This window comes from Ranitomeya variabilis, chromosome 5 (assembly GCF_051348905.1).
Source record: "Ranitomeya variabilis isolate aRanVar5 chromosome 5, aRanVar5.hap1, whole genome shotgun sequence".
NCBI classification, from domain to species: Eukaryota; Metazoa; Chordata; class Amphibia; order Anura; family Dendrobatidae; genus Ranitomeya; species Ranitomeya variabilis.
Genome location: NC_135236.1, coordinates 611146818 through 611218239, shown reverse-complemented (window position 1 = coordinate 611218239; position 71422 = coordinate 611146818). Strand labels below are relative to the sequence as shown.

Below are 71422 nucleotides of genomic sequence, written 5' to 3'. Positions count from 1 at the left end.
TGAAAAACGAAACCTATTATCATTAGATTGCATTAACATTTGTGTTGCATTACAGGACTAAGGATAAGCTGCTCTCCACACATCCATGTGTCATCTCCATCAATCATGACCATAACCATGCTATATTTGCAGCTGATGCTCTACGCTTCAGGCGACCAAGTCCAGAAGTTGAAGAGGTGTTTAGAATCCTTTTTGCTAAGGGACATTCACCATCTTCAGCTCTACAAAGTTATAAATTTGATTTGCAAGAGCAGTTTGGAGAACAGGCTTTTCTGGTACTTTCAGATAGGTCCAAATGCCCAGATATACAATGGTGTTACCACAGATATTATAGTATTTTTCAAAGAAAGTATGGACCACCAGATGGACAGGAAATGATCTCTAGCCTGAAGATATTTATTGACACATATAATAAGTCATGTGGGTCTGTCTGTGCAAAGATGGAATTGGAGGAAGACAAGGACCTGATAATAGCCATATGTTCACCATTAATGCAACGTGTACATAAGTACTTGCAGACATCATGTGAAATTGCATTTATGGATTCATCAGGATCAATGGACAGACATAACAGCCGAATATTTCTCCTCCTTGCTCCTAGTGTCGCAGGGGCATTGCCGCTGGCAATACTGGTAATGTATTCTGAAACACAAGTTATTATCACCCGTGCGCTAAAGCTATTGCAGTCTATTTTACCTGAGGATGCATTTTATGGTCGCGGTATTGAGCATGGTCCGGGTATAATTATTACAGATGATAGCCACAGTGAAAGAAATAGCTTGAAGGACAGATTTTCAGGCTCACGGTTACTGCTATGCAAATTCCATGTACTCCAGGCCTTTTGGAGATACATATGGGATTCTAGCAATCATGTACAGAAAGAAGACAGGCAAGAAATATATACCTTGTTCAAGAAACTGGTAAATGAACCAAGTCAACTACAGTTTGAAAGTCTTTTCACAGAGGTTATGTCAAGTCCTATATTGCAAAAATATCCAAATGTGCACAAATATTTAGCAAAAATGAGAGACAGAGCAGGGGAATGGGCAATGTGCCACAGAGCGACACTGCTAACAAGGGGTCATGACACTAACAACTACAGTAAAGCCAACATAAGGGTGCTGAAAGAGAAAGTCCTGATGCGTGTTAAAGCTTTCAATATTGCACAGTTATTTGATTTTCTGACCACACGATTCATGACATATTTTGAACAGAGGATCATGAGTGTTCTCAGTAACAGAACTGTAAATGTGAGTCGCTCACGTTATTTCATTCCAGAAATACAAACTGACAATTTAATTGTAACACATATTTCCGATGACACATATAATGTGAAAAATTCAACATCTGGCCACGAATATGCTGTAAACATGTTGACAGGCACATGTTTCTGTCCGATAGGATCCAATGGGGCTCCCTGCAAACATCAATTTGCTGCAGCAACTAAATTCAATATTTCTACTTCCCAGTTTATCCCAGTTACAGATGCACGTGCTAAGCTTACACTGCATAAGATCTTGGCGGACTCCATAGATGTTCCAGAAGGCTGGTATGATAACTTGCACGGAAGCAGAGGAGTTCCAGAAGGCTGGCATGATAAACTGCAAGGAACTACTTCTACAGTAGCGCTATCACAAGAAGATGACCACACTGTCATGGTAGATGAATTATGCCTCAATAAAGAAGATTCTTGTGCAGAGAAAACTGTCAAGGACTGGGACAGATCAGAATAATGAACGCAGCAGGCACCTGAAGGTCATGTTCCAGGTTTTGGAAGAAAAATTGTCTGAAAGAGAAGATATTTTTGGGCCTGGCGTGGATGCATTATATAAGAATTTTTTGTCAGTGGAGAAGCGAGATGCCTCTCTGGTTTCTGCCCTCCACACTTTTGGAAAATCAAATGGTCCTCCTGCTCTTCGGACTTCAAGGAGAATTCCAGTGCAACCCACAGCAGTGGCAAGGAGGAATACATACTTAGGTGGTCGTCATGTGCAGCAAACCGGTCGTCCTGCAAAAAGGACATTAGTTGCAGAACATGGGTACTGCATCTCAAAAAAATCTGTACCAGATTGGGTAATGCCTGTTGGTAAATTGCAGCATGCAGCCCCACACAGTCTCTCTCACTGCGTGGAGAATGTCAAAATGATTGGCAAAAAGCATCAGAAGAGTTAGGCTAAGAAGTTTCTTTAAAGAGTAACTGTCATTATTTTTTTTATTTCCAAACTAGCAAGTATAATGTTCCTGGACACTGGCTAGGGCAGTGTTAAATAACTTATCTGGCTTCCTCTCCCAGTAATCACCCTCCAACTGCAAAGGACACATCTCCAGCTATACTGTGTTACATTAGTCTTCAGTGTGAAGACAAATACTGTATGACTCTGCAGTGTGGGGAAAGATGTTGACTTCTGTCCTCCAAGGGTGAGGGGCATGTGACCTCACAGAGTCTCTTCACTCAGAGACACTGAACTTAGTAGAGTTAGGGTACCGTCACACAGTGCCATTTTAATCGCTACGACGGCACGATCCGTGACGTCGCAGCGTTGTATGATTATCGCTCCAGCGTCGTAGACTGCGGTCACACTTTGCAATCACGGCGCTGGAGCGATGCCGAAGTCCCCGGGTAACCAGGGTAAACATCGGGTTACTAAGCGCAGGGCCGCGCTTAGTGACCCGATGTTTACCGTGGTTACCAGCGTAAAAGTAAAAAAAACCAAACCGTACATACTCACCATCTGATGTCCGTCAGGTCCCTTGCCGTCCGCTTCCCGCTCTGACTGAGTGCGGCCGTACAGTGAGAGCACAGCACAGCAGTGACGTCACCGCTGTGATCTGCTCTCACTTTCCGGCCGGCAGACAGTCAGAGCGGGAAGCGGACGGCAAGGGACCTGACGGACATCAGATGGTGAGTATGTACGGTTTGTTTTTTTTTACTTTTACGCTGGTAACCACGGTAAACATCGGGTTACTAAGCGCGGCCCTGCGCTTAGTAACCCGATGTTTACCCTGGTTACCAGCGAACGCATCGCTGGATCGCTGTCACACACAACGATCCAGCGATGACAGCGGGAGATCCAGCGACGAAAGAAAGTTTCAAACGATCTGCTACGACGTACGATTCTCAGCAGGGTCCCTGATCGCTGCTGCGTGTCAGACACTGCGATATCGTAACGATATCGCTAGAACGTCACGAATCGTGCCGTCGTAGCGATCAAAATTGCACTGTGTGACGGTACCCTTAGGAGAGCTAGTCAGTTGCAGTCAAAGAGGAGAACTCAAACTAAAATACTATTTCAGAGGGAGATTGCAGATGAGGAAGCCAGATAAGGTATTTAACAGTGGTGCAAAGACATGGCGTGAGCACTACTGAAGAAGGTGCATGGGTAGGTTAGGTTCCCACACCATGTGTATGCCTAAAGAGAACTCAGAACTCAACTTAGGATTATGTGATGAACTTCTGTTTATTCGTAGTACCAAAAATAAATGTTTCGGTCCTGAAGACCTTCATCAGTTACGTACTAACGTAAGAAAAGATGGTGGGTGATGAACTGTGGTGAGTCCAAAGGAGGTCTTTTCTCTGTATTTAGAGTAGTAACTAGTGTTGAGCGATACCGTCCGATACTTGAAAGTATCGGTATCGGAAAGTATCGGCCGATACCGGCAAAGTATCGGATCCAATCCGATACCGATACCCGATACCAATACAAGTCAATGGGACTCAAGTATCGGACGGTATTCCTGATGGTTCCCAGGGTCTGAAGGAGAGGAAACTCTCCTTCAGGCCCTGGGAACCATATAAATGTGTAAAAGAAAGAATTAAAATAAAAAATATCGCTATACTTTACCTCTCCGACGCAGCCGGGACCTCAGCGCAGGAACCGGCAGCGTTGTTTGTTTAAAATTCCCGCTTTTACATGGTTACGCGAACTCCCGGCTTGTGATTGGTCAGGGCGCCCATGTTGCCGGGCCGCGGACCAATCACAGCAAGCCGTGACGAAAATACGTCACGGCTTGCTGTGATTGGTCCGCGTCCCGGCAACATGGCCGCCATTAACCAATCACAAGCCGTGACGTCACGGGAGGCTGGACTTGCGCGCTTTTGAAAAAGCGCGCGTGTCCAGCCTCCAGTGACGTCCCGGCTTATGATTGGTCACGGCGCCATGTTGCCGGGACGCGGACCAATCACAGCAAGCCGTGACGAAAATACGTCACGGCTTGCTGTGATTGGTCCGCGGCCCGGCAACATGGCCGCCATTAACCAATCACAAGCCGTGACGTCACGGGAGGCAGGACAAGCGCGCATTTTAAAATTGCGCGCGTGTCCAGCCTCCCGGCTTGTGATTGGTTGATCGCGGCGCAACCAATCATAAGCCGGGACGTCACTGGAGGCTGGACACGCGCGCTTTTTCAAAAGCGCGCAAGTCCAGCCTCCCGTGACGTCACGGCTTGTGATTGGTTAATGGCGGCCATGTTGCCGGGACGCGGACCAATCACAGCAAGCCGTGACGTATTTTCGTCACGGCTTGCTGTGATTGGTCCGCGGCCCGGCAACATGGGCGCCCTGACCAATCACAAGCCGGGAGTTCGCGTAACCATGTAAAAGCGGGAATTTTAAACAAACAACGCTGCCGGTTCCTGCGCTGAGGTCCCGGCTGCGTCGGACAGGTGAGTATAGCGATATTTTTTATTTTAATTCTCTCTTTTACACATTTTAACAATGTTAAAATGTGTAAAAGAGAGAATTAAAATAAAATGTTGTTCCGATACCCGATACCCGATACCACAAGAGTATCGGAATCCCGGTATCGGAATTCCGATACAGCAAGTATCGGCCGATACCCGATACTTGCAGCATCGGAATGCTCAACACTAGTAGTAACCCCTTCTGGTCGGATCTGGGAACATCCGCGCTGGTTGAAGAGAAGCCGAGGATGACGCGGTGTCCACACGTCGTCACTCTCACTGACAAGCGTTGGACACCACGTCATCCTCGTCTTCCCTTCAACCATCACGGATCTTCCCGGATCCGACCAGAAGGGGTCACTACTCTAAATACATGAGAATGAAAAAGTTGACGTGTGCACAGGCATAAAGAGGTGCCAGAGTAGGTTCCCGCACCGTAGTATATAGCAAAAACTCAGCACTGAACTTAACATAAGACAGGTGATTTAATGATGTCCACAAAATAACAGAAACATTTCGGTCCTACATCCGGACCTTCATCAGTCACTACCCGGTATGAACTAATTTAAGAAACATTTAATTCCACAGGGGTTACGTATCCAAATGTTCCCTTCCTTTTCCGTGACTGATATTTTTTCCTCCAAGTGGCAGGAGGTTTGTACTAAAGCTTCATTTCAATTTATGGAACTGCTCATTGATCTTAATAAATCGGTCTCTCTGTTGGAAACCAAAATTGATTGTCTTTTCCTTGATTTTAAGAAGTTGGCTACTACAGAAGATCTTACAGCCTTTAACAACATGATGGATAAAAATTCTGCAGAGTGGGAGACACAGATTAAAATCATTCACACTAAAAAAAAAATCCGTGACAGCACTGACTTCCAACGAAAACCAATCTATAAGTGGAGCCGGTCATTTAACACAAATAGGAATCACAGATCCCCTTCGGTTTCTTCAGTTTCCTCTTCTGGGGAAGCAGCAGACACTTCCCTACGATCTATGCAAACTCATTTTGGTAACTGGAATGTGCAAGTGGGACCAAAAGCCGTCTAGGGCTACGTTCACATTTGCGTTGTGCGCCGCAGCGTCGGCGCCGCAGCGCACAACGCAAACAAAAACGCGGCAAAACGCACGCTAAAACGCTGCGTTTTGCGCCGCATGCGTCGTTTTTGGCCGAAAGTTGGACGCAAAAAAAATGCAACTTGATGCGTTTCTTGCGTCCAACGCTTGCGGCCATGCGGCGCAAAACGCAGCACAACGCATGTCCATGCGCCCCCATGTTAAATATAGGGGCGCATGACGCATGCGGCGCCCGACGCTGCGGCGCTGACTGCAAATGTGAACGTAGCCTAATAATAAACGTGGACCTGCCAACGTACAGAAAATGGATACCCTTAAAAGGAACCTGTCACCCCCCTCAGGCGTTTGTAACTAAAAGAGTCACCTTGTGCAGCACTAATGCTGCATTCTGACAAGGTGGCTTTTTAGTTACAAACGCCTGTACACGCTGAAATAAACACTTATAAAAAGTGCCACCACATACCCTGAATCCGTCCCGGGGGCGGGACTTCCCTTCCTAATGAGACGCCTGCTCTTCCTGCATTATCGTCCCCGGTGCCTGCTGTAAGTACGAAGGGCAGCGCAACTGCGCATGCCCGGAAAAAACTTACGGTGCCGGGGACGATAATGCAGAGGTGGCGCACAGGCCCGGAGTGACGGCTGTGCTGCGTCTCATTAGGAAGGGAAGTCCCGCCCCTGGGACGGATTCAGGGTATGTGGTGGCACTTTTTATAAGTGTTTAATTCAGCGTGTACAGGCGTTTGTAACTAAAAAGCCACCTTGTCAGAATGCAGCATTAGTGCTGCACAAGGTGGCTCTTTAAGTTACAAACGCCTGAGGGGGGTGACGGGTTCCCTTTAAGGTAATACATTTTTATGAGCATGTTCTTAGCCCCGATGAGATTTCCCTGCCTTCTAACAGCTTAACATTTTCCCCAAGCATGCAATTTGATCCATTTCTGACCTTTTATGGACCTACATATGTTTGCACGGTCCCTCCTTTTTAAAAAAATGGCACCATAGTGAAGATATTCAGCAGGCTTTCACCTTACCTGAAGAGCAATTGGCCTTGCAAACTCCGTAGGTGCTGGCATATGAACACACCAACCCCACCTTGGGTAGGCAACCATTCTCTCTGCGTCCTAGGTCCACCAATTTCCCGCCCTTGTTATTATGCCCTACTGTGGAGATCTTTGTCAAGCTTGTTTCTAACGAATTTGATAGGATCTCCACTTCTTCTTTCGGTAACAATCTGTCTAGGACAGAATTAACAGGTCTTAAAAGACTAAAACAACTTAAGGATGTAGTGATTAAACCGGCACACAAGGGCGGGAATATTGTGATTTGGCCTTTTAACCTATAACTAGCTGAGGCCCATCGTATGCTTAGGGACCCTCTTTGCTATAAAAAATTGACTTAATCCCCTTATTTCTTACAAGGAGTAACTAATTAGAATCTTGTAGAGGGCTATAAGTGGTGACGTTATAACTACAAAGGTATGGGACATTTTGGTGGTTAAGGACCCTCTTATTCCAACATTGTATCTCCTCCCCAAGGTACATAAGAACCTGTAAAACCCTCCAGGTAGGCCAATAATCTCTGGGGTGGGTGGGCTTATGGAGGACATCGGCAGGTATATTGACTCGTTTCTCAAGCCCCTGGTGGAGAATATCTCGTCCTATCTGAAGGATACTTCAGATTTCATTATGAAAATTGAGCAGTGACGTATATAATCCGTTACTTGCGCAGGCGCAGTTCGTGGCCTTGCGGACACAAACTGCTCCTGCAAGTGACACTGCCGCGGTGCCTTATGAGATTCAGGGGCAGCGGCCGGAAGTCCCAACTCCCGATTATATCCAGTATGTAGATTGGTCACACAGAGGACACAAGATCTTTCTGATCAAAATGTTTTGAAAAGTAAAAATAATAATTTAGAAATAGTGTTTAATTCGGACACTTTGACAAAATAGGTGTGGTGTTGATGGAGGGAGGGAAAAAAAATATTTCTGTGTGGCCTGACAGCATGGAAATTCGACAGCAAATTCAGTAGCCAGCAAAGTGAATGGGATTGCATGAAATCTCGTCCCCATGCTGCGAAAAATTTTTTGTACAGAATCAATGCGGAATTTGACATTTGCGACACCACATGGTTGAGAGGGCTCTACAGAATGGTGGCTCCGCAGTGTCACAGCCAAGAGCCGCAGTGTGCAGACGTTTATCTTGGCGAACATCCATGTCGCCGGGACACGGACACTGCTTCATGTGTGACCTGTCAGTCAGCAGCGTCACCGGGAGCCTCCCCAAGTAATTACTTGTGGAGGCTCCCGGTGACTGTGGAGGCTGCAGCAGTCACCTGTTCCCTAAGTAGGGGCCAGGTAACTGCGGCATCCTCCACACACCTTGGAAACGCCAGTCAAAAAGGTGACAGCAGTGGGTGGGATGGGGGTGCACAGTGTGGGGGTGACACCATGATACGCTGACTCCTCACCTTCCCTTTAAAGTGGTTTTCCAGGACTTTAACGTCGCTAAGAAATAATTGTGTGGCGCCTCAAGCATCAGAAAATCTCCAGGGAACATGACTCGGGTCGGATTTTACTGATTTAAGGGCACAAAAAATCTAAGTTTGAAAACTGTAAAATTAAAATTTTTGCAAAATTTCTGGTTTCAGAAATAAACGCTAGTCATATTGAATAAATTTTACCAATATCATAAAGTATAAAATGTCACGAAAATCTGTCAGTATCGGCGGGATCCATTGAGGCTCCAGAGCTATAACCTCAAAGGGACAGTGGTCAGAAATGTAAAAATTGCCTTGGTCAATAAGGGGTTAACATTGATAGCCCGTCTTTACCACTGGTTACACCTGCCATCTTGGCTGTTAGCTCTTCCCTGGTGTCAGCTGGAGCTGTGTCCAAGGTCGGGGACAGCACGTCTGTCGGAGCTGTGCAGCGCAGGGACTGACAAGTTCCATCCAACAACTTAAAAGGCGGAGGTGCCAGTGTCGCACCCCCACAGATCACACACAGATGACATACTCTAATGAGAGACCATCAATGTCACGGTCATGGACAACCCGTTTTAAAAAGAGAACAGTTCAAGGGATGAAAGCTCATGCCCACCATGGCAGCGCCTCCATCGCTGCTGCAGCAGATCAGCACCACATCGTCGGCCGTACTGATGACATCTGTACACAAGAGACCCATGAGGACGAGGACCACGAGCCGCTCGTGTTTATTTCGTGGCAGTTGTGAAAATGCAAGAACGGGGATGTTTCAATTCACTGCTTGCAAGCAGCTTCAAAGAGCCATTACTTACGCTCCGCCAGCTGGGCCCACCTTTATGACACAGTTCTAAAAAGTGGGAAAGGCTAAGTGGGAGGGGCGGAGTCTGCTCGCGGTTTAATTAATTAATATAAGCCATAAACTTGATGTAAATTATCTAACGCTGAGGACACGGCCCATTACCGAGAAACCAGCGACTCAGTATCGCAAAAACATAGAAAACATAAATTTGTATTATACAGAAATGACTAAATACAGATATAAAGGGGAAAACCATGGAGCACATAGCGGCGCTCGCTTCTCCAACGGAGCAGATGCGACGTGGAGTCTCCCAACTTCCGAAAGTAGTAGTTGAGTTTGTCACTGAGCTTTTCCCGCAGCTGTAAAGGAAATGGAGGAAGACATTAATGGTGCACACATAGTCTGAGCCCGGCTGCCATGGCTCTAATCCCTCACAGTTTCTGAGTGTGGCATTACGTCACCATGTGTGGCTGTGGGTGGCTGTGGGCGGCTGTGCGTGGCTGTGCTGGGTGCGGCGGCTGTGCTGGGTGCGGCGGCTGTGCTGGGTGCAGTGGCTGTGGACGTAAGCGGCGTAAGTAACAAATAGCTGTGGCATGAAGTGCCACAGCCTCATGGCACAGCAATTTGTTACTTGCGGAGGGTGAGTATACTTACCTGTCCCGTTCCACCGACGCCATTCCGGGCCATGAATATCCCCCTGCTCCCGGAATCGGCGCCTGCGCAGTCCGCGCTTTCCGGCGCCATTTTCTTGAAGACACATTGCAGTGTGTCTTCAAGAAAATGGCGCCGGAAAGCGCGGACTGTGCAGGCGCCTTTTCCGGCACCAGGAGGACAGATTTTCTGTGTCCTCCTGGTGCCGGAAAAGGCGCCTGCGCAGTCCACGCTTTCCGGCGCCATTTTCTTGAAGACACACTGCAATGTGTCTTCAAGAAAATGGCGCCGGAAAGCGCGGACTGCGCAGGCGCCGATTCCGGGAGCAGGGGGATATTCATGGCCCGGAATGGCGTCGGTGGAATGGGACAGGTAAGTATACTCACCCTCCGCCTCCTGGCTCGTCCCTGTTTCTCTGTTGGAGATCGCGGTGTGCATTCAGTGTTTACGCATACCGCGATCTCCTGGGAGCGTCGCTCTGTGGGGTCCAGACTGCGCCGGCGCTTGTGCAGTCTATAAAGGCTTCGGACAGAGTGACGCTCCCAGCGTTATATTATAGATATAGATATATATATATATATATATATATATATATATATATATATATATATATAAAAAAATAAATATGTGTGTGGTAGATAGATAGAACAGCCGGCAACTCCTGTGCGCATACAGTAAAATCACACCGACAGGTTACAATACAATAGATAGAATAGAAATATACACATAGTATAGGTGTGTGTGTGTGTGTGTGTGTATATATATATATATATATATATATATATATATATATATATATATATATATATATATATATATAGTGCCTTGCGAAAGTATTCAGCCCCCTTGAACTTTCCAACCTTTTCCCATATTTCATGCTTCAAACGTAAAGATACCAAATGTAAATTTTTTGATGAAGAATCAACAACAAGTGGAACATCGACGGAGCTCAAAGATGGAAGTGTGAAAGAGGCCTAAGCTGCGGCCACTGCCATTCACGGCTAATCTACAGTATTCTGTAATGCTGTAGATAAGCCTCCGATCTACCCTGAAATAGAATAAAAACAAGATTATACTCACCCGGGAGGGGGGCTGCCCCGTTCGATGGGCATCGCGGTCCGGAGCCTCCCATCTTCATATGATGACGTCCTATTCCTTGCTTCGTGTCGCGTCTCCTGCGCAGCCGTACTGATCTGCCCTGTTGAGGGCACAGCAAAGTACTGCAGTCTCTGGGCCTCTCTGACCTTTCCAGGCACCTGCTCTCTGCTGTAATTTACTCTGTTCTCAACAGGGCAGATAAGTACGCCAGCACAGGAGCCGCGACACAAAGCAAGGAGGAGGACGTCATCGCATGAAGATGGTAGGCGCCGGACCTGAGACACCCATCGGAACAGACCGCCCCAGGGTGAGTATAATAAAACTTGTTTTTGTTCTATTTCAGGTTAGGCCGGGGGCTTATCTGCAGCATTATAGCATACTGTATATAAGCCCTGAAAGGCGGTGTCCGCAGCTCACAGGGACAAACCGACGTGACAGGTTCACTTTAACGAGTGGGGTCACTGTGAGATTTCTGCCCATTGCTATTTCCTGCGCTGCCTTTAATACATTCCCAACCATTGAGTTGCATGTATGTTACAGGCCAGAAGCCGGTGTACGGAGCGGCTCATGATCAGGGCCTGTCACTAAAAAGATATGCTTCCATCCTCCATTTGGCCATGTATGGAGCATACGCTGGGGTCTAAGGCTCAGGCACAACGTACACACCTCTGCCCCACAGCACGAGCTGTCAGCCCTGCAACCCACAGCACGAGCTGTCAGCCCTGCACCCCACTCCATGAGCTGTCAGCCCTGCACCCCACACCAGGAGCTGTCAGCATTGTTCCCCACAGCACGAGCTGTCAGCCCTGCACTCCACGAGCTGTCAGCCCTACACCCCACACCACGAGCTGTCAGCCCTGCACTCCACTCCATGAGCTGTCAGCCCTGCACCCCACAGCACGAGCTGTCAGCATTGTTCCCCACAGCACGAGCTGTCAGCCCTGCACCCCACTCCATGAGCTGTCAGCCCTGCACCCCACACCACGAGCTGTCAGCCCTGCACCCCACTCCATGAGCTGTCAGCCCTGCACTCCACGAGCTGTCGGCCCTGCACCCCACACCACAAGTAATCGGACTTCCGTCTCACCTGCTGTGATCGGGAATATGCGCAACAGCGTTGTACGACTGGCGGTTGTGTCCGAAATCCAGGTGATGCTTGAAGATACGAGTCCTCAAAGTTGCCTACAATCAGGAGACATCTGGTCACTCACCCAAAAATATCATAGATACATAGAGAAGGAGACGAGAGCTTGTACATGGCATTACCTGACTTTTCAGGTCATCCACAGTCTCCGAAATAGCCAATGTTGCTAATTGAATCAGCAGCTCTGGCAAATCCACACGTTCCAGGAGATGCAGCACCTGGGAATACAGGCAACAGCTTACTACAGGCAGAATACGGATCCGCTGGGAATAAACAACAGATTACTACAGGCAGGATAGGGATCCGCTGGGAATAAACGCAACAATTCACTACAGGCAGAATTACGGATCCGCTGGGAATAAACAACAGATTACTACAGGCAGGATAGGGATCCGCTGGGAATACAGGCAAAAATTTACTACAGGCAGAATACGGATCCGCTGGGAATAAACAACAGATTACTACAGGCAGGATAGGGATCCGCTGGGAATAAACAACAGATTACTACAGGCAGGATAGGGATCCGCTGGGAATACAGGCAAAAATTTACTACAGGCAGAATACGGATCCGCTGGGAATAAACAACAGATTACTACAGGCAGGATAGGGATCCGCTGGGAATAAACGCAACAATTCACTACAGGCAGAATTACGGATCCGCTGGGAATAAACAACAGATTACTACAGGCAGGATAGGGATCCGCTGGGAATAAACGCAACAATTCACTACAGGCAGAATTACGGATCCGCTGGGAATAAACAACAGATTACTACAGGCAGGATAGGGATCCGCTGGGAATAAACGCAACAATTCACTACAGGCAGAATTACGGATCCGCTGGGAATAAACAACAGATTACTACAGGCAGGATAGGGATCCGCTGGGAATAAACGCAACAATTCACTACAGGCAGAATTACGGATCCGCTGGGAATAAACAACAGATTACTACAGGCAGGATAGGGATCCGCGATCCTGAATGCGCGCTTCCTTACATTCGAAATGCGCGCCGAAAGGCATAAATGCGCGCTCCTGAATGCGCGCCGGCAGAAATGCGGGAATTGCGCGTCGCCAGAAATGCGCGCTCCTGAATGTGGCTGTGCTCCTTCCATATTGCAAGCCTGTCTCAGGAGCAGAGCGCGCTCCTAAATGCGCCGCCTTCATGCAGCCTGATGAACCAATCAGCGCTGCAGCTCACGAAGACTGCCACTCCCCTGACACGCCCACAACACAATCAACCTGCGAAGTCAAAACTCGCGTCCGGGAAGGGCCTCGGCAGCTCCCGCCACCTCCGCGATGTGTGCACTCCGGACTCTTCTTTACCTCACATTAGTCGCCGTTATTACCAGCTGCACATGGCTCTAGTCTTCAATAGGAAAAAAAATACATCACTATTTTCACTTGTTAAAGGGATTGAGCAGATAACGTTACAAGGCAGTGGACAATCCCTTTAAATGCCAGTCAAGCAGCTTCCACCATCGTTTGTGTCTTTCTTAAACTGCTAATAATTAATATCACTAATAAGTTAAGTTGATTTCTTGGTCGTTAAGTTTCTTAGTCACAAGACTTTATTTTCTTGTATTTTACAAGTTTAAAGAGATATTCCCATTTCCAGGAGCCTATCCCGACATGTAGGAGGTGTAATAATAATATTCACAAAAAGCTAATCAGAAGAACTATGCTGCATTTCTAATAGGAGGAATTTGCTAATATTATTACAACTACTGTACGTATTGGGATAGGGTCTTGGAGCTGGGACTACCCCTTTCATAAGTAGCAGAACTGATCACCATAATAAAATGCAATGTGGTGAGGAGCCCGGATGTGAATACATCTAAACGGATCCTGTCCTGTCCCCTTGCTACTAACCTGCAGCTGTGTAAATATAAAACTTCAATTTTATAAAATATATCTAAAACCAAAAAACACAAAAAAATGTGAATTAACACCAACACCAATGCAGTAAAATCTAGAAGCACCCGGGGGAGGTGCCTGTCACACCCTGCCTGACTGCGGAGGTTGGCACCCTATAACCTGCGCTTTGGCGCCCCCGCTCGTCCATGGCTCTCCCTATCTGCCCTATTGTACCCAACAATGGCAGGGGAGTGAAAAAGGTACCGAAAGGGTGAAAAGATAGTTAAGGAGACTTAAGGTACCTTCACACGAAACGACTCTACAACGAGAACGACAACGATCTGATCGCTGCAGCGTCGCTGTTTACATCGCTGTAGAGATGTCAAACACAGCAGCTCCAGAACGACGCAGGAGCGATCCTGTGACGTAGCGGTGACGCACTTATCGTTCTCACAGGTCGTTAGCTCCATGTTTAACATTGCTGGCATCGTTGCTTTTGCTGTCAAACACGACGATACACGCCGATCTGACGACCAAATAAAGTTCTGGACTTCTAGCTCCGACCAGCGATATCACAGCAGGATCCAGATCGCTGCTGCGTGTCAAACACAACGATATCGCTATCCAGGACGCTGCAACGTCACGGATCGTTGTCGTTCTCGTTGTAAAGTCGTTTCGTGTGAAGGTACCTATAGAGTTGTGCTGTTTGTCTTTTAATTATAGGCTCATCAATAAAGCTAGATGTAACTTATCTACTGGCTGCACTAGATATAGGTTATTCTGTAGATGTCTTCTTGTGTGGACACCTAATTACTGACTATACGTCTATACGTATACGTTTGGCCACCAAGTGGAGTTTAGGCTACTTTCACACTGGCTGCTTTCACTACTTTCTGTAGACGTCGAAAAGCATCGTTTTGTGAAAAAAACGCATCCTGCAAAATGTCCCGCAGCATGCGTTTTTTTCCCATAGACTTGTATTGGCAATGCATTGCGACGGATTGTCATACGTCGTGTACGACGGATGCGTCGAAAATTGGCGACACGTTGTCGGGAAAAAAATGTTGATTGTAACGTTTTTTGTCTCCGCCTAAAAAACGTGTCGCGGCGCATCCTGCGGCATGCGTCGTTGGCTACAATGGAAGCCTATGGACGCAGGATCCGTCGAGACACGTCGTACGACGCAATGCAGCCCTGCAATACGTTTTTTTACTCTGAGCATGCTCAGAAGCAGGATTTTGTTGCCAATTGGCCAGACACCCCCAAATCTATATAAACCTGGCCTGGGCCTTGAACCCCACATATGCCAGCAAGAACCCTACAGAGAAGAAGACTGCCAGCAAGACCCCAGCCACTATAGAGCCAGTGTGATTATTGCCATTTTTGTGTGCATGTGCATTTGTGTCTGTATGAGGTACTGACTACAGCAAGAGCTTAAAACCTGAATATAACCTGAGGCCTGCCATCGACCTGCAACAGCCAGTGCTCTGCTAGAGTCCAGATCCACCCTGAGGCCTGCCACTGTAAAGTATGTATTTACCAAGTATAGTGGTCTGTGCAGCATGTGGCTTCAATGTGTGAGCGTGTGTCTTTTTTTTTTTTTTGTTCATGGAAATGGTTAGGTGCAGCGGGTGTATTTGTTTTTGGCTACGTTCACACGTTCAGTTTTTTCATCAGTTTTTTTTCCTGTCCTGTTTTGAAAAACCGCAGCTAAAATTCAGCGCTGATTTTAGCTGCGGATTTTGATCCTTTTTCTTCTGCGGATTCCACTGCGGGTTTCCAAATGCAGTTTCCTATTGGTGCTGCTGGAAACCCGCAGCGGAATCCGGAGAAAGAATTGACATGGTACTTCTTTTTTCCGCAGGCAAATCCGCGCGGATTTTCCTGGGGAAAAAAGGATCGTCGGCACAGCGGATTTTGTTTTCCATTGGGTTACATTGTACTGTAACCTACATGGAAAACGGATGCGGATCCGCAGCTGAAATTCCGCTCCGGATCCGCACCAAAAAACGCACCGTGTGAACATAGCCTTTGGGTTTGGGTGTTCACCTTCCTGAACATTGCTCACATCATTTTAGCAGGGTGGTTATCGTTAGACTACCCCCCGAACTAGGTACTGTTTAACTATAAATTCATTATACTTACAGATACACCAGGTACCTCCTACAGGGACCACCCTGACGTACCCACATCTCTAAATCTTTCAAAGTAAGTTTTGAAGACCCTAAATCTGCTACTTCAATGTGTAGAGCAGATTGCAAGTGTCTTTTAACTTAGAGCCACCAGGGACCACGGCCACCCCACAGGGACCACCCAGTGATCCCACAGCCACAATGTCCTCTTCTGACAGCCCTCCTCCACAGCAACAGCGTGTATCGTTAAGTTAACCTAAAAATTTGAATTTTTTTTTTTTTTCCATTTAAATTTTTGTTAATCACTACATGCATTAATTATGTTTAAACAGGAAGCTGAATCAGATGAGGAGCTATCAGAAGGGGTCGAGACAGGTGGAGAGATGCAAGTTGTGGAGGAACCAAGTGTAAGTAGTGGCGAAACAGTTGCTTCACACATCACACTGCACCAAACACAAAACAGATCTTCATACATAACTGAACACATAAAACATATGCCTACATTAAAGATAATAATTTTCCTTTTTTTCAGTCTCCTGCTGCACATTCACAACACCGTGAAGGTTCTCCCAGCCGCTCCCAGAGTCGGCGTAATCGTCGCCGCGGTCGGCCATCAGTGAGGTTTTTTTTTTTGTTTTGGTTTGTTTTTTGGATTCTATTGGCACTTTTTTTTGTTTCAGTGTACTAATTTTTTTTTTTTTTGTTTTTATTCTTCTTTTTTTCAGTCTTCACAGCGTGCTCCCGCCGAAGAACTGGATGAGACAATAGATGTGGACCACCTCATTGACGAGGTTTGCGAGCGGGAGCCGCTGTGGAACATGGCTGACCGCAGGCATGCTGACACCCATGTCACCCGTCGGCTCTGGGAGGAAGTATGCCAGAATGTGTTGCCGAGGTGGGAGGACCTTCATCCACAGCAGCAGAGCAAACAATGTAAGTATTCACTTTTCAGTGATGTTTTGAGCTGACTGTAATGTATTTAATTTAACAATTTTTTTTCCTTTTCATTCTTGTCTTCACAGGTGGAAAGGTTAGGAAGCGGTGGCGGTCACTGAGGGATCGCTACAAGAGGGAGTTTAACCAGGAGATGCAGGCCCTGAGTGGCTCAGCAGGAAGGAGGACTTGGTATAAACACAGCCCTGCCCTCTCCTTTTTTGGGAGAGCAAGTGACTGCTGGTTTCAACATGGTGCAATCACGCATCAGTGAAACGAGCCGTGAAACCAGCAGTCGCTTGGATAGACTGCATTCAGATGTAAGTCAATCTCCAGCCAACCTTTTTTTTCCAATCCATGCTCAAGAGCATGGAAAAGCTTTCTTTTGAGCAACAGATGCGGGTAATGAATAGCTGCCATAATGCTCTACTTAAGGCCCTGTCCGAACCCCAAACTACCCCCACACCTCCCCACACATCCACTACATTTCCACCCCAGGCCCCATTTCAACACCAGGCCCCCCATTACCAAACCCATTCCCAATACACAAGGCAATCCCAATACCCAACCCAGTCCCAATTCCCATCCCGGCCCCCAAACCAAATGCCTTCCCCACTGTTTTCTTCCTTGCCCAGCTTTCCTTCCCCATTAAGTATGCCACCTACCCCAACACCACCCCCCTCTGGTCAGCTTCCTGCTTTTACACCCCCCCTTCCACTGCACCCCAACCAAGTAGGCTTTCCCCTCCTATCGACGTGGTCCAACCTTCCAGCCCCTCCTCCGCTCGTGTCTCCACCCCACACTTTGAAGATTTGTAATAAAAACGCGTTGTTTTTAAAAAATGTTACTTTTTCATGGTACTTTTTGACAAGTTTAAGAAAAAAAAAAGTTGAAAATAACCAAAAAATGTAAATGTTTTTTACCACAAAAAAAAAATAATTTAAAAAAATAAATACAATAAAATTCAGTTTGATTTAAATTCTACTCTTTGTGTCTGTGCATTCATTGAGGTAATATGGTAACTTAAAAAAAGGTAAAATAAAAATAAACACCACACGTTTGAAAGGTATAATATATTGGGTTTATTACCAAGAAAACCACACTTTTGGAGCTTTTTTTTTTTTTTTTTTTTTTTTTTTTGGGGGGGGGGGGGAACACAATTTTTACATAAACATTAAACCATGAAAAACATGTCACACAATGGTGTCTTGCCATGGAACCCTCCCAACAGGTGACACAATGTACTCCGCAAAGCGGTCCCTCATTCTGGTAACAGAACCTGTGGAGCGAACAGAGCTGCTGCGGTAATCCCACAAGGTTGTCTCCAATTCTTCTTCATCGACGGAAACAGGCTCCTTGGAAAGTATAAAGTTATAGAGCACCACACAGGCCTTAACAACCTCGTCTATTGTTTGGGTTTGCAGTTTTATTGCAGTCAGCAGAACTCTCCACTTTGCCGTCAATATGCCAAAAGCACACTCAACCACTCGTCTGGCTCGAGTAAGGCGGTAATTAAATAACCGTTTAGTACGGTTTAAGTCACGGCTACCATATGGTTTAAGTAGGTGCGGCGCTAGCTGAAAAGCCTCATCACCAACACATACATATGGCATGGGTGGTCCACTTGTTCCCGGGAGTGGTCTGGCTGGCGGGAAATCATATGTATCTCCATACAGGCAACAGCCCATCGGAGAGTTTTTAAATACTTGTGAGTCGTTGGACCGGCCATAGGCTCCTATGTCCACAGCAAGGAATTTGCAGTTGGCGTCTGCTATAGCCATGAGTACAATGGAAAAGTACTTCATATAGTTGTAGTACTCAGAGCCTGTTCCTGCCGGTTTAGCAATCCGTATGTGTTTCCCGTCGACGGCACCAACACAATTTGGGAAATGGCAAATTTGCTCAAACTGTTCGGCACTTGTCAGCCAGATGTTCATTGTCGGTTGGGGGATATACTCCTGCTGTAAAGTATCCCAGATAGCCCGACAGGTCTCTTTCACTATTCCGGAAATTGTGGAAATGCCAAGCCGGAATTGATAATGGAGTGAAGTCAGAGATTCACCCATAGCTAGGAAGCTGTAGAAAAAAAAAAAAATGTTAGAAAAAATTGCACAGACCAACAACATTTTACATTTTTTTGTTTCATGGTAAAGTTTCAATAAATGGCACTGTGGAAATTTTTGTTCTGACGGGACGCACAATAAAACCTGCATGAAACAGGTGTAAAACAGTGGAATGGCCACAAACAATAAAAAAAATCATGCTGCAGAAAATGCGACGCAATGTTTCAGCGCAGTATTAGGCCATGTTCACACGCAGCTTTTACTGCGGATCCGCGGCGTTTTTGACTCTGCGGATCCGCAGCAGTTTTCCATGCGGTGTACAATACCATGTAAACCTATGGAAAATAAAAACCGCTGTGCACATGCTGCGGAAAAAAACGAGCGGAAACGCAGCAGTTTATTTTCCGCAGCATGTCAATTCTTTGTGCGGATTCCACAGCGGTTTTACACCTGCTCCATAATAGAAAACCGCAGTAGAATCCGCACAAAAACCGTGGTAAATTCGCAGTAAAAACAGTGTTTTTGCCCTGCGGATTTATCAAAATCAGTGCGGAAAAATCCGCACACATTCCACAGCGTGTGCACATAGCCTTATGCATTCCTAAAAAGACAAGACACCACCGGATCACAGGTCAAAGGGTGTCCACAATGCCTCTATCTGCCTCATTATAAGGAATCTTCCGCCAGAAATTCTGGCTGATTCACATATTTCAGAGATTTACATGGAAATCTCGGTGTAAGTGCTCAGCACAGTGCAAAGGATAAATGTGCGCCGAGCCTTGCTGCAATCTTTGGGAGGCAGGATGAAAAAATCAACTCAATGTGATGAATTGATTTCATTTTTTACGCCGTTCCTCGTGCAGTATGAGTGATTAGGTAAGTTTTTTCTTTGGGTCGGTGCGATTACAGCGATACCAGGTTTATATCGGGTTTTATGTTTGGCTGCTGTCACACACTAAAAAATGCTTTTTATTACAAAAACTAGTTTTTGCATCACCATATTTTGAGAGCTATAATTTTTCCATATTTTGGCCAACAGAGTCATGTGAGGTCTTGTTTTTTGCGGGACGAGTTGATGTTTTTATTGGTACCATTTTCGGGCACATGATATTTTTTGATCACTTCTATTCTGATTTTAGGAGGCAGAATGAACAAAAAACAGCAATTCAGGAATTACTTTTTTGGGGTGGTTTATGCTGTTTCTTGTGTGGTAAAATTGATAAGGCAGTTTTATTCTTCGGGTCAGTATGATTACAGCGATACCTCAATTACCATATTTTTCGGACTACAAGATGCACTTTTTCCCCCCAAAAAAAGGGGGGAAAATGGGGGGTGCGTCTAATAGTCGCAATGCAGGCTTACCGTGGCGGCAGAGGTGTGGCGGCAGAGGTGCGGCGGCAGAGGTGTGGCAGCAGAGGTGCGGAGATGAGGAGGCGCAGTGAGCGGGGTCCCTTTTCCCGGTGAGGTGATGCAGCAGCCCGGTAAGGCAGCAGAGCCGGGTGAATCCTGTTGTTATCGGTGGGCGCGGCCATCTTCTTGAGGCCGCGCGTTCGCAGATGGAGCTCTGCTGCCCGGGGCTTCAGGAAAATGGCCGCGGGATGCCGCGCGTGCGCAGATGGGGATCGCGGCGGCCATTTTCCTGAAGCCCCGGGCAGCAGAGCTCCATCTGCGAACGCGCGGCCTCAGGAAGATGGCCGCGCCCACCGATATCAAAAGGATTCACCCGGCTCTGCTGCATTACCGGGCTGCTGCATCACCTCACCGGGACTTTGGACTCTGTATACCGTACTCCATCCTTTTGCTTCCCAGGATGGGTGCAGCAAGGTTCAGGAAGGATCTCGTGGGCACATGGACTGGAGATGATGGAGGTAGTGGTGTACATTGTGAAGCGAGTATTCCACAGGAGATCAGATGTCTGAGTCCTTGCCGCTTCCCGGCGCTCCTCAGCACCGCATGGCACGGCCAGCTCTCCGCCTCCAGCAGGGCTCGCAGCAGTACAGAGGCGCTTTTCCCGCAGTGTCCGGTCATGGCGGCTGTGTCTCGGTAGCGGAGCTCCTCACTTATTACCGGCTTCTGAAATAAATATTGCGCTGAGGAGCGCCGGGAAGCGGCAAGGACTCAGACATCTGAGCTCCTGTGGAATACTCGCTTCACAATGTACACCACTACCTCCATCATCTCCAGTCCATGTGCCCACGAGATCCTTCCATCACCTCACCGGGGAAAGGGACCCCTCTCACGCCATACCTCTCACTGTGCCTCCTCATCCCAGCACCTCTGTCGGTAACCACTGCTGCCACCCTCCCATGGACACCAGGCCGTGGCATCGCCCACCTAAGCAGGAAGGGACCCTGCTCAGGTGCACGCCGTACCGCATCACCCCACCTCTGCCGCCACCATGCCTCCTGTGACCCTGCTCTGCCACCACCAGCCCTCAGGTAAGATACTGTAAATTCGGACAATAAGACGGACCCCCATCTTGTAAAAAACCTTTTTTTCTGCAATTTTCACCCCAAATTTGGGGTGCGCCTTATGGTCCGGTGCGTCTTATAGTCCGCGAAATACGGTATATATTTTTTTATGTTTTGGCGCTTTTACACAATAAAAACTTTTAGAGAAAAAATAATTATTTATGCATCGCTTTATTCTGAGCACTATAACTTTTTTATTTTTCTGCTGATGGAGCTGTATGGCGGCTTTTGTTTTGCAGGACAAGATGATGTTTTCAGCGGTACCATGTTTATTTGTATCCGTCTTATTGATCGTGTTTTATTCCAGTTTTTGTTCGGCAGTATGATGATAAAGCATTTTTTTAAATTTTTTTTATGGTGTTCACTAAAGGCGTTAACTAGTGGGACAGTGTAGGTTGGGTCGTTGTGGACACGGCGATACCAAATAGGTTTACTTTTATTGTGTATTTTTTTGTTAATTTAAATATTTATATAGAGATACAATATCTCTTGATTATTAAAAAAAAATTTTTTTTACAATTATTTAAAAACTTTTTTTATTTTGTCCCACTATGGGACTATCATTTTTTGCAGGCTGATTGCTTCTATAGCATGGGGATGCAGCAGCATCCCCATGCTGTAGAAACTGTCAGCTCTGCAATGACAGACAAACTTGCTCATCATGCACTGGGCATGATCAGCAAGTTTTGTAGGTCTGGTGACCCGGATGTCATCATGACGACATCAGGTCACCATGACAACGATCGGGACCCGCAGTCAACCCTCTGCCGGCTCGCGGAATGCTGCCATCTTGTTTGATCGAACCATTTCACGGGTTAATGTGTCAGAAGCGGTGACCGCTCCTGGCACTTAGTGCTGAGTGTCAGCTGTTAGAATCAGCTGACACCCGGTGGCTATTGCCCGCACACCACCCGTGTGCGCGGGCGATCACGAAGATGTAATAATCTTTCCCTGGTCAAATAGGCCCAGGGCACATGGACGGATTTTTACATCTAATGTCAGAAAGGGGTTAAAAATCATACAATGTGTTTTTCTGTTTGTTTTTTTTATCTTTAGATTCCGTCTCTCGAAGGAAGTGTACCTATGATAAAAATTACAGACCTCTCCATTCTTTGAAGGTGGGAAAACTTGCAAAATCGGCAGAGTATCAAATACTTATTTTCCCCATTATACTCTGGGGCACATTATAAAGTGGGGAACTCTATGGGACCATTATACTGTGGGGCACTATGTGTGACCATTATACTGTAGGGCACTATGTGGGCCCATTATACTGTGGGGCCACTATGTGGGACCATTATACTGTGGGCCACTATGTGGGACCATTATACTGTGGGCCACTATGTGGGACCATTATACTGTGGGGCACTATGTGGGACCATTATACTGTAGGGCACTATGTGGGGCCCTATGTGGGACCATTATACTGTAGGGCATTCTGTGGGGCCACTATGTGGGACCATTATACTGTGGGGCACTATGTGGGACCATTATACTGTAGGGCACTCTGTGGGGCCACTATGTAGGACCATTATACTGTGGGGCACTATGTGGGACCATTATACTGTGGGGCACTATGTGGGACCATTATACTGTAGGGCACTATGTGGGACCATTATACTGTGGGGCAATATATGGGACCATTATACTGTGGGGCACTATGTGGGACCATTATACTGTAGGGCACTATGTGGGACCATTATACTGTAGGGCACTATGTGGGACCATTATACTGTAGGGCACTATGTGGGACCATTATACTGTAGGGCACTATGTGGGACCATTATACTGTGGGGCAATATATGGGACCATTATACCGTGGGGCACTATGTGGGGTGTGGGGCCACTATACAGAGGCGACTCTGATGAATGTAGTTTTTACGTCACCGCTCATCACAGCGCAGGATTTCGTGGAGCGCAGTGGGACCCATAGTGGATGCTGCTACAGCCCATGGAGCTTTGTTCTCTGAGCGGGGCTTCATAGCCTTTGGACGTCTGATTCTGGGATCGCTGTGGAAACGCCATGGACTATGTCGGACCTGTGTGGGAACTATTTGCTTTCTAATAAATTGGTGAACGAGGGTGAGTGTCGTCTTTATTTCTCTCTTTATAGGTTTTTCAAGTTTCCAGTTGAGGACTACAACAGAACTGAATGGGTTTTTTTTATTAAGAAATATATTGGTTAACAAGAAGGAGCATGGCTGGAGTGTTTTTTTAATAACATTTATTTTTCTGTGATTTTTTTTTCATTACTGGATTAGTAATGGGGTTGTCTGATAGACACCTCTCCATTACTAACCCCAGGGCTTGATGGCAGCTGTGATTTTTGACAATTCACAGCTGACATCAACCTCAACTACCATTACCCCAATTACCACCGCACCAGAGCAATCAAAAATCTAACGTGATGCACCACTTCTCGGGCGACTGGGGGCTGGAATTTCTAGGCTGGAAAGATCTCAATAACCAGGGACCTTCCCAGCCTGACATCAGCACTCAGCTGTCTGCTTTACCTTGGCTAGTTATAAAAAAAAAATAGGGGAGATTCCACGTTTTTTTTTCATTTACTAGGGTAAAGAAGGCTAAACATCCTTTAATACCACATGAAAGGCACTAAACGGTTTAAGTATATAAAATATAGGGGGCTTGTGAAATTAAATGTCTACAGGACATCTATGTGGGGCCAATAGTACTATATAGAGGACTATATGGGGAATCTAGGGCGTTCAATAGAATAAAAATTACTTTGTAAGTGCTGCAAAGTTATGAGATACTGTATGCTCTTCCGTAACCCCACTAAATATTTTTTTTTGGGGGGGACAATTAATGTGTTAGGGTATGTTTTCACGTGGCGTATTCCGAGCGCTTTGGATGCAGAGGACACCCGTCCCATCCAAAGCACTGCCAGCTTTTGTACGTGCAGTGATTCCGCATGTGTTCATGTGTACACATGCGGAATCACCGTATCCTATACTTAGAATGGTGCTATTTATCTAGCGGAGACTGAGCGTCTCTGCAAGATAAACAGACATTCTACGGTCTATAAAGACGCCCCACATGTGTGTATATGCAGGTCTGCCTTCTGCGTCTGTGTACGCATATTGGATATGGGATTTCATAAAATCCCCTACACTATGCTGTAACATCTGGACGCTGCGGCTGTATGCAGCATCCAATCCGCCACGTGGAAACATACCCTTACCCTGGTGTGTTCACTTCTATGATAGTATTAATATAATGTACTGAGCAGAGTCACACATTACACCACTGCTCCTACAGAAGTGGACGGAGCGGGGTCACACATTACGCCACTGCTCCTATAGAAGTGGACGGAGCGGGGTCACACATTACGCCACTGCTCCTACAGAAGTGGACGGAGCGGGGTCACACATTACGCCACTGCTCCTTTAGAAGTGGACGGAGTGCGGTCACACATTACGCCACTGCTCCTACAGAAGTGGACGGAGCGGGGTCACACATTACACCACTGCTCCTTTAGAAGTGGATGGAGCGGGGTCACACATTACGCCACTGCTCCTACAGAAGTGGACGGAGCAAGGTCACACATTACATCACTGCTCCTATAGAAGTGGACGGAGCGGGGTCACACATTACGCCACTGCTCCTACGGAAGTGGACGGAGCAGGGTCACACCACTGCTCCTATAGAAGTGGACGGAGCGAGGTCATACATTACATACTGCATATCTAATTCTATCCGGTGTGATACTCTCCACTGAGCTCAATGACTAATCCAAGCATGTGATACACAACACTGAGCACTGTATCTAATACCAGCGTGTTACGCTACGCATATCTAATCACACACGTGATGCACTCCACGTATCTAACCCCTGCTTATAATACAGAGAGCAGCACCAACTAACAGAATTGGTGCTGCCGGCCATCCTCGGTGAGTTTGTCAGTGTCACTGGAAGTCACCAACAAAACGGCTCCGCACGGTGTTCCTAAACATCATCCTCCCTTATCCTTTACAAACACCCAGAAGAGGAGAGAGGTGACATCACACACATCAGCAGATTCAGACCATATTTACTGCAGTCCTAATGTGAGCTTGCAGTACACTAGGTTTTCATACCAAATTTCAGCAGCTGCTCCCCCTGGTGTTCACAAGTGGAAATATTAAATCTTTTAAAGGGAACCTGTCACCCCCAAAATCGAACGTGAGCTAAGCCCACCGGCATCAGGGGCTTATCTACAGCATTCTGTAATTCTGTAGATAAGCCCCCGATGTATCCTGAAAGATGAGAAAAACAGGTTATATTGTACTGACCCAGGGGCGGTCCCTCTGCTGCTCCGGTCCGATGGGTGTCGCGGTCCGGTGGGTGTCGCGGTCCGGTCCCTCCCATCTTCTTACGATGACGTCCTCTTCTTGTCTTCACTCTGCAGCTCTGGCGCAGGCGTACTTTATCTGTCCTGTTGAGGGCAGAGCAAAGTACTGCAGTGCGCAGGCGCTGGGCCTCTCTGACCTTTCCCGGCGCCTGCGCACTGCAGTGCTTTGCCCTCAACAGGGCAGATAAAGTACGCCTGCGCCGGAGCGTGAAGACCAGAAGAGGACGTCATCGTAAGAAAATGGGAGGCCCCGGACCACGACGCCCATCGGATCAGACCGCCCGCCCAGGTGAGTATAATCTAAACTCTTTTTCTCATCTTTCAGGATACATCGGGGGCTTATGTACAGCATTACAGAATGCTGTAGATAAGCCCCTGATGCCGGTGGGCTTAGCTCACCATCGATTTTGGGGGTGACAGGTTCCCTTTAAATATATTTTTCCTATTTTACTTAATTAAAAAAACATTAATACTTTGCCTTTTTTTTCAATTGTTAAAAAAAAATTTTTTGATGTGTAATGTAATGTGTTATGACCACGATTACAGTCAAAAGAGCTATACATGAACAAAACCAATGTTTCTCCTTTTTAAATATGAACAAAACCCTACAGAATATGACTGCATATATATTTAATTGGGTCATTTTTATTAGTCAGGATATCAAGATACAATACAAACATTATTAAAATAATGGAGGATGTCTAATCATGGTGCCCACTGAGGTACATAAGGCTGGAGAAATGCATCCGGAAAAGTCATAAATCTGACTGCAGATGTTATAGGGATTGTATGTGACCGATGAATAAATGACATCGCAGGAATACAGAATACAGTGATGAATGTAAAACAGCCTTCAAAGAATCCACGGCGAAACGTGCGCCGAGGCTATTTACTCTGAAGAAGCCGGAGTCAGTGCGGCGATACGCGTGGGTGTCTATCCCACACTCTCTCCCCTGCCAGCTACTGTGGCTCCATCCAGGACTTGAGGATTCCCACATCTTTTGGTCTGAGTATTGGGGTTTCTGTTTCTTTTTCTTAGGGTCCCTTTCCACTTGCGAGAGAAAAAACGGTCCGTAATCTGGACTGAAAAAACGGATGTAACGTATACAATTGTCATGCGAGTGCAATGCGATTTTTAATCGCATCATCCTTATGACATCCGTATTACTGTTCGATTTTTACGCACCGGTGTCCTTTGAAAAGCCGGCAAATCAGTGCTGTGTACAGTAAAATCACAGACAGGTTAGAATAGAATAGATATATACACATAGAATGTGTATATATACATATATATATATACACTCACCGGCCACTTTATTAGGTACACCATGCTAGTAACGGGTTGGACCCCCTTTTGCCTTCAGAACTGCCTCAATTCTTCGTGGCATAGATTCAACAAGGTGCTGGAAGCATTCCTCAGAGATTTTGGTCCATATTGACATGATGGCATCACACAGTTGCCGCAGATTTGTCGGCTGCACATCCCAAAGATGCTCCATACAAGGCAGGATGGATCCATGCTTTCATGTTGTTTACGCCAAATTCTGACCCTACCATCCGAATGTCGCAGCAGAAATCGAGACTCATCAGACCAAGCAACGTTTTTCCAATCTTCTACTGTCCAATTTCGATGAGCTTGTACAAATTGTAGCCTCAGTTTCCTGTTCTTAGCTGAAAGGAGTGGTACCCGGTGTGGTCTTCTGCTGCTGTAGCCCATCTGCCTCAAAGTTCGACGCACTGTGCGTTCAGAGATGCTCTTAGGCCTACCTTGGTTGTAACGGGTGGCGATTTGAGTCACTGTTGCCTTTCTATCAGCTCGAACCAGTCTGCCCATTCTCCTCTGACCTCTGGCATCAACAAGGCATTTCCGCCCACAGAACTGCCGCTCACTGGATTTTTTTTCTTTTTCGGACCATTCTCTGTAAACCCTAGAGATGGTTGTGCGTGAAAATCCCAGTAGATCAGCAGTTTCTGAAATACTCAGACCAGCCCTTCTGGCACCAACAACCATGCCACGTTCAAAGGCACTCAAATCACCTTTCTTCCCCATACTGATGCTCGGTTTGAACTGCAGGAGATTGTCTTGACCATGTCTACATGCCTAAATGCACTGAGTTGCCGCCATGTGATTGGCTGATTAGAAATTAAGTGTTAACAAGAAGTTGGACAGGTGTACCTAATAAAGTGGCCGGTGAGTGTATATGGAGCGCCCCCACACCGCCGCAGGGGTGAGGGGTACCCGGAGCCAGGCCTCTGGGTCTCAGTCCTGGGGTTGTCACGGTGGCTAGACCCGGTCCGTGGCCCTGTCTGTCAGTGGGGGACGTCCGGTGCAATAAGTGGTGTTGTAACGGTGCAGTTGTGAGGTGCAGGTCGCGGTAAATAACAAGGACACCAGGTTGCAGTCTCTTTACCTCTTTACTGAAGGTTTTTGGAGACCTCAGTCCAGAGCGCTGTTAACTGGGTTGTCAGAGACCGGCCGGTCCAAAGGCACATCAGGAGTTCTCTTTACAGGTGGGAATCAGTGTCTACCTGCTAGCGCTGGGTGTTGTAGTTCTTCCCTGCTGAGCTCCCGGGATAGTCCTCACAACTGTTTCTGTCTGTCTCTGATGTTCGTTTTCTCCGTCCTCCAGATGATATGGTAGGACGCACCCGTATGACGGGGTAGGCCTGGAGTTCTTCCGGGACCCTAGAGTCGCCCCTCTCCCACAGCTGCCTCCGTTGTCTGCTTAGGTGTTAAGTGAGACAGCCAACCTATAATTGGCTGTCCGGCCGTGGTTTGCAGTGTACTTAAAGTCTCTTACTTGCTCGGCGTTCCGGCCACCGACTGTTTGCGCCTCAGAAGGATGTTGCCTCGGTCTAACAGCACGACTCCTTCTGGTTCTAATTCCTCTTTGCTGTATTCCCGTTATTCACTGGTTTGTTCTGCTCTGAGGAGTCTGCCAGGATCCCATCCCTGACAGGTCCTCTCACTAGCTCTTCCCAGCTACTTCTCCCTGTCTTCCTGTCCAACCCCCAGTTTTACCAGAGTTGTGAGGAGTGGCCTACTAGATAGGACCACCCCCCCTGGTGGCCGGAGTATGAAGTGTGGTGTGAGTGTACCTGATCAGAGAAACTCCTTAGTGCAATCAGACGTACCATAGCTCCCCATAGTGGCGGAGCCACAGTACTGCAACAACCAGGACTCTGGGGTGCTGCACTCCCCCCCGGTTAAATCCAGTACTCCGGGACTGGGAAAACAAGAACAATAATACATGTTAACAGGAAACACACAAATTTTTGAAATAGCATAACAATTGAACATAACTATGCTTCCCTTTACGGGAGGTGAGGATTCTTGAACGTTGCAAAAGTTAGGTCATGCACAGTTTATGACTCTCAGTTCAGTGGTTGAAACAGCGGGGACCCCGGGTAAACAAAGGGGTCCCCCTTATGAAAGTTTTTGAGCAATTCACCGTCCATTACTCTAGTGTCCATTTAAAAACCTGTAACAAAAAGATATGCATACAAACATTTTCAATTAAATAGCAGCCCTTATCAATACCTCCAAGTTTTGTAGCGGAGGGGAGTTTGATTTTGAGTGCTGCGTGTGGACCTTCGCAGCGCAGGGGTTGCTATTGGCCTAACAGGACCCGCTATGCTTGCTACCGCTGGTGTAGTGCACTGTCTTCTAGCTACACTTCTAGTGAGTCTGGGTAGCACTGGCAGGTTGGGGCTCTCAGAGCTGCTGCTATCAACAGTGGGTACAGCAGATTCACTGACAGCAGAGGGAGGATTTGCTGGTTCAGCAGTCGGCATGGTGTCATCAGGTAAGGCTTGTTGAGGTAGCGGGGCCGGCTGATCTGATACCACCATTGTTTCTGGTGGGTCCGGCTGTTGGAACATTAGAACAGGCACCGCGATGGCTTGGTTTATCTGAGTCCAGGATTGGGGAAAGTCACCAAGGACGGTATGGAACATTTTCTCCTTTTCCACCGGCGGGGAGATTTCTGGGGTCGTGCCCCTCTCTTTCAACTTATCGGGGCAGACCTTAAGGTGATCCCTGGATACCGCTGTCGAGGTCTCCCCTCTGTCCTTGCTGATGAGACAGACCTTTGTGTTGTCGAAGTCGGATGGCAGGATGGTATACGGTTCCGCTTCCCATTGGTCATCGAGCTTATGTAATCTCCTCTTTCGTTTAAGTACTTGCTCACCAGGTGACAGGGGAATCGCAGGAGCGTGTTGATTGTAGTCCTTTTCTTGTTTCTGCCTAGCCTGGGCGAGACTTCTCTCTACACACTCCTGTACTTCGCGGTATCTTCGCTGCCTTTCTGTATCCCAATCTGCCTCCGGCGAGGTATCTTCGGGTACTAGGACCCCCATGTCCAGATCAACGGGTAACCGACTAGACCTTCCTCGCATCAGGTAAGCTGGAGTACAGTTGGTGGAACTTACTGGGATGTGGTTGTACATATCCACCAGGTCAGGCAACTTTGTCGGCCACAGGTTCCGTTCCTCCACAGGCAAGGTCTTCAATAAATCGATCACTACCTGGTTCATCTTCTCGCATATCCCGTTGGTTTGAGGGTGGTACGGGGTGGTTCTGATCTTCTTACACCCGTACAGCTGGCAGAATTCTTGGAACACTTCTGCTTCAAAGGCAGGTCCCTGGTCGGTCAGTACCTTCTCTGGGTAGCCATGGGGTCTACAAAAGTGCTGCTGGAAGGCCCTGGCGGCAGTCCTGGCCGTTAGATCTTTAACAGGCACAACCACCAAAAACCTGGAGTAGTGGTCCACGATGGTAAGGGCGTAGATATAGCCCGACCGGCTAGGTGTCAGCTTCACATGATCCAGCGCGACCAGTTCAAGCGGCCGTTTGGTGATGATAGGCCGCAGGGGAGCCCGTTGACTGTCACGGTCCTTTCTGCGCAGACTACATGGACCACACTCCCGACACCACTTCTCAATGGTTCTCTTCATGCCAATCCAATAGAACCTCCCTCGGAGTAGCTTCTCCAGCTTCCTCCATCCGAAGTGTCCGGCTCCATCATGGTAGGCTCCCAGAACCATGGGCGCATCTCGCCTTGGCACCACTATCTGCCACACCAATTCATGAGTACGTGGGTCGATGCTCCTCCTGCACAGCTTGCCATCATGGATAAACAGCTTGCTTCTCCCCTTCCACAGCTGTTGGGTTTCTTGTGGATCATCTGGGCCAGGGTGCAACCCAGCCTGCGTCAAGAGCTCCTTCACCTGACGGACCGCGGGGTCACTATCCTGGGTTTCTGCCCATCCGTGGTGGGGCAGGGGATTCAGCGTGGCATCCGGTTGGTTCTTGTGCCTGTTCTTCACATGGTGAGAGTTCTGAGTGGCTTTGGGGCGATGGAAGGCAGGCAGCTCCACCTCTTCAAGTGCCTCTGGGTCTTCTCCCACTTCTGGTAAATTGGGCATTCGGGACAGAGCATCGGCATTGGCATTCTGGTGTCCTGCCCGGTATTTGATGGTGAAATCATAGTTGGACAGCCGGGCCATCCACCGCTGTTCCAAAGCCCCGAGTTTGGCAGTACCCAAATGCGTTAGCGGATTGTTGTCCGTGAACACGGTGAATTTCGCGGAGGCCAGGTAGTGCTTAAACCTCTCTGTCACTGCCCAGACAAGGGCAAGGAATTCCAGTTTGAAGGAACTGTAGTTGTCAGGGTTCCTTTCCGTGGGACGGAGTTTCCTGCTGGCGTAAGCGATCACTCTTTCCTTGCCTTTCTGGACTTGAGACAGCACGGCTCCTAGTCCCACATTACTGGCATCTGTGTACAGCACAAACGGTTGGTCGTATTCGGGGTAAGCCAGTACCTCTTCTCCCGTCAGTGCCGACTTCAAACAGGTGAAGGATTCCTCCAGCTCTTCGTTCCAATCAAAGGGTGTGTTCCTCCCCTTGGTCTTCTTTGGTTGGCCCACCAACAGGTTTTGCAAGGGTGCGGCCTTCTTGGTGAAGTCCTTAATGAACCTCCGGTAATAGCCTACCAGCCCGAGGAACTGCCGGACTTCGTGGAGGTCACTGGGCTTTGGCCAGTCCTTAATCACTGTGACCTTGTCGGGGTCTGGGGCCACTCCTTCAGCGCTCACCACATGGCCCAGGTACTGCACTTTAGGTTTCAGCAGATGACACTTGGACGGTTTCACCTTTAAGCCGAAGTTGGATAGGGCTTCAAACACCTCGGCCAGGTGCTTCAGGTGGTCTTCGTAGGTCTTAGAGAAGACAATGACATCATCCAAATATAGCAGCACGGTTTCAAAGTTCAGGTGTCCCAGGCAGCACTCCATCATCCTCTGGAACGTTCCGGGAGCATTGCACAATCCGAAGGGCATGTAGTTGAACTCACAGAGACCCATTGGCGTCGTGAAGGCCGTCTTCTCTTTGTCCGCCTCCGCTACAGGAACCTGCCAGTACCCACTGGTGAGATCTAAGGTAGAGAAGTAATTAGCAGATTTTAAGGCAGCCAGAGACTCCTCTATCCTAGGCAGTGGGTATGCGTCCTTATGTGTAATGCGATTCAACTGCCTGTAATCAACGCACATCCTCATTGTACCATCTTTCTTTTTAACAAGGACTAACGGAGCTGCCCAGGGGCTACAGCTGTCTCTCACCACCCCAGCCTCCTTCATTTCCCGCAACATGTCCTTGGCACACTGGTAATGAGCTGGGGGTACAGGGCGATATCTCTCTTTTATGGGTCGGTGATCTCCCGTGGGGATGTGATGTTGGATCCCTTTCACCTGCCCAAAATCTGAGGGGTGTTTGCTGAATATCTGCTCGTACTCGTGTACCACCCTGTAGGCCCCCTGTTTTTGATGGGATGGGGTAGAGTCAGTGCCCACATGCAATTCCCGACACCAGTCCTTCGAGGGCTCTGCAGAACCTTTGTTCTCCGCCAAGTTTGACGGGACCAAGGGTTCAGGTGTCTGTATCACATTATTATTGACAGTGAACAATTTGGCGAGCGTGGTATACTTGGTGAGGTGAACCTCTTCCTCCCCACAATTGAGGACACGTACGGGCACTCTCCCCTGACGGACGTCGACCACCCCCCGGGCTGTCAGAACAGTAGGCCTATGGTCTGAATATACGGGTTCTACCAAGGCCTGGTAGTCCCTACCCCTGAGGCCTATGGCTGCTCGACACCATATTAACATTTCACTCTTGGGGGGTATCGCGATGGGGTTTGAATCACTCACAGTGACACGACCAATCTCACCACCAGTCAGCTCTACCTGCTGTCTCTGCATCAGAGCTCTGATTTCCTTCTGCAGGGCACATTGCTCACTGTGGCCAGCGGTTTCTGCCACCTGTTGCAACAAAACAATCACTTCTGCAAGACAATTTTCTATAACATTAGTACCAAGAGTCATCATGGGATTACATTCTCGACGATCAATATCAACAATCACAATCCCTTGGGCTTTCATTTCCACCCGCCCCACTTTGATGGTGACCTCCTTATACCCCATTTGTGGCAACGGCTGACCATTACTGGCGATTATGGTGAAATCATCGTCAGGGCCACGAGTAATATCAGCGTCCTCCCAATACCGTTTGTAGAGCACGTAAGGTATAGTCGTCACCTGAGAACCGGTGTCCAGCAAAGCATTCAAGGGGATTCCATCAATCACTACAGGGAGAACTGGTCGTCCTCCAATATACTTGGTTCTCCAATGCTGCGGGCCTGACCGTCCTACTCCTGGGGGTTGGCCCTTTGCCCCAGGGGTTGCTCGTTTAAAGGACAGTACCTTGCAAGATGGCCCACCTGGTGACAGCGGCGGCAGATGGGTCGTCCATCCTGGTGGAAGCGATCGTCGGGCCGGCTCCTGGTCGGCGGAGTCCTCCTCTGTCGCATCCAAGGGACATCCTCCGGGCTGGAAGCCAACTGGATCTTCTCTTTGGGGGCCTCCTGTAGGGACTGCACTGTCCGGGCCAGGGCAGCAACGCTCTTGGTTAGCTCTTGCATCTGGAGACGGAGTCCTGCAGGGGAGTCGTCCTCGAAGCTCTGGGCGTCGGCCTCCGCGACAACTGGGGTATCCGATGCCACCTCCTGGTGGTATGTGAGAGCGGGGCGCCTGGGTGGTACTGCGCGGCTGGGCCGTCACTCCTGCAATGCCTGGATAGCTTTATCTTTAAACTGCGCAAAAGTCAAGTCTGGATTTTGCATGGCCAGGAAGTGCAATTGGCCCCGCTGGTGACTGCACAGGAGCCCCTCAATGAACCGCTCCTTCAGGATTTTATCCTCATCCTGCATGCTGCCGGGGTCACTCTGCTTAATGGCCCGCATCGCTTCCTGGAGATTAAGGGCATAGTCCCGTAAGCTATCCTGTGGCCTTTGTTTGCATCCATAAAAAGTCAGTTTAATTTCTGTAGCAGTGCGAGTATCAAAGGTGGCTTTAAGCTTGGCAAAAATCTGTTGTGCAGTTTCTTTATCCTCAGCGGGCCAGGATTTCAATTCTCTCAGAGCCGCCCCAAAGAGTTGGCCGGCTATCATATGGACCTTCTGAGGCTCGGTTAGGGGATAGAACTCGAGCAGGCTGCAGAGCCCCTCTTTAAAGTCAGTGAACGTATGCGACTCCCCAGAGTATCGCGGAAGCCAAGCCGCTCCGGGCAGGTACGGCATAGAGAAGGGCATTATGGCTTTTGTGTTAGCGACAGCGTCCGGCTGGTTGGGAGGAACAGCGGGTTCTGCGGCTACCGGTGGTGGTATTAGGGCCGCGGCTCCGTCCACTGCGGGGACCGGAGCTGCCCCTGCGTCCGCGGCCGCCACCTCCTCTCCTCCCGACTCAGACATGGCTGTCCCTTCCTCTCACGAACCTGCTGGAGGTCGGAGTTCCTCTTCCGGGATTGGCGCCTTACCGCGCTTTCCGTTCCGCGCTTCTTTCGGCTGATTCCGCCCACGTAGCTAAGGCTCCTCCCTCCGTGCGCGGCAATGGCGAATTTTGGCGGTAAATGGCAATACACAGTCTTTTCAATAAAGTACAATTCAAGCGCACTAAATCACAGTTCTAAGGCACACATGACCTGATTCTTCAGGCTTAAGTAGATCCTGTTCGTGACGCCAAGTTGGAGCGCCCCCACACCGCTGCAGGGGTGAGGGGTACCCGGAGCCGGGCCTCTGGGTCTCAGTCCTGGGGTTGTCACGGTGGCTAGACCCGGTCCGTGGCCCTGTCTGTCAGTGGGGGACGTCCGGTGCAATAAGTGGTGTTGTAACGGTGCAGTTGTGAGGTGCAGGTCGCGGTAAATAACAAGGACACCAGGTTGCAGTCTCTTTACCTCTTTACTGAAGGTTTTTGGAGACCTCAGTCCAGAGCGCTGTTAACTGGGTTGTCAGAGACCGGCCGGTCCAAAGGCACATCAGGAGTTCTCTTTACAGGTGGGAATCAGTGTCTACCTGCTAGCGCTGGGTGTTGTAGTTCTTCCCTGCTGAGCTCCCGGGATAGTCCTCACAACTGTTTCTGTCTGTCTCTGATGTTCGTTTTCTCCGTCCTCCAGATGATATGGTAGGACGCACCCGTATGACGGGGTAGGCCTGGAGTTCTTCCGGGACCCTAGAGTCGCCCCTCTCCCACAGCTGCCTCCGTTGTCTGCTTAGGTGTTAAGTGAGACAGCCAACCTATAATTGGCTGTCCGGCCGTGGTTTGCAGTGTACTTAAAGTCTCTTACTTGCTCGGCGTTCCGGCCACCGACTGTTTGCGCCTCAGAAGGATGTTGCCTCGGTCTAACAGCACGACTCCTTCTGGTTCTAATTCCTCTTTGCTGTATTCCCGTTATTCACTGGTTTGTTCTGCTCTGAGGAGTCTGCCAGGATCCCATCCCTGACAGGTCCTCGCTCTCACTAGCTCTTCCCAGCTACTTCTCCCTGTCTTCCTGTCCAACCCCCAGTTTTACCAGAGTTGTGAGGAGTGGCCTACTAGATAGGACCACCCCCCCTGGTGGCCGGAGTATGAAGTGTGGTGTGAGTGTACCTGATCAGAGAAACTCCTTAGTGCAATCAGACGTACCATAGCTCCCCATAGTGGCGGAGCCACAGTACTGCAACAACCAGGACTCTGGGGTGCTGCACTTATGTCAGTGAGACACCTATATATGTATATTTATATTTAATGCAGCGCTAGATAGCATAAAAGCCGATAATTCAATTGCCGGCTTTTCATTTCTCCTTCACAAACCCGACAGGATATGAGACATGGTTTACATACAGTAAACCATCTCATATCCCCCTTTTTTTGCATATTCCTCACTACTAATGTTAGTAGTGTGTATGTGCAAAGTTTGGCCGCTATAGCTGCTAAAATAAAGGGTTAAATGGCGAAAAAAATTGGCGTGGGCTCCCGCGCAATTTTCTCCGCCAGAGTGGTAAAGCCAGTGACTGAGGGCAGATATTAACAGCCAGGAGAGGGTCCATGGTTATTGCCTCCCCCCCTGGCTACAAACATCTGCCCCCAGCCACCCCAGAAAAGGCACATCTGCAAGATGCGCCTATTCTGGCACTTGGCCTCTCTCTTCCCACTCCCGTGTAGCGGTGGGATATGGGGTAATGAAGGGTTAATGTCACCTTGCTATTGTAAGGTGACATTAAGCCAGATTAATAATGGAGAGGCGTCAATTATGCCACCTATCCATTATTAATCCAATTGTATGAAAGGGTTAAAAAACACACACATTATTACAAAGTATTTTAATGAAATAAAGACACATGTTGTTGTAATATTTTATTATTCTCTTAATCCATCTGAAGACCATCGTTCTGTAACAAAGTAAAAATAAAAAATAAACAATATCCCATACCTTCCGTCGTTCCGTCAGTCCCACGAAGTAAATCCATCTGAAGGGGTTAAATCATTTTACACCCAGGAGCTCTGCTAATGCAATTGTGCTCCTGTGTGTAAAAACCCCAGCGAATGAATGAAATGCAGGGAGACCAGGAATTACCTTGAGTTGCGGTGAGGCGCCCTCTGCTGGATGTCCTCATGAACTGGAGCCTGGTAAAAGTTCCCACGCTCGAGTTCATATGAGGACATCCAGCAGAGGGCGCCTCACCGCGACTGAAGGTAACTATAGGTCATTGACCTACATTACCTTCATTCCCCGGGGTTTACAGGCAGGAGCACAACTGCATTATAACAGAGCTCCTGCCTGTAAAATATTTTAACCCCTTCAGATGGATTTACATCGTGGGACGTCACAGATCTACGGAAGGTATGTATATTGTTGATTTATTATTTTTAATTTGTTACAGAACGATGGTCTTCAGGTGGATTGAGAGAGCAATAAAATATTACAACAACCTGTGTGTTTATTTCATTAAAATACTTTGTAATAATGTGCCTGTTGTTTTTTAACCATTTCATACAATTGGATTAATAATGGATAGGTGTCATAATTGACGCCTCTCCATTATTAATCTGGCTTAATGTCACCTTACAATAGCAAGGTGGCATTAACCCTTCATTACCCCATATCCCACCACTACACGGGAGTGGGAAGAGAGAGGCCAAGTGCCAGAATAGGCGTATCTTACAGATGTGCCTTTTCTGGGGTGGCTGGGGGCAGATGTTTGTAGCCGGTGGGGGCCAATAACCATGGACCCTCTCTAGGCTATTAATATCTGCCCTCAGTCACCGGCTTTACCACTCTGGCGGAGAAAATTGCGCGGGAGCCCACGCCAATTTTTCCCGCGATTTAACCCTTTAATTTCATAGCTAGAGACCACAATTTGACACACAGACACTTGTTACATTAGTGAAGAGGAATATGTAATAAAAGAAGGGATATGAGATGGTTTACTGTATGTAAACCATGTCTCATATCCTGTCGGGTTTGTGAAGGAGAAATGAAAAGCCGGCAATTGAATTAGCGGCTTTTATGCTATCTAGCGCTGCATTAAATTATAAATATACATATATAGGTATCTCACTGACATATATATATATGTATATATACACACTAGATTGTGGCCCGATTCTAACTCATCGGGTATTCTAGAATATGCATGTCCCCGTAGTATATGGACAATGATGATTCCAGAATTCGCGGCAGACTGTGCCCGTCGCTGATTGGTCGAGGCAACCTTTATGACACCATCGTCGCCATGCTGTGCCCGTCGCTGATTGGTCGAGGCCTGGCGGCCTCGACCAATCAGAGACGCGGGATTTCCAGGACAGACAGACAGACAGAAAAACCCTTAGACAATTATATATATACACTCACCGGCCACTTTATTAGGTACACCATGCTAGTAACGGGTTGGACCCCCTTTTGCCTTCAGAACTGCCTCAATTCTTCATGGCATAGATTCAACAAGGTGCTGGAAGCATTCCTCAGAGATTTTGGTCCATATTGACATGATGGCATCACACAGTTGCCGCAGATTTGTCGGCTGCACATCCCAAAGATGCTCCATACAAGGCAGGATGGATCCATGCTTTCATGTTGTTTACGCCAAATTCTGACCCTACCATCTGAATGTCGCAGCAGAAATCGAGACTCATCAGACCAAGCAACGTTTTTCCAATCTTCTACTGTCCAATTTCGATGAGCTTGTACAAATTGTAGCCTCAGTTTCCTGTTCTTAGCTGAAAGGAGTGGTACCCGGTGTGGTCTTCTGCTGCTGTAGCCCATCTGCCTCAAAGTTCGACGCACTGTGCGTTCAGAGATGCTCTTAGGCCTACCTTGGTTGTAACGGGTGGCGATTTGAGTCACTGTTGCCTTTCTATCAGCTCGAACCAGTCTGCCCATTCTCCTCTGACCTCTGGCATCAACAAGGCATTTCCGCCCACAGAACTGCCGCTCACTGGATTTTTTTTCTTTTTCGGACCATTCTCTGTAAACCCTAGAGATGGTTGTGCGTGAAAATCCCAGTAGATCAGCAGTTTCTGAAATACTCAGACCAGCCCTTCTGGCACCAACAACCATGCCACGTTCAAAGGCACTCAAATCACCTTTCTTCCCCATACTGATGCTCGGTTTGAACTGCAGGAGATTGTCTTGACCATGTCTACATGCCTAAATGCACTGAGTTGCCGCCATGTGATTGGCTGATTAGAAATTAAGTGTTAACAAGAAGTTGGACAGGTGTACCTAATAAAGTGGCCGGTGAGTGTAGATTCTATGTGTATATATCTACTCTATTCTAACCTGTCAGTGTGATTTTACTGTACACCGCGCTGAATTACCGGCTTTTCAAAGGACACCGGTGTGTAAAAATCGGACAGAACTTGCATGGTGCGAGTGCTGTGCGATTTTTTTCTCAGCCAATCCAGATTTTTCTCAGTCCGATTTCGGCTGAGAAAAAAAATCGCAAATGAAAAGACACCTATTAAATAACATTGGTCCGAGTGCAATCCGAGTTTTTATCGGATAGCACTCGTCCGTTTTCCTCGCAAGTGGAAAGGGACCCTTACTATCAGAAAAGGAATGGCAACTCCCCTTTCTATTCCAATATGGTCCTGGGAATAAGCCCGGTTTTCCATGTTTATTTGACCGTGCCTATCCTTTCTGTGAGCCATATTCTACCATTATGCTGTGAGGGGTCGTTTTGTGGGTTGTCATTGCCATTACCACAAGGCATGGCTACCACATGCATCTTGGATGGTTTTTAAAGGGAACCTGTCCCCGTTTTTTCATTATGAGATAAAAATACCGTTAAATAGGGCCTGAGCTGTGCTTTACAATAGTGTATTTTTTGTCCCCTGATTACCCACCTTTCCTGCCAAAATACCTTGCTAAAGTCGCCATTTTCGCCTGTCAATCACGCTGGTCAGGTCAAATGGGCGTTGTGAAATCATTGTTTCTCCCCCACCTCTTGCTTTTCCCTAAGAAATATCTTCCCGGCGTTGGCGTAGTGTCTTGCGCCTGCGCAGTAAAGTCTAATCTCGCGCCTGCGCATTATGCTTTGCCCAACTGTGGGCATAGCATACATTACATCACTGCGCATGCGCGGCTCATCACTGTAACCTGTGTGTCCCGGAAGTCAAGAGCCGAATGCACTTCGCAACTGAAAAAAAAAGAGCACGATCTGTGGTATTCACAGATCTATTTACGTCAGACACGCCGAGGAGCGGGGGGAGAAAGTGATTTCACAACGCCCATTTGACCGGACCAGTGTGATTGACAGGCGAAAACGGCGACTTTAGCAAGGTATTTCGGCAGCATAGGTGGGGAATCAGGGGACAAAAAATACACTATTGTCCAGCACAGCTCAGGCCCTATTTAACGGTATTTTTATCTCATACTGAAAAAACGGGGTGACAGGTGCCCTTTAAATGTTTTTAACACTGTTGTTGCCGTGTCCTGTTCAAAATTGTGTGAATTTTTTGGGATAATAAAGTATGTTTTTCATCTGTTCCGGGTGTTCCCATTCTGTGGGCATGCTCGGGTGTCTTCCATAGTATAACTCACCTGCTTATGGAGACCCCCGAGCACATTGTTTAGTGCTGCCCTCCAACCTTCCTTTATTCCACATTGCAAAGTGCTGCATCGTGTACTAATCTGAACTTTGTTCTTTATTTTTCTGACCTCTATCCGTCAACATGTCGATGCCGGTCTACTCTATACTTTATACCTTGCAGGGCCGACCCTGGCAGCGACCTCCAAGTGATCAGCACCACAGGGGCGGGGGCTAGAAGAAGATTCCATTATATATTCCCCTCCCCCCAGTTACAGCCCATTGCATCATTCCCTTACAGAGGCCGATTTCTACATCAGCTGCACCTTTCCAGCACAGGACAGGGGATATAGGGGGTACTGAGCCCCCACATGAGGCCATTGCCAAATCTGGCAGGTCTACCGGAATGTAATGGGGTTTCCAATGTTTGGCTAAAGGGGGAAATGGTATAAAATAAAAGCCTGCACGTCCAGTCATCTCAGGCGCGTTACTGGGCTGCAGCGATCGCTCCCATCTACGTGCCGGCTGCAGCCAATCACTGGCCTCAGCGTTCTCAATGCCAACAGGGGCCAGTGATCGGCTGCAGCCACTGATCTCTAGGTAAGAGGGGCTGTCTGGTGACCGAGTATACCCAGGCTGGAGGACGTACAGATCTCTGGGTTTGGGACTGCTGGGGTCTATGGCTGCTCGCTGCTCCATCCGTTCTGTATGGGGCGCAGGGTGAACACCGAGCTCGGCAGCCCACACGGGATGGATGGGTCAGAGGTCACACATGTGCCGAGCAGCGCGGGTCCCAGGGTCGGACGCCCACCCTGTAATGCAGGATCCCGGTGCTGCGGTCACAGTATAGCCACTAGGGGCAGCCACGGCCAGGACCGTCACTGCCGGCATCCCCGCACACCACACTAGCGCTGCGGCAGAACCTTTCACTTCCTGTCCCTGATAACCTTGACAGGTAGGCCCTGTGCAGGACCCGGCCGGGCTGTCCGCGGTGCTGCCTGCTGATACGGAGGCGGGCGGACCGCACTAGGTGCGTCTCCAGGATCTGACTGGCTCCAGGCGTCACCCTCAGTACGGCACAGCCCGTTCTCTCTCGCCCGGTAACCCCGTAGACGCCGTGTCCTCGTTATACGGACGCTCCATGGACAGGCGTGTGGTGACGCGCACAGGGCGGAGCCCCGAGGACGGCCCCTGTCGCCAGAACTCTGAGGTCACTCCCACGTGGTCGGATACTTCTAGAAGTGCGCACTGTGACGGGTGTCTGTTCCTGCCTCGTCCCCGCGTATCACCCGCTCCATCTGTCCCGCAATCATGCTGAGCGGTAGCAGAACCGTCAGCCGCCTCCTGTCCTGCGTGCCGCGGAGCGAGGCCCGGAAGGTACGTGCTCCGCTCGGTGCCACACGTGTGACGGAGGCGCCATCTGTGCTCTGTCACCTTCCATGTGTCTGTATGAGGGACGATCAGCCGTGGGGTTTATAGCAGAGGGCACAGCCTGTACGGGGCTACTGATGGAAGGAACCCCCCTATGCAATGGACCGGCCTTGGCTCCTCACTGCAAGGTTACACACCACCACGTCATGGGATTGCACCATCCTGACTTGAGGGGGGAGGGGTGGCACTGGCAGATATCTGCTCTTATTATTGAGGGGACTCCTTGTTAATTAAATGTAGATGGCAGGTGGTTTAGTGTCTCGATGTGAAAAGTGAGACCCCCTAATTACAGTGCAGTCATCTGTGCTCTATATGTACTGTGAGAAGTGAGGCCCCCTAATTACAGTGCAGTCACCTGTGCTCTATATATTTACTGTGAGAAGTGAGACCCCCTAATTACAGTGCAGTCACCTGTGCTCTATATATTTACTGTGAGAAGTGAGACCCCCTAATTACAGTGCAGTCACCTGTGCTCTATATATTTACTGTGAGAAGTGAGACCCCCTAATTACAGTGCAGTCACCTGTGCTCTATATATTTACTGTGAGAAGTGAGGCCCCCTAATTACAGTGCAGTCACCTGTGCTCTATATGTACTGTGAGAAGTGAGACCCCCTAATTACAGTGCAGTCACCTGTGCTCTATATATGTACTGTGAGAAGTGAGGCCCCCTAATTACAGTGCAGTCACCTGTGCTCTATATGTACTGTGAGAAGTGAGACCCCCTAATTACAGTGCAGTCACCTGTGCTCTATATATGTACTGTGAGAAGTGAGACCCCCTAATTACAGTGCAGTCACCTGTGCTCTATATATTTACTGTGAGAAGTGAGACCCCCTAATTACAGTGCAGTCATCTGTGCTCTATATGTACTGTGAGAAGTGAGACCCCCTAATTACAGTGCAGTCACCTGTGCTCTATATATGTACTGTGAGAAGTGAGACCCCCTAATTACAGTGCAGTCACCTGTGCTCTATATATGTACTGTGAGAAGTGAGACCCCCTAATAACAGTGCAGTCACCTGTGCTCTATATATGTACTGTGAGAAGTGAGACCCCCTAATTACAGTGCAGTCACCTGTGCTCTATATGTACTGTGAGAAGTGAGACCCCCTAATTAGTGGTCATCTCTCTCTCTCTCTCTCTCTCTCTATATATATATATATATATATATATATATATATATATATATATATATATATATATATATATATATACACACACACACTCTGAGACCCCCTAATTACAGTGTGGTCACCTGCTCTCTATATATGTACTGTGAGAAGTGAGGCCCCCTAATTACAGTGCAGTCACCTGTGCTCTATATATGTACTGTGAGAAGTGAGACCCCCTAATTACAGTGCAGTCACCTGTGCTCTATATATGTACTGTGAGAAGTGAGACCCCCTAATTACAGTGCAGTCACCTGTGCTCTATATATGTACTGTGAGAAGTGAGACCCCCTAATTACAGTGCAGTCACCTGTGCTCTATATATTTACTGTGAGAAGTGAGACCCCCTAATTACAGTGCAGTCACCTGTGCTCTATATATTTACTGTGAGAAGTGAGACCCCCTAATTACAGTGCAGTCACCTGTGCTCTATATATTTACTGTGAGAAGTGAGACCCCCTAATTACAGTGCAGTCATCTGTGCTCTATATGTACTGTGAGAAGTGAGACCCCCTAATTACAGTGCAGTCACCTGTGCTCTATATATGTACTGTGAGAAGTGAGACCCCCTAATTACAGTGCAGTCACCTGTGCTCTATATATGTACTGTGAGAAGTGAGACCCCCTAATAACAGTGCAGTCACCTGTGCTCTATATATGTACTGTGAGAAGTGAGACCCCCTAATTACAGTGCAGTCACCTGTGCTCTATATGTACTGTGAGAAGTGAGACCCCCTAATTACAGTGCAGTCACCTGTGCTCTATATATGTACTGTGAGAAGTGAGACCCCCTAATTACAGTGCAGTCACCTGTGCGCTCTCTCTCTCTCTCTCTCTCTCTCTCTCTCTCTCTCTCTCTCTCTCTCTCTCTCTCTCTCTCTCTCTCTCTCTCTCTCTCTCTCTCTCTCTCTCTCTCTCTCTCTCTCTATATATATATATATATATATATATATATATATATATATATATATATATATATATATATATATATATATATATATACACACTCTGAGACCCCCTAATTACAGTGTGGTCACCTGCTCTCTATATATGTACTGTGAGAAGTGAGGCCCCCTAATTACAGTGTGGTCACCTGCGCTCTATATATGTACTGAGAAGTGAAGTCCCCTGCTCTCTATATACCATATTTTTCGCACTAAGATGCACTGGACCATAAGACGCACCCCAAATTTTGGGTGAAAAAGAACAGGAAAATTTTTTTGTTATAAGATGGGGGTCCGTCTTATTGTCCGAATTTAAGGTATCTTACCTGAGGGCCGGCGGTGGTACAGCGGCGTCACAGAAGGCATGGTCCCTTCCTCAGGATGTCAGTGGCAGTTGTGAAGTAGGGCAATGCTGCAGTCCCGGGGTGCGATGCTGCGGGTCTGGTGTCGGCGGTGAGGCAGAGCATGGAGCAGGGTCTCTTCCTTTGGATGCCGGCGACAGAAATGTGGTGACGTCACTGCCCGGTGTCCACGACGAACAGAGCAGAGTGCATCACCGGTTACCCTGTGGCCATCTTCTTGAAGCCGCTTGCCTCCGGAGTCTTTAGGAAAACTGCCGCCGGAGGCCACGCCTGTGCAGATTGAGATCTCAGCCATTTTCCTGTATACGTGGGTTCTAGGTGTAATCGTGTGGGCCCTCACACATTACAGAATCTAGTACTCACCCGATACTTAGGTTTACTCCCATTCAAGGTCCTTCATAATGCACAGGCTGCAGGGGGCGCCCTCTCAAAGATCCACCACCATGGCAGACTGATATGCCATGTGGCAGTGCACAGTGATGTAATGTCGGGTGCCAGTGTCACACACACACACACATTGCGTCCCTTAAAGGAACAAGTCTCCTCCCTAACCGCTTTATATGGCCGTGTCATGCAGACATAATGTCATCCACACCTTTACCAATAATCTATTTCTCCTTGAACCCCCCCCAAAAAATCTCTGTTTTAAGTCCTATGCAAATTCAGCTGAAGTGCCCTAGGTGTGATCAGAGCACTTGCCAAGCTGCTGCATTCCTGGCATTATTCCCCACCTTCCTCTTTATTGGCAAGCCGGTGAGCTGTCGGTGACAAAGAGGAAGGGAATATAGTCAGAGGCTTGGGAAGTGCTCTAGTCACTCCCAGAGCACTTACTCCTCATTTGCATGTGAATGACAGTCATATCTCAGTTTGGGAAGAAAGGATTGCATCAGTAAAGGTATGGATGTAATATGGTCATGTTGCTCTCTGAAAGATATAAACAGTTTAGGAAGGGGTGGATTGTTCCAACAGATTCACACTAAAATAATTTTGTGCTCACTCCAACAGTAGAACCGCCAGCCTGCACACACAGAGTAAGAGCTGATACTTGCCTAATCTGAGCAAACGAGCGCTTTAGTCCCCGACTTGCAATACTGTGGAGGTTCTGTGTGTGCCGGGACGCCGGCCAGCAGGATAGAGAGTAAAGGGACAGCGAGGCTATGGCTCCCTGCTCCTCCTGGCGACGGACAGTATTGATGCCAGTACCGATCAGAATGGAGATCAGGTACCCAAACAAAAAGTCCAGGGCATGTGCACTGCTCCAGATGTTTTGTGCTGCTGCCACTTTTTTCTTATTGAATTTTTTGCCCAAGACAATCGCCCCTTTGCCCCCCCCGTGCTACCCACTACAGCAGTGATGCCACGTGGTATGTATGAGAAGTGTTGGCTGCCCCCACTGATGACGTCTGTTCCCTTCAGCACCCTTAGCTTTCATTAGCTGCAGCTCTACTGTGCTCTTAGCTTGTCCCCAGGGTCACATCTGATATATTGTAGGTGAAGGACGAGGACACCATTTTCCCAATGTTTCTGTAGCCTGTGCAGTCACCATGGCTCATTCTGTATGTACTCGCTGAATATCTGTATATAATGTCTCACTTCTCCTCCCAGGGTTGCTTCAATGGCTTCAGTGAAGAATTGCTTAGAGCGGCGTCTAAGAGAAACTATGCGTAAGTGGCTCATCACCTGGTTTTCTTGGTTTCTTTGCACTATATATATATTTTTTTTAATCTGTATGAAGCCCTTTTTAATGTTTATTTCTATAGCGCTGACATATTCCACAACACTATAGTGTTGATAACTCTTGTTTGTTGTCCTCTTCCATATAATGTGAATTCATTACGTCTTGGTGTAAGAATTGGGCACTTTCTGGTACAGTACCCACCCCTGTACAACAGAGTCTAACCAGCACCATAGACTATGGCTCTTGTAGTTGTAATACAGTGTCCCTAGCAGGCCCATATGGACCAGGACATCAGAACATGCTATGTTTAAAGGAGATACCTGGGACTTTGTAAAACAAAAAAACAAACAAAAACACAACTTTTTGCTACCTACCCACTTGTTGTGCCCGGCACAGTTCCTTGCCAGCACAGAGCGGTCACAGGTAGTGTATGTATGCATGTATGTATGTATGTATGCGTATATATATATATATATATATATATATATATATATATATATATATATATATATATATATATATATATATATATATATATATATATATATATATATATTAGTACGGACCAAATGTTTGGACACACCTTCTCATTTAAAGATTTTTTCTGTGTTTTCATGACTCTGAAAATTGTAAATTCACACTGAAGGCATCAAAACTTTGAATTAACACATGTGGAATTATATACTTAAACAAAAAGTGTGAAACAGCTGAAAATGTCTTATATTTTAGGTTCTTCAAAGTAGCCACCTTTTACTTTGATGACTGCTTTGCACAATCTTGGCATTCTCTTGGTGAGCTTCAAGAGGTAGTCGCCGGGAATGGTTTTCACTTCACAGGTGTTCCCAGTCTGGTTTAATAAGTGGGATTTCTTGCCTTATAAATGGGGTAGGGACCATCAGTTGTGTTGTGCAGAAGTCTGGTGGATACACAGCTGATAGTCCTACTGAATAGACTGTTAGAATTTGTATTCTGGCAAGAAAAAAGCAGCCAAGTAAAGAAAAACGAGTGGTCATCATTACTTTAAGAAATGAAGGTCAGTCAGTCCGAAAAATTGGGAAAACTTTGAAAGTGTCCCCAAGTGCAGTGGCAAAAACCATCAAGCTCTACAAAGAAACAGGCTCACATGAGGACCGCCCCAGGAAAGGAAGACCAAGAGTCACCTCTGCTTCTGAGGATAAGTTTATCTGAGTCACCAGCCTCAGAAATCGCAGGTTAACAGCAGCTCAGATTAGAGACCAGGTCAATGTCACACAGATTATACAACAAAAAAGCTACTTGAAATAATTAAAGAAGAATCATATAAAATTTATGAATATTTTATTTAACACCAATAAGGCAATACACAAAAATATTTAAAAACAAGAGGGGCAGTTGATAGCACTCAAAAACAATATATATATAAAAATCCATAACAAATGTTACTTTTATGACATTAAGTACTTGGTAGTCCGCTATGATATCAAATTGGTATATATCCCAAGTGGGACAAGAATAAAAAAGGTGCAATTTAATAATTATACCAAAGAAAAATTAATCAATCAACTGTAAGAATAATTTAGAAAGTGCATAGTGCTAGTGCATAAAGAGATGTATACTAACCAGTACTCATAATAAATGTGCTGACACTGCCACCTACAATGTCACACAGAGTTCTAGCAGCAGACACATCTCTACAACAACTGTTAAAAGGAACCTGTCACCCCCCCCCCTCCAGTCGTTTCAAACTAAAAGAGCCACCTTGTGCAGCAGTAATGCTGCATTCTGACAAGGTGGCTCTTTTAGTTCTGGGTGCTGTAACTTGAGAAATAATCAGTTTTATAATTTGTCTGAAGTACCTGGTCCTCAGTCAAGTGGGCCGGCGTTTCCCCCCTGCTTCAGACAGCACACTGCTGTCACTCACATCTTCTTGGCGCTGGGCGCCGCCTCCTCCTCATCGCTGTTTTCAAAAGTAGCCGGCGCCTGCGCTCTTTTCCCCTGCCTGGTGCAGGCGCAGTGAGCGCTGGCCATCTTTCCTCATATGCAGCCCAGCTGACTGCGCCTGTGCGGCCGCCCTGCCTGTGAATCCCAGCCCCGCAGTGACTTATGATTTATTCACATTGCGGGGCTGGGAATCACAGGCAGGGTGGCCGCGCAGGCGCAGTCAGCTGGGCTGCATATGAGCAAATATGGCCAGCGCTCACTGCGCCTGCACCAGGCAGGGGAAAAGACCGCAGGCGCCGGCTACTTTTGAAAACAGCGGCGAGGAGGCGGCGCCAGGAAGATTTGAGTGACAGCAGTGTGCTGTCTGAAGCAGGGGGGAAACGCCGGCCCACTTAACTGAGGACCAGGTACTTCAGACAAATTATAAAACTGATTATTTCTCAAGTTACAGCACCCAGAACTAAAAGAGCCACCTTGTCAGAATGCAGCATTACTGCTGCACAAGGTGGCTCTTTTAGTTTGAAACGACTGGGGGGGGGGGGGTGACAGGTTCCCTTTAAGGCCTCTTTCACACTTCAGTTGTTTGGCGTCAGTCTAAATCCGCCATTTTCCTCAAAACGGATCTGGTTTTTTTTTCGACGGATCCGTTTTTTTCCCCATAGACTTGCATTAGCGACAGATTGTGACGGATGGTCGTCCGTTCCATCCGTCATGCGACGGATCCGTCAAAATTTGGCGGACGTCATCTAGACATTGACGGTCATTGCATCGTTTTTTGTCTGCGTTGAAATGGCGGATCGCGACGGATCCGTCGCGTCCGTCATTTCATAGAATGGCCCCCTATGGGCGACGGATCCGTCGCGACCATCATTTCGGCGGATCCGTCGCCCCAATCCGTTTTTTCAATTTTTTTCAATTGCGCATGCTCCAAAAAGTATATACAACCCCCGAGTAACGGATCCGTCAAAAAAACGGATCCGTTACATCCGTTTTTTCAACTATTGTGACGGATCCGTCGATCCGTCATTATGTCGGAAGTGACTGACGCCAAAAAACTGAAGTGTGAAAGAAGCCTAAGAGACTTTGTGCAGCAGGCCTTCATGGTAAAATAGCTGCTAGGAAACCATTGCTAAGCACAGGCAACAAGCAGAAGAGACTTGTTGGTCTAAAGAACACAAGGAATGGACATTAGACCAGTGGAAATCTGTGCTTTGGTCTGATGAGTCCAAATTTGTGATCTTTGGTTCCCACCACCGTGTCTTTGTGCGACGCAGAAAAGGTGAACGGATGAACTCTACATGCCTGGTTCCCACCATGAAGCATGGAGGAGGAGTGATGGTGTGGGGGTGCTTTGCTGGTGACACTGTTGGGGATTTATTCAAAACTAGATGGTGGCCCGATTCTAACTCATCGGGTATTCTAGAATATGTATGTAATTTATTTATGAAGTTTTCAGAATAATACAATGAATACACAGGATTCGGCCGGCTGGGCGTGACCAATTAGCGAAGCATGGTTCAAATTCAGCGCCAATTCGCGGCCTGACTGCGCCTGTCGCTGATTGGTCAGGCGTGACCAATCAGTGAAGCCAGGGCCTGCCACAGGTGAAAGTCTCAGTGGGCCCCCCTCTAACACATACCATGATTCATTATGCACAGATACAGCAGAGAGATATAGCGCAGTATATAGCACAGCCACGTATATTGCACAGCCCACGTAGTATATGGCAATGTGGGCACCGTATCCCTGTTAAAAAAAAAAAAAACACCACACAAACGTTATATACTTACCTTCCGGCGGCCCCCGGGGCCAGGCCAGGCGTTTAGCGATGCTCCTAGCGACGCTCCGGTCCTAAGAATGCATTGCGGTCTCGCTAGATGAGGACGTAGCCGTTGCATGGAGTGGGAAAGGCGCCGAATGGTGAGAATATAATGAGGGTTTTTTATTATTATTATTTTTAACCCCTTCATGACCCAGCCTATTTTGACCTTAATGACCTGGCAGTTTTTTGCAATTCTGACCAGTGTCCCTTTATGAGGTAATAACTCGGGAACGCTTCAAGGGATCCTAGCGGTTCTGAGATTGTTTTTTCGTGACATATTGGGCTTCATGTTAGTGGTAACTTTAGGTCGATAATTTCTGAGTTTATTTGTGAAAAAAACGGAAATTTGGCGAAAATTTTGAAAATGTCGCAATTTTCAAATTTTTTATTCTGTTAAACCAGAGAGTTATGTGACACCAAATAGTTAATAAATAACATTTCCTACATGTCTACTTTACATCAGCACAATTTTGGAAACAAAATTTTTTTTTTGCTAGGAAGTTACAAGGGTTAAAATTTGACCAGTGATTTTTCATTTTTACAACATAATTTACAAAACCATTTTTTTTAGGGACCACCTCACATTTGAAGTCAGTTTGAGGGTTCTATATGGCTGAAAATACCCAAAAGTGACAACATTCTAAAAACTGCACCCCTCAAGGTGCTCAAAACCACATTCAAGAAGTTTATTAACCCTTCAGGTGTTTCCCAGCAGCAGAAGCAACATGGAAGGAAAAAATGAACATTTAACTTTTTAGTCACAAAAATGATCTTTTAGCAGCAATTTTTTTTTTTATATTCCCAAGGGTAAAAAAGGGAAACTGGACCACGAACGTTGTCCAATTTGTCCTGAGTACGCTGATACCTCATATGTGGGGGTAAACCACTGTTTGGGCGCACGGCAGGGCTCGGAAGGGAAGGAGCGCCATTTGACTTTTTGAATGAAAAATTGGCTCCAATCTTTAACGGACACCATGTCGTGTTTGGAAAGCCCCTGTGTGCCTAAACATTGGAGCTCCCCCACAGGTGACCCCATTTTGGAAACTAGACCCCCCAAGGAACTTATCTAGATGCATAGTGAGCACTTTAAACCCCCAGGTGCTTCACAAATTGATCCGTAAAAATGAAAAAGTACTTTTTTTTTCACACAAATTCTTTTAGCCTCAATTTTTTCATTTTCACATGGGCAACAGGATGAAATGGATCCTAAAATTTGTTGGTCAATTTCTCCTGAGTACGCCGATACCTCATATGTGGGGGTAAACCACTGTTTGGGTGCACGGCAAGGCTCGGAAGGGAAGGAGCGCCATTTGACTTTTGAATGAAAAGTTAGCTCCAATCGTTAGCGGACACCATGTCGCGTTTGGAGAGCCCCTGTGTGCCTAAACATTGGAGCTCCCCTACAAGTGACCCCATTTTGGAAACTAGACCCCCCAAGGAACTTATCTAGATGCATAGTGAGCACTTTAAACCCCCAGGTGCTTCACAGAAGTTTATAACGCAGAGCCGTGAAAATAAAAAAAAAAATTTTCTTTCCTCAAAAATGATTTTTTGCCCGGAATTTTTTTTTTTCCCAAGGGTAACAGGAGAAATTGGACCCCAATAGTTGTTGCCCAGTTTGTCCTGAGTACACTGATACCCCATATGTGGGGGTAAACCACTGCTTGGGCACACGTCGGGGCTCGGAAAGGAAGTAGTGACGTTTTGAAATGCAGACTTTGATGGAATGGTCTGCGGGCGCCACGTTGCGTTTGCGGAGCCCCTGATGTGCCTAAACAGTAGAAACACCCCAAAAGTGACCCCATTTTGGAAACTAGACCCCCCAAGGAACTTATCTAGATGTGTGGTGAGCACTTTGAACCCCTAAGTGCTTCACAGAAGTTTACAACGCAGAGCCGTGAAAATAAAAAATCATTTTTCTTTCCTCAAAAATTATGTATTAGCAAGCAATTTTTTATTTTCGCAAGGGTAACAGGAGAAATTGGACCCCAATAGTTGTTGCCCAGTTTGTCCTGAGTATGCTGGTACCCCATATGTGGGGGTAAACCACTGTTTGGGCGCATGTCAGGGCTCGGAAGGGAGCACCATTTGACTTTTTGAACGCAAGATTGGCTGGATTCAATGGTGGTGCCATGTTGCGTTTGGAGACCCCTGATGTGCCTAAACAGTGGAAACCCCTCAATTCTAACTTCAACACTAACCCCAACACACCCCTAACCCTAATCCCAACTCTAGCCATAACTCTAATCACAACCCTAACCCCAACACACTCCTAACCACAACCCTAACCACAACTTTAACCCCAACACACCCCTAACCATAACTTTAACCCCAACACACTCCTAATCCCAACCCTAATCCCAACCCTAACCACAACTTTAACCCCAACACACCCCTAACCATAACGACAAGCCTATTCTTAACCTTATTTCCAACCCTAGCCCTAATTCCAACCCTAAGGCTATGTGCCCACGTTGCGGATTCGTGTGAGATTTTTCTGCACCATTTTTTAAAAATCCGCAGGTAAAAGGCACTGCGTTTTACCTGCGGATTTCCAGTGTTTTTTTATGCAGATTTCACCTGTGGATTCCTATTGAGGAACAGGTGTAAAACACTGCGGAATCCACACAAAGAATTAACATGCTGCGGAAAATACAACGCAGCATTTCCGCGCGGTATTTTCCGCACCATGGGCACAGCGGATGGTACTGTAAACCTGATGGAACACTGCTACGAATCCGCAGCGGCCAATCCGCTACGAATCCGCAGCGGCCAATCCGCTACGAATCCACAGCGGCCAATCCGCTACGAATCCACAGCGGCCAATCCGCTGCGGATCCGCAGCCAAATTTATATTTTTTTATTTATATAATTTTATATTTTCTTTATTTTATTATTGTCCCTACATATGGGGGTGATAAAGGGGGGGGGGGGGGGGTATTTACTATTTTACTATTACTATTTTTTTTTATTTTGATCACTGTGATAGGTTTTATCACAGTGATCAAAATGTAGCTGGAACGAATCTGCTGGCCGGCAGATTCGGCGGGCGCACTGCGCATGCGCCCGCCATTTTGGAAGATGGCAACGCCTGTGGAGAAGACGGACGGACACCGGGAAGCTCGGTGAGTATTTTGGGGATCGAAGCACGGGGGGGTGATCGGAGCAGGGGGGGTGGGATGGGAGCACGGGGGGAGCGGACAGGACGACGGAGGGGAGCTGAGCACAGGATGGAGGACTGGGGAGGAGATCGGTGGCGGTGGGGAGGTGCAGACCAGTGTTTCCAGCCATGGCCGATGATATTGCAGCATCGGCCATGGCTGGATTGTAATATTTCACCAGTTTTCATAGTGAAATATTACAAATCGCTCTGATTGGCTGTTGAAAGTGAAACAGCCAATCAGAGCGATCGTAGCCACGGGGGGGGGGGCGGTGAAGCCACCCCCCCTGGGCTGAAGTACCACTCCCCCTGTCCCTGCAGATTGGGTGAAATTGGAGTTAACCCTTTCACCCGATCTGCAGGGACGCAATCATTCCATGACGCCACATAGGCGTCACAGGTCAGATTGGCACCGACTTTCATGACACCTACGTGGCGTGAAAGGTCGGGAAGGGGTTAACGTTAGATCTTTTTACTATTATAGTAAACAGTTGGTCGCACAGGGTTAATAGCAGCGTTAACAGACTGCGTTACACTGCGGCATAACGTGGTGTAACGCAGCCATTAACCCTGTGTGAGCGCTGACTGGAGGGGACACTGACGGAGAGTAGGAAGGGGTGATTTCTCGGTCGGACTGTGGCCATCGCTGACTGGACGTGGCCTTTCCATTAGACAGACAGAAAGACAAACAGACGGAAGTGACCCTTAGGCAAATCTATCTATCTATCCCTCCCAGCATGGCTACCACAGAATCTTGCAGCGGCATGCCATTCCATCCGGTTTGCGTTTAGTTGGACCATCATATATTTCTCAACAGGACAATGACCCCAAACACACCTCCAGGTTGTGTAAGTGCTATTTGACCAAGAAGGAGAGTGATGGGGTGCTACGCCAGATGACCTGGCCTTCAGTCACCAGACCTGAACTCAATCGAGATGGTTTGGGGTGAGCTGGACCACAGAGTGAAGGCAAAAGAGCCAACAAGTGCTAAGCATCTCTGGGAACTCCTTCAAGATTGTTGGAAGACCATTCCTGGTGACTAGCTCTTGAAGCTCATCAAGAGAATGCCAAGAGTGTGCAAAGCAGTCATCAAAGCAAAAGGTGGCTACTTTGAAGAACCTAGAATATAAGACACTAGATTGTGGCCCGATTCTAACGCATCGGGTATTCTAGAATATGCATGTCCCCGTAGTATATGGACAACGATGATTCCAGAATTCGCGGCAGACTGTGCCCGTCGCTGATTGGTCAAAGCAACCTTTATGACATCATCGTCGCCATGGCAACCATTATGACCTCTACGTCGATACTGTGCCCGTTGCTGATTGGTCGAGGCGAATTCGCGGCAGACTGTGCCCGTCGCTGATTGGTCGAGGCAACCTTTATGACATCATCGTCACCATGCTGTGCCCGTCGCTGATTGGTCGAGGCCTGGCGGCCTCGACCAATCAGACGCGGGATTTCCAGGGCAAACAGACAGACGGAAAAACCCTTAGACAATTATATATATATATATATATATATATATATATATATATATATATATATATATATATATATATATATATATATATATATATATATATATATATATATATATATATATATATATAATTTTTTTTTTTTTTTTCAGTTGTTTCACACTTTTTTGTTAAGTATATAATTCCACATGTGTTAATTCTTAGTTTTGATGCCTTCAGTGTGAATTTACAATTTTCATAGTCATGAAAATACAGAAAATTCTTTAAATGAGAAGGTGTGTCCAAACTTTTGGTCTGTATGTATTTATATATGTGTATGTATATATGTATTTATTTTCATTCACCTACCATCATTCTTTCCGGGATCCAGCGCCATTCTGGTTCTCTTCTCAGTGCCGTCACTTCAATTGCCACCAGCTGTCTCACTCCATACTCTACTCTATGCGTGAGCTGGAAATCTTTTACAATAAAGGTTTCTAGAGCCTCGTTCTGACCCTCCATTGACTTAACATTGTAAAAGCCACGTCTTGGTGACGCAGAGCGAAGTGTGACCTGGGCAGTCTGCAGAGCTGTGGTATCACTGAGAAGAGGAGCAGAGCAGTGCTGGACCCTGGAAAGAGTGATGTAGGCGAGTATATGAATGCATTAAATACACACATGTAATAAAAAAAGAAGAAAAAACATAGATGGGAGGGCTTCTTTAAACACGTTGGCCGGTTTATCTTCTGTGTATGATGAAGTTGATCACACGCAGCCACTGACAGATATCTGGCGCAATGTTATTGTGATCTGCCTGGTGTGTGACCACTGTGCTGATATGACTAGTCCAGGAACACAAGTACAAGACGTCATGCCGTGCCCTAGGGTCTGCCGGGTGTGTTGGCTGTCCAGGAGTGCCCCCTCTAGTTATGTGATGACTCCATTCTCCATACTAACACTTGTATTTTGATGTACAGCTCTGAGGCAATTAAAGGAGCAGTTATTGGAATTGACCTGGGCACGACCAATTCCTGTGTCGCTATAATGGAAGGAAAACAAGCGAAGGTAATGTCAGGAAAGGAGTCACTGTGGTTTTTCTTCTACTTGGTGGAATGGCAGCAATGTTTTTTAATGTGTGGCTCCATGCTTAGAAACCTAATTCTATATTAAAGATGTTGGCCCATCGTAGAATGTTACATCCAGTGTATAGATGGTAATAAATGTCACTCAGTGATTCTAATAATGAGGTCTGGCACACTCGGCCTCCCGCCCCAATAGTGGCCCACTGCCGAGCAGCTGATACAATGGTTTCTGTGCCATGCTTGGATCTGCACATTATTACATTCTTTCAGCACCAGGTTACATTTTCGTCACTTGATTGTTTTATTTGGGGTTTTGTTTTTAAGTGTCCATTGTGTGGTAGATATGACATGTTTCTCAATACAACTTGAGATGCCAAAGTTGCCTAAGTTTTTTTTTTTTTTTTTTTTTTTTTTACCCCCCTCTCCATTTTGAGACAGGGTCTTTTGTTTACCTTTCTGTTGATTGACCGATTGACCTGTATAAGGGGGGGGGGGTGTTTTTTTTTTTTTTTTGTTTTTTTTTTCTCGTTTGGCACACAGTAGATATGCGTTCAATTTCAGGGAACATATGATGTTTTGATCCCTTTTATGCTGCACTGTTTTGGGGGGTGGTCGTCTGCTGAGCAAATGACTGACGTGGTGTGCTTGATACACTTTTATCAATCACTGTGTGCACAGCAGCGTGTCAATTATAAGGAACCTATAATACAAAAAAGGAGAAGAAAGTATACTGCATAATAATGCACACCATCCAAATAATAATGGGTATAACAAAAGATTTATTAACACATCTTAAAGACACAAACATCTAAAACATACTTAAAAAACGACAATGCACTGACCAGGTTGTAATGACCATGTGAAACAAATGACACCTCTATCTAAACCCCGCTGGCTCATGAGAACACTGACAAAGTAGTCTATGTTAAGATAAATAACCCTAATGTAAGGGAACAAAAGAATACAAATGGATCAGATGGCGAACGATCAATGATCAACGATCAATGGCGAACGATGTCCATTCCAGGTTGTATGCTCATGGAGGGTTATCTTTCCCCTCTGTCATGAGCTTTGTTCTTGTCCATGTGTTCATCTGTCCAGCCCCTGGGCCTTTTTGGATGTGACCTCATCCAGGCCCTGCCTTACCTTGGTCATCTTGGTTCATGGGTCTGATCCATTTGTATTCTTTTGTTCCCTTACATTAGGGTTATTTATCTTAATATAGACTACTTTGTCAGTGTTCTCATGAGCCAGCGGGGTTTAGATAGAGGTGTCATTTGTTTCACATGGTCATTACAACCTGGTCAGTGCATTGTCGTTTTTTAAGTATGTTTTAGATGTTTGTGTCTTTAAGATGTGTTAATAAATCTTTTGTTATACCTATTATTATTTGGATGGTGTGCATTATTATGCAGTATACTTTCTTCTCCTTTTTTGTATTATCAGTTGCTCTTTACTGCTTTGCACCCCTCCATCATTACCATATTACCATTTATACATTGATATTGCTGTGCGCCTTGTTCCCCCATTTTTCAATTATAAGGAACCTGACTACTGATCCCCGGGCTGCATGTAGCACACTGGCTGTATGATTTCAACATGTGTTTAAAATCTGATACACTGAGACATTTCAGAGGAGGATGCAGCTTAATGGTCACCGTACAGGAGGGACCCTGGCGACTTCTTCTTCCCACCTACTGCCAATGACTGATAGGTCTATCCCTATACAAGCATACAGGGAGAGACGCGTCACTCTATGGCTGCGGGCAGGGAGAAGTCACCAGGGACCCACCTTTACGATTAGTACGACTTGGCGATCAGTCCCCGGCTGCTATTAGGTTATGTGCACACGTCCGGATTTCTTGCAGAAATACCCCCCCCCCCCAAATTACTGGAAGCAAGCCATTGCAGAGAGAATTTGACTTAAAGTGAGCTTGTCAGCTGGGATGTGTTCAGTATCTTACTCAGTATCAGGTTGGCGCCATACTGATTGAAATGATACCTGGGTTGATGAAATCTGTCTTGTGGTTGTTGTTTAATCTTTATTTGCAGTTTTCAGTTAATGAGATTCTACATTAATATCAATGCTCTTATATGCATTATGTAAAATAGAGGGCAGGTCAGTGAAGGTTCAGAGACCAGTCATAAGACATAAAGATGAATATGTAACCAGAGCGCCACATGAAGACCCCCCCCCCCCCCCCACTACAGACTGCTCCGAGCGCGAGGATCTCATGAACTGAAAACTACATATACAGATTACACAACAACCACAAGACGCAGCTCTGTCGGTGTGATGTTGGCAGAGGCAGCTGAATCGCCTGCCGGAGTGGTCAGTGACCGGTCACAACTGGCAGGTAGGTAGCACCTATCTGCCTGTCAGTGCTTGGGCCCATTTATTTGTCACATAATCCATGATATCCCTCTTAGAGAGAGGATTTTCTCCCAGCATTGGCTCCTGTAAATGACGCTGGTGAAATGGTGCACGTTGGTTCCAGACCCTATTACCCACAGGGCTCCCCCTTATAATGCGCAGAAGCTGGCAGTGTATTTCCAGAACTCGGTCACTGATCCTTTGGTGATTACAATCCTACCATATATTGAGCGCTTTGGATGTCCCATATGTGAGTTGAGGTTTCCACAGTAGACATAGGAGTGGTGTGTGGTGATTGTGGCTTCTATGGTTGGGTTACACTGCGGCGCAGGCTTGATCTCCACATTACTAGTCCTTCTTTCTGATAACTAACAGACGACGTTTTGCAGGTGCTGGAAAATGCTGAAGGTGCCCGGACCACTCCTTCTGTTGTTGCCTTTTCCACAGATGGGGAGCGCTTGGTGGGAATGCCGGCAAAACGCCAGGCAGTTACTAATCCCAACAACACTCTGTATGCCACCAAGAGGCTTATTGGCCGGCGATTCGATGACCCTGAAGTTCAGAAAGACATGTATGTATGAGTGTAACCGTTCTGGTATTCCACAGGCTATACAATACAGTTCTGACTAGGGAACATGCTGGCCTCCATTTATTAATCCCTTCATTGGCATTAACTAGGCCTCCCAAAGTCACAATTTGTATGTGTGTGGGGGGAGTTGCATCACTTTTGGTACAATGCTAGTATGATTGAGTTAAGTCCCTTATATCCCTGTTCAGTGTTAAATGAATTTTTGGGTGAACGATTCTCTTGTGCCATAAAGTGGCCAAAATTGTGAACCAAACCTCACATTTATACAGTCCAAAATGTGTCAAACTTATTAAGAAACACTTGCGTTTTAATCTGGGGAAAATACTCCAATTATTTATTGTTTTACTAATACATTTTATTTTTTTTAATATAGCAAAAATGTTCCTTTCAAGATTGTCCGTGCATCTAATGGAGATGCCTGGGTCGAAGCACACGGGAAGCTTTACTCTCCCAGCCAGATTGGTGCATTTGTACTTGTGAAAATGAAAGAGACTGCTGGTGAGTTTCTCCTGGATATTTGTGTCAAGCCTGGACTTATTATTTTTTTTTTTTAGTTTTGTAATGTTTGGCACAGCCATGGACCAGAGTGGCACGATCTGTGCCGGAAAGTTGGAGTATTCCCATCTCTAAGATCCTATCACATTATGCTTCAGCAACCTCCAGTTAGAGATGTAGTATAGTTCTTCTGATTTTGCTTTGTAGCTTACCCCATGTGCAGGGCATTGCAGTAGCCTGGGTATCATGGGTACAACCAGTAGCAAATAACTGCTACTATGAGTGGTCGTAGCCATGGATACTTAAACTACTTCAATGCCCTGCACATGAGGTAAGTGACATAGAAATTTAGTATAGTGCTTCTGATTCACTAATTGAAGGCATTTGCTAATGTTACTTCATGCATATTTGGATAGGCTCTTGGAGATGGGAATCTGCCTTTTAATTATTGTCTGCAAAGAGATATGCCACCTTCCCATGTGAATAGTCTGTCTTGCGGCACTGGCTTACTCCAGCTGTGCTTGTGATCCCTAAAACGTGGTGGTAAACCAGACGGCAGGTTTATGTATATTACTTACTACTGACAAGATGCATAGTATGGCGAGATGCCGCACTGGAATAAAGCTTGTGGATGGGAATGTGGACAGTTGTAGGTGGCTTTTGCCCCTTGGTACGCTTGCAGAAATCCATTCCTCTATATACTTCTGAACTATACACCTCTTTAAAATTTGTGAAACTTTTTTTTTTTTTTTATATATTTTTGCTTTTAGAAAGTTATCTGGGTCATGCAGCAAAGAATGCAGTAGTTACTGTTCCTGCTTATTTCAATGACTCCCAAAGGCAGGTAAGTCTGCTCCGGCCGGTAGATCGCCATTTATTCTTACCCTTTCCTATGGTTTATGTAAATTGTGCTTTAATCTCCTGGAAATGAACAGGTAAAGTATCTGGTAAGGTGTGAAGGGCATTTGAAGGCCTTGCGTCAGACCCTCCTGATTACTGTAACCATAGACAGTCATTTGCATATACTGAAATCATGTAGGAAAGATATTCTAGAAAAAGGTCCTTTATCGCACACAAAAATAAATAAAAAGAAATTGTATTGTGTTGGGTTAATAATTGATCACTTTTTTTGCTCTTGTTTTATTTAACTGATCCCCCTAAGTAATAAGAAGGCAGACTTGTAGAATTGTCCCCTATGTGATTACGGTCTGTCTATATACCCACTAGTGATGACCACATGTTTATTCTTAGGCAACGAAGGATGCTGGGCAGATCGCTGGGCTCAACGTATTGAGGGTCATTAATGAACCAACGGCTGCTGCTCTTGCGTATGGCTTGGATAAGTCTGATGATAAAGTGTAAGTGAATTTCCTGCCCGTACTTAAGTTTCTGAAATCCTGTAGCGGACACTCCATAACTTGTCCTGTTTCTGAAAGCCTATGTCCGTGTTTCTCCATCGACATCTGATATCCACGTGTATTGTGCTTTTCTCCTAGCATTGCAGTCTATGATCTTGGAGGTGGCACTTTTGATATTTCCATCTTGGAAATTCAGAAAGGTGTGTTCGAGGTGAAATCTACCAATGGCGACACTTTCCTAGGAGGAGAAGATTTTGACCAAGCTTTGTTACAGCATATTGTAAAGCAGTTCAAGAGAGAGGTTAGTGTGTGTTTAATGGCTGCCCTTCATGGATTTTCAAAAGTGTGGGTGAGGGGGAGCAAAGTGGCGTAATAGCTTTGAAAATATCCAACGTTTTGCTCAATGCATTTGTGCAAAAATGTTGCAACTTTTGTCGCTTTCTTGCCACTTCAAATCTGCTCTGTAGAAATAGGTGGGGATGAGGAGGAGTCAGGAAGGGAGGCACTTAGGGGAGCTGAATTAAGTGGTGTGTTTGTGTGCCTCCTAAAGAATTCAGCACCATGTACTGTCAAGGCTGGCATAGCGTAAGCTAGCGCCTACACCAGTCTGAGTTTGCCTCATTGCCTCTTGTGTATACCTGTGTTAATTGATGTGAAATGTATAGGTTCCCTGCAACATTGAACACACACACACACACACACACACACACACACACACACACACACACACACACACACACACACACACACACACACACACACACACACACACTTGCCTTAATCACAGACTACATTTCCTGTAATTCCTTAAATTGTTCAAAGCCTTCTCACACTGCACTTCTTATGCTGAGTTCTTTCTAATGGCAGAATATGATGAATGCATAATTTAGATCAGTTGTCTCCTCACATCGCAGTCTTAGTTTATTCCATGGGATGCAGCTTCAGCATGTCTCGCTGATATCTGCTTGTGATGGGGTTCTCCCAGTCAGCCCTTACAAGCAGGAAAAGCAGTATGCTTTTTGACTATAATATATGATAGGATTGATAGTATGACTTTAATAATGCAAATTAGAAGTGTTTTATAATTAATGTTCTGTCCCTTTTTGTTTGTTTTTTTTTAACTTTCCAGACTGGAGTAGATTTAATGAAAGACAACATGGCTTTACAAAGAGTTAGAGAAGCCGCAGAAAAGGCCAAGTGTGAGCTGTCTTCAGCTGTGCAGGTAGGCTTATTTTAAACCTTATTCTCTAAATCGAAAAGCTTTTTATGCAAGTGAGATGGACCCTGTGTAACTTGCATGATTGTCATACCGAGTGTTGCCTAAAACTTTTTTTTTTTTTTTTTTTTTCCCTCCCCGTTTTTCTTGTAGACTGATATAAATCTGCCATACCTCACCATGGATGCTTCGGGGCCCAAACACTTGAATATAAAGTTGACTCGTGCTCAGTTTGAAGGGATTGTGGGTGATCTCATTAAAAGAACAATTGCTCCAAGCCAAAAAGCTATGCAAGATGCTGAAGTGAGCAAGAGCGACATTGGAGAGGTGCTCCTAGTTGGTGGAATGACCAGGATGCCGAAGGTATAAACTATTGACATGTTTCCGGGTCCGTATACAGGCACTTTGTTGGGGAGAACATTTCCTAATCCAGTTTGTGTCCTCCATGAAGGTTCAGCAGACGGTACAAGACTTGTTTGGCCGTGCTCCAAGCAAAGCTGTGAATCCTGATGAAGCCGTGGCCATTGGAGCTGCTATTCAGGGTGGCGTGTTGGCTGGAGATGTCACAGATGTTCTCTTGCTGGATGTCACTCCGTTGTCACTTGGAATTGAAACGTTAGGTGGGGTTTTCACCAAGTTAATCGGCAGAAACACTACAATCCCAACCAAGAAGAGCCAGGTAATAGTCATGCAGTTTTCTAGAAACCTTGGAAGTGACGGCTTTCCTATGTGCTTGGATATTACAATATTAAATGGTATTTCATAAACCTAGAGAAAATGTTCACATTGTAGGATTTGGTCCGTTACGTAAAAAGGATCTTAAAGAGACTTTGTCATCAGGACTTTCTCTGTTTAATCTGAGGGAAGCATGATGTAGGGGCAGATATCTTGATTCTACAGTAGTGATATATCAATTACTGGGCAGCTTGATGTTTCAATAAATTAAGTGTTTGATCCATAGATTATCACTAGATGGACTAGTTGTCCTATGCTGTGTAGTCCTCCTGTGTTATTCTGACTCTCACTACTGATTAGCAGTTTCCTGCTTATACAAAATGTACTCAGAAAGCTGCTAATCAGACGTGTGGTTGGGGTTGTGCGGAGCTCAGCGTTCAGAGATCTGATGGATCTGCAGCAGATAAAGCAGGGATTTTATCAGAATGGATTTAGTGACACATCGCTGGAATCGGGTAATCTGCCCCGCCTTATTCTGCTTACAGATAACCACTAAAACCTGGTGACGGATTCCATTTAATAAAAGCTGAAGGATTTAGTTCCTGTATCTCACTCCTAGCTTATTTGATGCTCACATTTATAGGCAGCAGTGGGGGATTTATTCCTGCCCTACACAATTCTGAGTTAATTTTTGCTAGTCTCAACTAGATAACCCCGGCATGGTAACTGGCTGTTATTGGAGGAGGCTGCAAGCAGGCAGATTTTAGTATTCTGACACTTGTGCAGGTGAATAGGTGCCCATGTAATGCATAATGATAGTCCATTCCAGCAGAATCTGTCTCTTCTTTTTTTTTTTTTTCCCCCTATGCAATGGACTGTATTTACAAATAGTTATTGGCAAGCATATTATAGTGGAGAAATTGGAGGAAAACCCCCACTAACAATAGTGGAAACGTAGGTAGATGCAATTCCACATGTCGTTTACTGGACTATGGTAGCGACCAACTGCAACTGACCAATATACAAGCAAACCCAACGGGCAAAAACTACAGTCATGAAATCCGTTAGAACTAGCCAAAATATAAATCTTTATTAACAATATCAAAACAGGGATAAGGGGCAAATAGGGCCCAGGGAAGAGTAAAATTAGATGTTAGCGGCATCCAAAAGAAACGCTAAGTGCAGGCATGTCACAGACATTTAAGTGTGTGTATATATATATATATATATATATATATATATATATATATATATATATATATATATATATATATATATATATATATATATATATATATATATATATATATATATATATAATCTCCACCGTATACATATACGATCCATATTAACAAGTGGTGTAAAAAGTAAAGTGCATAATAATAAATACTGATACCTTGATGGATCATTATAGAGGGGTCACTGTGGCACGCCCGCACACCCCGACGCGCGTTTCAGTCAGAAGACCTTCCTCAAGGGGCGTCAATGGACTGTATTTGTATGTCTGTGTAGAAATTGCTTTTTTCTAAAATGGGCAACAGGTGACGCATTTGTGCTTTTTGATTATTGCTAGAGACATAATTCAGACTATACTTGTTCTCCATGTCTAGGTTTTCTCCACTGCCGCTGATGGACAGACCCAGGTGGAAATTAAAGTTTGCCAGGGTGAAAGAGAAATGGCTTCTGACAACAAACTTCTTGGCCAGTTCACACTAGTAAGTGGCTGTAGTTAGTCCTTTTACTCTGCAAGTTATTTAAAACTTTTGAATTTTTACCAAGAATATTTGGGCCTTCAAAAATTGATTGTCTATCCTTCGGGTAGGTCACCACATTACAACGGTGGGGTTTCTGCTATGCATCCCTGCCAATTAGATGTTTGAAGGGGCCACAGCAGACCAGAGGTGCGATGTGTACAGATCTGTACTTTTAGGAGCTGATGCTGCTGGTCTTGCATCTCTCACTAGTTTAGTCTTGTCCAAGTGGATGGGACAGAGATGTGCCGCCAGACAGAAACCTACCAAATGTTTGGATCTACACGTACTAGAAGATAAAGGCGATGCTGCGTTTACCAAGCACCACGGCCTCTCGTAACTCCTTACCCAAATCATATGCCGGCTCCCTGACTTTGCGGGCTCGCAGGCCCAAACCACATCTTTCCCTGCGCATGACTACTGATTTAATCAACAATCATGTGCATCTAACAGTCGCATTTGGATGGATGCTCTTCCCGCATCTGTTAACCTGTTAAATGCTGCTGTCGGTCTCTTGACAAGCCGCATTTAACATGCAATGGCTGTGGGGCGCATCATTCTACACTGCTATCGGCATCCCCGTGACTTGATTGTAGGGTGCCAGTGGGTTGTCATGGCAGGCCTCATGGTTGTCATTATGATCCTCTTGTGAAAGCGAGCTTGTGGCAGGAGATTGTGATTTTAGCTATACAGTGTTAATGCACTGCAATGTATAGTACAGCTTCAAGTCTCCTAAGAGGACTATTAACCCCTTTCTGTCAGCTGACGGAATAGTACGTCAGCTGGCAGTATCCCCCGCTTTGAGGTGGGCTCCAGCGGTGAGCCCACCTCAAAGCCGCGACATGTCAGCTGTTTTCAACAGCTGACATGTGTCCGCAATGGGCGTGAGCAGAATCGCGATCCGCCCGTGCCCATTAACTAGTTAAATACCGCTGTGAAACTGACAGCGGCATTTAACAAGCGCGGCCGGAAGTACGTGCACCGCTGACCCCCACCACGTGATCAGGGGGTCATCGGTGCATTGCCATAACAACCTGAAGTCTCATTGAGACCTCTATGGTTGTTGATGGCAGATTGCTGTGAGCGCCACCCTGTGGTCGGCGCTCATAGCAATGCTGTAATGCTGCTGCATAGAGGTGATCTGTGCATCACCTCTATGTAGCAGAGCCGAGGCTATACCAACTTCTGGTGGCTATTGAAGCATGCCAAAATTAAAAAAAAAAAAAAAAAAAGTGAATTTCAAATCACCTCCCTTTCGCCCCAATCAAAATAAAGCAATAAAAAAAAAAATCAAACCTACACATTTGGTATCGCCGTGTTCAGAATCGCCCGATCTATCAATTAAAAAAAAAAATAAAAAATTAGCCTGATCGCTAAACGGTGTAGCGAGACAAAAAAATCAAAACTCCAAAATTGTTTTTGTTTTTGTTTTTTTATTTGGTTGGCGCAACATTGCATTAAAATGCAATAACGTATCTACACCAAAATGGTATCATTAAAAACGCCAGCTTGGTGCGCAAAAAATAAGCCTTCAGCCGAACCCAGATCATGAAAAATGAAGACTCTACCGTTATCGGAAAATTGCACAATTTATTTTTTTTTATATATATAATTTTTTTTTTTTTTTTTTTTTTTATCAAACTTTGGATTTTTTTATACCACTTAGATAAAAGGATACCTAGACATGTTTGGTGTCTATGAACTCGTAATGACCTGGAGAATCATAATGGCAGGTTAGTTTTAGCATTTAGTGAACCTAGCAAAAAAGCCGAATAAAAAACAAGTGTGGGATTGCACTTTTTTTTGCAATTTCATCGCACTTGCAATTTTTTTTCCCGTCTCCTGTTACACGACATGGTAAAACCAATGATGTCGTTCAAAAGTACAACTCGTCCCGCAAAAAATAAGCCCCCACATGGCCATATTGACTGAAAAATAAAAAAGTTATGGCTCTGGAAAGAAGGGGAGCATAAAACGAAAAAAGCTCCTGGGGTTAAATTCCATAGAAGTGTTACTGGGTGTTGAACCCACACAATTTTATCATTTCTGGCCTATCATGTGGATAGGCCTTCCATTATTATTTTATTTATTTTTTTGTCTCATAGGTTGGTATTCCACCCGCGCCCCGTGGTGTTCCTCAGATAGAAGTTACCTTTGACATAGATGCCAATGGAATTGTACATGTATCTGCAAAAGACAAAGGAACCGGTCGTGAGCAGCAGAGTAAGTTTTCACAATTTTTTTTTTTTTTTTTTTTTTTTTAAACTTCCTGAAGGCAAACTTATCTAGGCCATTGCTGGAAAATGTGATGCCGGAAGGGTCTTCAATGGAATTTAATAACTGATGATGATTTATTTTATTTTTTTTTAGTTGTTATCCAGTCCTCAGGTGGACTTAGCAAGGATGATATTGAAAATATGGTGAAGAATGCTGAGAAGTATGCAGAGGAGGATAGAAGGCGGAAGGCAAGTGTTAGATTTTTATATTTTTAAATTCTGATAAAACCTGTTCTTACTTGCTGGTATTCGCATGATTCCTGGGTGATAATCGATGACTGCTGTTCCACAAAGCTTTGTTTGCCCTGGATTGCCAACCATATGGTACTTCGATGGGCCAAGCTTGTCAGAGCAGGAGCTGCTTTTGGTTTCAATAGATGCAGGGATATCTTAGGGAGAATGTGCCATCAGAAAATGACCACCTGTTTTTATATTCTATGTATTTAAAGAATTTTAGTAACATATTTTTTCCTACTTTAGGATGTGTATTAAATAAAAAAAAATAAATAAATAAATTGCAAGCTTCGCATTGCAGGTGGGCTATGCCTACATCTTGTTCTTTGCACCTGTACATTAGCCACGATGAGCAGACCCATTGTATGTAGGTGTTATCTGTAAAGCGCAAGACATATGAGGCTACAATTGAGTCATCTCGGTGGCCATAGAAAAATGCAGCATCTCTATTTTTGTACATACTTTATTAATAAAAAGTTTAAACTGCTTGCTTTATAGTGTTTTTTGTTTATACAAAGGGCCATTTTCTGATGTATTCTTTTAGTAGGAAGATCTGTAAACTATTCCTTGCAGCCACAGTAATTGTCCATGGATTGGCAGATAATGGGGCTTGCCTCCAGAATAAATGGCTATTAGGCTTTTCTTACAAGGTGGGGCTCTGGATGATTAGACTATACTACATATCAGTTAATTAACCCAAAGGTTTTTGCTATTCCAGGAACGCGTTGAAGCGGTGAACAATGCAGAAGGCATTATCCATGACACAGAGTCCAAGATGGAGGAATTCAAGAGCCAGCTGCCAGAAGATGAGGTTTGTGCTTGTTTTATGTGTTAAACGTTTTTTGTTTTTTATATATTGTTTGGCGTAAGGCTATGTTCACGTTCTGTACTCCCCCATCACAGCCAGTGCCTTGAAGCTCTGGAAAGCAGGATTCAGACGTTTGCACTGACCTAGTGCTCTGACTTCATGTTCGTCCCTAGCTTGCCTGTTAGAGGAGGCCTCCAGTACGTGGTTCACTGTGTTTCGGTGTCCTCTACTAAGCAGATGTGGACAAAAATGATGTCTGACAGAGCCCATAGTGACTTCGTCTGCATTATTAGTAAATGGCACCAATAGTGCAAACGTCCAAATCCTGTTTTCCATGGCTTCCAGCTTGGACAGAGCCACGGACCCCGGGTGGTAACACAGTATGAACATAGTCTTACACTGTACTGTCCTTCATTTCAGTGCAACAAGCTTCGGGAGGAGATAAGCAAAGTGAAGGAGCTGTTGGCAAGGAAAGATACGGAAACTGGTGAAAGCATCAAACAGGCTGCATCTTCACTCCAACAAGCGTCTCTGAAGTTATTTGAACTTGCCTACAAAAAGGTAACGATTCTGCCAAGTGTCCTAGTGTGTCCAGGATCCTTATTTATGTCTGCTCATGTCCCTCCCTGGTGGACACAGCAAAGCTTAGTACAGGCCTTGATTCTTCCCTGCATCTGCTTCATTTTTATTTGGTAATTTGATGTTTGTTTTTTTTCCCTCTCCCCCTTCCAAGAACCATGACCACATGTTCTCTATTTGGCCTGTATTGCTATATTTTTTTTTTTTTTTTTTTTGAGACTCGTAGCTTTTTTTTCGGATGAAGGAACTTTGAGGTGCAGTGACTGAAAATAATCACTTCTGGCATTTCATATGGGATACATTTTTGTATTTTGATCCAGCCTGGACAGATAGAGAGATGGCAAATATGCGCTAATTCAATCACCTCATTAAAGAAATCCTGGAAGCCTTACTCTTTAGGGTGGCCTTGAGGACTGGAATTGAGATTCACTGACTTAAACTATTAGGTTTATTAATTTCCACAATGAATTTTGATTCATCGTATTTTCACTGTGGAAATGCACAGCGTCTTACTGTTGAAGCAAAGTGGATTAGAATTTCAGCGCTCTCGTGCCCACATTGCTTCTTCCTTTTTCTTTTTTCTTGCGGAGCATAAACTGTCCAGCGGTGCGTGTTTGCTATCTGCTACATGTAAATTTCTCGGGAGTGCAGCGTATGTGCGGACTTACTTCATAGCATTGTTGGATGCGGAAACCTGTTTTATAGTTCTTTTCTGCTGCAGAAATTGCTTTAAAACCGTGTGAAATCTGCACATGACTAGATCATTGTTTTGTCAAGGCTGCCAGGAAGTATTTAATAAAAAAAAAAAAAAAATAAAAGCTTTGATTTAAATATGACGTGCCCAAAACCCCACTAAAAGCGCAGGTAACCTAATTTAACTGATTGGGTGCAGAAAATCTACAACATCAAAATTGCTCCAAATACTCATTGGGGGAACGTGCAATTAAAAGGGCTGTATACAATTTTTAGATTCCTCCACCATTTCTAGAGGAGTTAAAGCTGACTGACATGTATGACGCTTATCGGAAAGGGTGTAACAAAAGATTCTTGAAGTTTCTATATTGTATACATTTTATGCAGATGCCTTGGTATGTGTGCAGCTTCCATGCCAAAATATATTTTTCAAAGGGCACAACTGACCTCTCCTGGTCCTACACTCCCCCTCCTGTGATGAGCAGCTCACTGTTTATTGGCGTTGTATATACAGCGTCTGGTGTGGGCAGGGTTGGCTTTCTCAGCTCTGCTGCATTGCTAAATCTAAAAATTGTCAGCTGCTTCACCCAGTAGTCAAAGTGATAAATCATTGGATTCAGCTTCTTTATGCCCACGTTATGCTGTTCTCAGATGAGGTAGCAAAAACCTGCTGACCTTTTTAATTGTCCGAGACGAGTACTTCAAGTTCTAGTGACTGGTGGGGGTGCCAAGTGTTGGACCCCCACCAATATCATATTTGTGACCTATTTTATGGATGAGTTAATGCAATTAGTCCTGGACAACCCCTTTTAAGGAACCTGTGGTAATTCCTAGTGATTTTTGTAGCCTATAGTAATAGAATTGCTGGCTGATGCAGTGTATTAAAAAGCTTCTAGTTAGGATATGTATTTCTAACTGTTTAATTCTTTACTTTTGTTTTTGTAGATGGCATCAGAGAGAGAGGGTTCTGGAACTAGTGAGCAAAATACTGAGCAGAAAGAAGACAAGCAGTAAAGGAGTAGTGCGAGTCGCATGGTGGCTTGGGAGCCAATTTCCATAGGGATGTCCTGAGCAGATATGTTAAATGTCAAATGTTCTACTGTGTTTTGGCAGTACTCTTTATATAATTTCTTTACCATATTGATTACTTGTATGTCCAGTGTTTTTTTGGTTTTTTTTTTTCCTCATTTAATTATGCATATTTGGCCCTAATGTAAACTTTTTTTTTTTTTTTTCTAAATATGTTTTCATTCAGTATCTTGGCTTTACAACCTCATTTTATACTGTATAGAAGTTTGGGAGTCTTGTACATTTCACATGAATGCCTCATATTTGAGGCAGTTTTGTGTAAGTCAAACTTAAGTTATGCTTAATCATAATCTAAATAAATTGCTGGCTGAACAGTGTCCTGTGGTAGTCATTGTACTTGTCTCCTCTTTATAGAAAAACGAGCAGCCGTTCAATATCTCAGCATAAAGGGCCCAATGTGACAAAGCTATTGCTCCAGAAATCTCGAGCATACAATGTCAAAAAGTTGCAAATTTTTTCCGCAACATGGAGTTGTGCTTTAAAAAAAAAAAAAAAAGTGACTTTTGGCATCTACATGCCAGCTTTGCCAAAATGGACAGGACGCTGATGTGATGTCACCTTCTAATCCAGTCACGATAGGCTGCGTCATACATTGAATTGCAAATCTTATTCTAGTCTTGGACTGGAGTAAGATTTGTGTCGAGGCACACACCACTTTTCAGACTCTCTTAATTTATTAAGAGGCATCCTTCTCTTCCGGAATCAAACATCTGACTCCAGCACTACCGCTTATCAAAACCGGCGTGAACAACTTGATCTAGGTCACAGTGAGTAGTTATGATTGAGCTATTAATTTTTAGTGACGCGGTCACACTGTAAATAAAGCTGTAATTGCTCTCACCAGCACTATTTTATTAACTAGAATATGGGGACATTTATCAAGGACTTTGAGCACATTTTTAAATGGGGGAGGGGAGTCATAAGTGTTGCTCCTGTCAAATGAAACAGGATAAATCGGCACCAGTATTCTAGATAAACACTCCCACCCCAGCAACCTGTCAGATTACTTTAATCAAACTTTATGTAATTTTCTGATGCACCAATTTATCTAACACGTTTCACTTCGCGATGGGCTAGCACTAAAAAGCTAGCTGCTCGGGTCAAGCAAATTGGAATACTCGGGTACCTGACCTGAGCAACAAGCCCAATGTAAGTCTATGGGAAACCCAAGTATTTTTACTGCGATTTTTACATTCTTTCCAGGGTAATGACATGTGTATATAAGGCAAAATAATTTACCACAGACCAAAATGTTCCTCCACCGCTTGGGCTATGTTCACACGCAGCGTTTTTAATGCGTTTTTCAACTTTAACATTGCTTTCAACCAATACAAATGCATTCACTGGGAAACATTTAACACCCCTAGCTGGCCATGTGGTGTGTGACACATAAGGAGACACATCTTGTTTCATTTCTGAAGTAGGGACTCCAGTCTTAAAGTCACAAAGCCTATTTATCGGTCGTCCATGACAGCACTACGGAGAGAGGGGATCCGCCCTTCAGGAACAGGAAACCTACAGATACATAAGGGCGGCACCTCTCCCACGCATCAGTTGGTTTCCTGTTCCTGGAGGACAGGATTCCCTGCAGATACGACTTCGTTTCTCCTATCAATACCCAGGCCGGCTGTCCGACCCAGGTAGCGAGGGGGTCTCCTACCTCGGGCAGTGCGGGTCCCTGGAAGCGCCACGGTGGGTCCGGGTAGGGCTCCACGACAGTGAGCGGTGCAGTGTGGAGCGATGTCCGGAGGAGGTCCATCCCCAGTGGTCAGCAGGTGAGTATGTCCCCCCCCCGGGGTCCGCTCTCCCCCCTGGGCCTCGGTCTTCCCCACTCTGATCCCCGTCAGTGCGGTGCAGCGCGGCGTCCTGTGTGCTCCTTTCGATTCGGGACCGGAGCTGGGGGTCGGACGCCGGCCTCTGCCGCGGTCACCGCTGGGCTGCGGCCGTGGAAGCGGCGGTGGCGTAGCGGGGGGGCGGCTGGATGGTCCGGCGGCACCGTTCCCCGGCTTCCGGGCACGTTTCTGAGCGTTCTGCCCGAAACCGGAAGTGACGCGCAGGGGGCGGGGCCAAAACCGGAAGTCAAACGCCAGCCGGTTTTTTTCTAAAAACGCCGCTGTC

The 71422-nt window shown here is 46.1% G+C and overlaps 4 protein-coding genes across 4 annotated transcripts in view; 3 read left to right on the top strand and 1 right to left on the bottom strand.

Moving 5' to 3' along the window:
* The window catches only part of LOC143775119 (uncharacterized), an 11137-nt gene extending 9404 nt beyond the window's left edge, over positions 1–1733 (top strand). Inside the window, exon 6 of the mRNA XM_077262962.1 lies at positions 56–1733. Within this exon, the coding sequence (XP_077119077.1) occupies positions 56–1733 (1678 nt within the window). The remainder of the gene's footprint in view (positions 1–55) is intronic.
* A 3616-nt stretch (positions 1734–5349) lies between these two features.
* LOC143775118 (uncharacterized) lies at positions 5350–13163 on the bottom strand. Its single transcript, XM_077262961.1, has 6 exons — positions 12929–13163; positions 12056–12151; positions 11877–11971; positions 9203–9399; positions 6847–6994; positions 5350–5494 (listed from the first exon to the last, which is right to left on the bottom strand). The coding sequence occupies exons 1-6, from the start codon at positions 13043–13045 to the stop codon at positions 5350–5352; spliced, it is 798 nt and encodes a 265-aa protein (XP_077119076.1). The 5' UTR covers positions 13046–13163.
* A 2669-nt stretch (positions 13164–15832) lies between these two features.
* LOC143773878 (uncharacterized) lies at positions 15833–17896 on the top strand. Its single transcript, XM_077261188.1, has 4 exons — positions 15833–16326; positions 16452–16535; positions 16645–16852; positions 16942–17896. Exons 1-4 carry the CDS (start codon positions 16240–16242, stop codon positions 17124–17126), a joined length of 564 nt encoding a protein of 187 aa, XP_077117303.1. The 5' UTR covers positions 15833–16239; the 3' UTR covers positions 17127–17896.
* A 23114-nt stretch (positions 17897–41010) lies between these two features.
* HSPA9 (heat shock protein family A (Hsp70) member 9) lies at positions 41011–69621 on the top strand. The gene is made up of 17 exons (XM_077266084.1): positions 41011–41514; positions 45651–45709; positions 55063–55150; positions 57931–58112; positions 58504–58628; positions 59396–59469; positions 59877–59983; positions 60122–60284; positions 61113–61205; positions 61353–61562; positions 61651–61878; positions 63485–63589; positions 65731–65848; positions 65996–66090; positions 66854–66946; positions 67364–67504; positions 69161–69621. Exons 1-17 carry the CDS (start codon positions 41449–41451, stop codon positions 69227–69229), a joined length of 2016 nt encoding a protein of 671 aa, XP_077122199.1. The 5' UTR covers positions 41011–41448; the 3' UTR covers positions 69230–69621.
* Positions 69622–71422: the final 1801 nt, after the last annotated feature.

Excerpts from the sequence above, each read along its gene's own strand:
- HSPA9 (XM_077266084.1), top strand. The coding sequence starts at position 41,449 with ATGCTGAGCGGTAGCAGAACCGTCAGCCGCCTCCTGTCCTGCGTGCCG. Across the intron at positions 41,515-45,650 it reads CGCGGAGCGAGGCCCGGAAG|GGTTGCTTCAATGGCTTCAG; the intron begins GTACGTGCTCCG and ends TTCTCCTCCCAG. Across the intron at positions 59,984-60,121 it reads GATAAGTCTGATGATAAAGT|CATTGCAGTCTATGATCTTG; the intron begins GTAAGTGAATTT and ends CTTTTCTCCTAG.
- LOC143773878 (XM_077261188.1), top strand. The coding sequence starts at position 16,240 with ATGTTTAAACAGGAAGCTGAATCAGATGAGGAGCTATCAGAAGGGGTC. Across the intron at positions 16,536-16,644 it reads GTCGCCGCGGTCGGCCATCA|TCTTCACAGCGTGCTCCCGC; the intron begins GTGAGGTTTTTT and ends TCTTTTTTTCAG. Across the intron at positions 16,853-16,941 it reads ACAGCAGCAGAGCAAACAAT|GTGGAAAGGTTAGGAAGCGG; the intron begins GTAAGTATTCAC and ends TTGTCTTCACAG.
- LOC143775118 (XM_077262961.1), bottom strand. The coding sequence starts at position 13,045 with ATGGAAGGAGCACAGCCACATTCAGGAGCGCGCATTTCTGGCGACGCG. Across the intron at positions 12,152-12,928 it reads TTTCGGCGCGCATTTCGAAT|GTGCTGCATCTCCTGGAACG; the intron begins GTAAGGAAGCGC and ends CTGTATTCCCAG. Across the intron at positions 5,495-6,846 it reads GGTTGCCTACCCAAGGTGGG|AATTTTTATCCATCATGTTG; the intron begins GTTGGTGTGTTC and ends CCCACTCTGCAG.